At 42.4% G+C, this 72,089-nt stretch overlaps 1 protein-coding gene across 4 annotated transcripts; it reads right to left on the reverse strand.

Annotated features, from left to right (window-relative positions):
- Positions 1 to 26,242: 26,242 nt before the first annotated feature.
- Positions 26,243 to 42,174, reverse strand: LOC125522878 (thioredoxin H2-2-like). Of its 4 annotated transcripts, XM_087536837.1 has the most exons (7): positions 41,786 to 42,174; positions 41,558 to 41,680; positions 40,128 to 40,400; positions 39,795 to 39,891; positions 32,897 to 33,017; positions 32,657 to 32,789; positions 26,244 to 26,559 (listed from the first exon to the last, which is right to left on the reverse strand). In XM_087536837.1, the coding sequence occupies exons 1-3, from the start codon at positions 41,918 to 41,920 to the stop codon at positions 40,266 to 40,268; spliced, it is 393 nt and encodes a 130-aa protein (XP_087392963.1). In that variant the 5' UTR covers positions 41,921 to 42,174; the 3' UTR covers positions 26,244 to 26,559; positions 32,657 to 32,789; positions 32,897 to 33,017; positions 39,795 to 39,891; positions 40,128 to 40,265. The 4 variants fall into 4 exon arrangements, with proteins under 4 accessions (XP_087392964.1, XP_087392963.1, XP_087392965.1 ...); XM_087536838.1 differs by lacking the exons at positions 32,657 to 32,789; positions 32,897 to 33,017 and having other exon boundaries at positions 26,243 to 26,559; positions 40,128 to 40,193; positions 40,266 to 40,400; XM_087536839.1 differs by lacking the exons at positions 32,657 to 32,789; positions 32,897 to 33,017 and having other exon boundaries at positions 26,249 to 26,559; positions 40,128 to 40,397.
- Between the last annotated feature and the right edge of the window lie 29,915 nt (positions 42,175 to 72,089).

Here is a 72,089-nt window from a genome sequence, read left to right on the forward strand (position 1 = left end):
GAGGGGCTAGGGTTACACAAAGTCGGTTACAAGGGAGGAGATCTACATATCCGTATTCCCTAGCTTCCCTTCCACCCCAAGGAGAGTCCCATCCGGACACGGGACGAAGTCTTCAATCTTGTATCTTCATAGTCCAACAGTCCGGCCAAAGGATATAGTCCGACTGTCCGGAGATCCCCTAATCCAGGACTCCCTCATCTTACATAGAGTTTTACCATCAATATATAATGAATGTAATCTAAATAAATGATGCCATTCAAACATCTTTAGTAGTGGTATGTTATATTTTTATTGGTGGGGTGAAGGGAAAAAAGCCTTGTGTTCAATTCTATATTATATAGTCTAACATACATGATTTTCTCTAGAAAAGGATTGTTTTCATATAAGTTGTATGAACGTTGCATGAAAAACAAAAAAATTCTACGCACACGCAAGATCTATCCATGGAGATGCATATCTACGATAAGGGGAGAGCATCTTCATACCCTTGAAGATCGCTAAGCGGAAGCGTTTATCAACGCGGTTGATGTAGTCGTATACCTTCACGACCCGTCCCGATCAAATACTAAACATACGGCACCTCCACATTCAGCACACATTCAGCTCGATGACGTCCTCGCCTTCTCGATCCTGCAAGAGGGTGAAGTAATAGATGAGTTCCGGCAGCATGGTGGCATGGTGATGGTTGGCGATGAAGAACAATCTTCGCAGGGCTTCGCCAAGCACTACAGAAACTAAACGGAGGATAAACTAGAGGGGACGGGGTTGCCGGCACATGGCTTGGTGAGTCTTGATGTGTCTTGGGTGCTGGCCCTGCCCCTCTATTTATATGTTGTGCCCTAGGATCGAAACGTGGAGTAAAAGCCTCCTCAAAGTCAGTGTTTCCCGAAAGGCAAGAGTCGTTCTCGGACTCTAGTACCAGACGCCAGGGTGCCCGGCGTCTGGACCCAAACGCCAGGGAGGCCGCTAGCCTCCGCAAAACTGCCTTTTGCACTTAACAAAAGCCCCGTGGGGTTTACCCCTTGGCCCAAATAAAGTTTTCTCGCACCGGAACATTTCGGGAAACATCTGAAACCCCTTCCGATGAATTCCGGAACCCTTCTGAAGACCAAACACTATTATTCCATATATCAATCTTTACCTTCAAACTATTCCGGAGCTCCTAGTCATGTCCGTGATCTCATCCAGGACTCCGATCAACATTCGGTCACCAACATACATAACTTATATAATACTATATCGTCAACGAACGTTAAGCGTGCGGACCCTATGTGTTCGATAATGATGTAGACATGAGTGAGACGCTTCTCTGGTCAATAACCATTAGTGGGACCTGGATGCCCATATTGGTTCCTACATAGTCTACAAAGATGTTTATCGGTCGAACCTTTATGACAACATACGTAGTTCCCTTTGTCTGTCGGTATGTTACTTGCCCGAGATTTGATCGTCGGTATCTTCATACCTAGTTCAATCTCGTTACCGGCAATTCTGTTTACTCGTTCCGTAATACATCATCTCGTAACTAACTCCTTTAGTCAATTTGCTTGCAAGCTTCTTGTGATGTTGTATTATCGAGAGGGCCCAAAGATACCACTCCGATACTCAGAGTGACAAATCCTAATATCGATTCATGCCAGCTCAACAGACACCTTCGGAGATACCTATAGAGCATCTTTATTATCACCCAGTTATGTTGTGACATTTAATAGCACGCAAGGTTTTCCTTCGGTATTCGGGAGTTGCATGATCTCATAGTCGAAGGAATATGTATTTGACATTAAGAAAGCAATAGCAATAAACTGAACAATCATATGCAAAGCTAACAGGTGGGTCTTGTCTATCACATCATTCTCCTAATGATGTGATCCCGTTATCAAGTGACAATACGTGTCTATGGTTAGGAAACCTTAAGCATCTTTGATCAACGATCTAGTCTAGTAGAGGCTCACTAGGGACACATTATTTTGTTTATGTATGCACACATGTATTTAAGTTTCCGATCAATACAATTCTAGCATGAATAATAAACCTTTATCTCAAATGAAGAAATATAATAATAACAACATTATTATTGCCTCTAGGGCATATTTCCATCAGGAGACTTGTCGACGGTTGTGGTGTCCTCGTCACAAACTCACTACCAAATATTATGGTCCTTACAGAATATTGGAAAGGATTGGCAGAATGGCCTACAAGATCCTAATACCTTCCACTATAGCCATCCATCTTGTGTTCATTGTGAGCCAGCTAAAAAACACATCGATAATCATGCGATTCCTTTCTCTGATCTTCCCCTAGTAACATCATAGGGCAAGATCAAAACTAAATCTACTACAGTTCTGGAAACTAGATCCTTACCAAGAAATGGTGTCTTAGTCACCCAATGGCTTGTGGAATGGGAAAATCTCTTTGCTGAAGAAGCAACATGGGATGATGCAGATCTCATGAAGATCTTCCTGGATTTATTTGCAATAACCATCAAAGCTTGGTTTCCCGAGAAATACACTTCAGGACAAGTGTTTTCTTCCCCATGGAGCAATGTCACAACTCTGAAGTTGACTGTTGTTGTAGCTATATATCTGTTGTCGACAACATACCGTTTCGCCAACAGTTATGATTATTGGATGGTGGACACCACATGATCAGAATGGATGGTGGTTTGAGCCTTCTCCTACCTTTAACCCCTCTAACTGTAATTCCTCGCGTTGTCACTGTCCACTACAAAAAAATACACTTCCGTGATGATTCACGTTTGTCACAGTAGGTCGCATTTTTTGTCATGCATGTACATCCATGACAAATTTATGACAGAATCAAGATAGTCATACCTGTGATGTCGTAGAAGTGTTCCATGACGTTACCAAAATTATCATCACGGAAGTGTCCACTTCCATGACGATAAATCATGCGTCACAGAAGTGCTTTCGTCAAGGGTGACCGACACGTGGCATCCACCGTAACGGAACGCCGTTAAACTATCGGGTCGGATTTTGGATTTGATAACCCGTTAACAGCCCCAACAAATGGGGATTTTCCATGTGTAAAATCATGGTTGGCTGGAGGAGATACGTGTCAGGTCTGCGTTGGCACAGGTGTCACTCATCCAATGGGCGAGACGCGCCTATGATATCTTGACACATGGACCGGCCCAACAAGTTTAAATGGGCCGGCCCAATAGAAGGCCCACAAGATTTTTGGGGACCCTAATGGGCTGGCCCAGCTAAAGGCCCACGAGATTTTGTGGACCATAATGGGCTGGCCTAGCTAAAGGCCCACAAGATTTTGCGGGCCATAATGGGCCGGCCTAGGTAAAGGCCCATAATATTTTTGTGTGCCATAATGGGCCGGCCCAAGTAAAGGACAACAAGATTCTTGCGGATCATAATGGGCCGGCCCAGCTAAAGGCCCACGAGATTTTGCCGACATTAATGGGCTGGCCCAGCTGTAGGCCCACAAGATTTTGAGGACCCTAGTAGGCCGGCCCATTAACTAGCTGCCATGTTTTGGGCCAAATGCCGGCCCATATTTAATCCGGTCCATTAATGGCCTGCCATGCTCCAGGCCTAATAGTGGCCCATATGAGATCCGGCCCGTTAAAAGACTACCACGTTCTGGGCCAAATTACAGCCCAGATCAGGTCTGGCCCTTTAAGAGGCTTTGGGCTCAATTATGGCCCATATCAGACTCGGCCCATCAACTGGACACTATGCTTTTGGGCCCACTTGCTAAAGGCCCACTTAGTAATTCGGCCTGATATTAGTTTTGGCCTGTTAAGGGCCCGTTTAACATTTCGGCCCTATATTAATTTCGGCCTGTTAAAAGCCCATCATATAGTTGGGCCTAACTGCGGCCCGGTTTGCATCCGGCCTGCTCGCAATCAATATCTGATTGGGCCAAACAAGGACCGAGACAATTTTGGCCTGTTAAAAGCCCGTGATTTGATTCGCACAATCATGGGCCGGGGTTCATTTCGGGCTGCTGCCGGCCCATGAGCTGTTCGACACGTTTCAGGCCCAACCTACATCGTGATTGCATGACGACCCGATTATGTACCATAATTTTACGATTTGGCCGGTTTACTGCGAAGACATGATATATATACAGTAAAATAACTGCAGCATCGTGAATAAGAAAAACCCTAGACTATACAATAAATAAATTACGGCATATTACATCCACTGGGCATCAAAGTACGCCACTATGATAATAAAGCACAAGCAGACAACAGATTACATACACTGGGCATCAAAGATCGCCACCAGTGCAAATAAACACGCCAAAAAAATAATATACAAAACCGACAGCACTTCAATAGAGTTCAAGAAAGGTTAGCCCTGCTGGGGAGCTGTAGCGCAAGCAGCTGAGCAAGATGATGAGACTGCGCGTGTTCAACACTTATATCTTCCTCACTTTGAAAGATAAACAAGCAGGCAGATGACAGGTTTTGCACATAAAAGTATCAGTGTTGACAATTCATCACATTTCTTACTAATGAATAAAGTGACACAGTTTAAAATTGCATTAACACAATATGGTATTGTTCAGGTGAAGACATGGCAGGAAATGACATTGTGAAGGAGTTGGCAGCTTCACATCACCACTGGATTACATATCAAGAACTCATAAGTATCAATGGTTAGTGTGCTGTCAATTTATACCATTTCAGATTGGCAAATAAAGAGACGGTTTAAATAATAGTAGAATGATATGACATTGTTCATAGTTAAGACATTGCAGAATATGACATTGTGCTGTAGTGGGTAGGTTCACCACACCACCGGATTAAGGATGAAGAACAGAAGCATACATGCAGTGCAAAAGAAGATCACTTGCTCTGTATAGTTTAATTTACATGGTATGAAGAAGGAACTTGGTTGTACAACTTTTGTTTATGAACTACATAATAAACTTTAAACAAGCAATTTGATGCAAACACCAAAAATAAACAGCTATTGCAGTCATGCCTAACCAAATATATACAACAAAGTTTGAAGGCTTGAGATGGACAAACTTACATTATTGGTGAAGACAGGCTCTATAAAGGCCTTGTCCATGCCGACGGGGGGGGGGGGGGCAATTCAAGAAGTTTACCACCAAATCTTCTTCAAAAGCATTGCCTTTATTCTACATTTTGTTAAGAGTAAATATAGATGTGATAATATACGAAAAAATGGAGAATATTTAAGATAAGATGAAGAGTGATGCTACATAACCAAGTAGCTATAAATGTAAGTGTAGCGATACAGGAAAAAGGTACAGCCAAGAGCAATGCACAACTAAACTTCTTCAGTACCAACCTTATGGTAGGAGTAAATATAGATCTGATGTGTAGAAAATGAAGGGCAAAGGAAAATAAGCTACAGAGTGATGGTACATGAACAACTACCTATCATTATAAGTACACTGATAAAGGACATCATGTACTTACAATAACAATGAAGAGCTAAAAAACATTGGCATTGGATATATTCTACACTAATGTAACCATTCACACAGATCAGATAATTTGGAGCGAACAATTGATAAGCAAGCTATCATGCATACTGTTGTCACATAATGAACCAGGTATGTATGCAAGTACAGTGATACAGGACAACAGGTACTAACAAGAGCAAAGCAGCGGGCATCATATTTGCGATGTACCGCCGTTCTTGTCAAACCGGAATTCTTCTTCGAGCAGATTTCCTGCAAAAAAGATCCGTAAGGCACATGCGGAAAAGTAGAAGTTCAAATTGTCATGTGATTTCATAGACCAGTGCATAACAAGGTTTTTCCATTCAATGTCTTCTAAATTTAGCACAGGAGACTTCACCGGAAATCCGTTTATAGACTTTCCATCAAAGTGTGATTTCCTCAGGTAACACCGATACTGCTGCAATGCTTCCTTGAAAAGCACAAGCAAGCTTTGCTCGTCATGACTATCCAGATTGACCCTCGCCTAGTTACAACAATGTAATGTAAATCATTGATGTGTTCAATCAGCAGAAAACAGGAAAATAATAACCATGAATAATAGCACTTACACGTAAGTTGGAGAGGAAGATCTAAAAATGGTGTTTGTCTTCACAATAATCTTCCCATGATGGGAATACATGCACGTAGTCCCTGACAACATTGAAAGCATTTTCTTTTAAACTAGGAATAAATGGAATGGGGTTCCAATCTGCAGGAATTGACCATCTCTGTAATTGGGATAGGTCTTCGGCCGATGGACTTGCTGTACTTTTTGCCAGAGTGGGATTTTTCTGCGGTATAGCTGGTGCTATGGCAAATGAAATTGGTATACCTTTTGCTGGAGTGCAGGTCCTGTTTGGTGGGGCTAGTGGTGTGGCCAGTAAAATATGGGTACAGTCTGCTGGAGTCGGTCCTACGTTTTGTGTCACTGGTTGTACAACCAATATAAGTGGTGTGCTGTCTCATTTCTCCGGCACCACCACGTTTTTCAAGGACTTTGCTGGTGCTCCTTCAGGTTCGGCAATCACCCTCTTCCTTTTTAATGTCTGATGCACAAGAACAACATTTGAGTGGAAAAACATGGTATGATGACAGATGGAATATGTATTGATAATGGATGGGCATGGCATCTCGACATATATGATGAGTAAACTAAGCAGATGGCGGTGCAACAAAGTAGATGAAATGCAAGCCAACATATGCAAGATACCCGCAATCAATAAAACATTGCCAAATTAGAACAGGCACCTTGATGGGTGAACAGGACAGGCCATCTGCCTTTGACTCCTCGAGGTTAGAATAGTCATTAGGATCATATTCTGAACAAGAATCAACAGGTGGGGAGCGTATGAGTTTCATTGCATCCAGAATGGCACTCAATGCCTTGGTGCCAATTTTGTAAGTCATTGCAGTGTTTAGCTTCAAGAGTGGACTACTGCTAGTGCGACACAAAGAAGCTACACAGATCATAGTGAAGATATAACGGGAAAACCTTAAGCCTCAGAGTAAAATCAGCAAAGTGGAACTTGCTGGAATATATGTGCTAGTATTGCCGGTACGGCTAGAAAGGCTTCGGATACCAGCTCTCTTCAAGTGAAGGTGCGGTACTGTTATTATCAGTGTAACTGTCAAAGGCGACACAGCTCCCCGCATTTCCTTGCTATTCTTGTAGGATTCAAGTGGGCAGGCCACTACAAATCCTATTCCTATGTTTACAAGATCCTACGAATCAAAGAGGCTCAAAGTGTCCATCACAACCGACCGTATAGACCTCTACACTACAAATGTCACTGCTCATCTTCAGTACAAGGAACATATTGTACTACTATCATACTCCCTCCGTTCCAAAATATAAGTCTTGGTAGAGATTTCCACTATGGATCACATACAGATGTATCTAGATACATTTTAGAGTGTAGATTCACTCATTTTGCTCCATATGTAGTCCATGGTGGAATCTATACAAAGACCTGTATTTAGGAACAGAGATAGTACATATTAAAGAAGAATGGAAGAGGAACATGGTAAAGAAGAGCAAGCCGATTTTGGATAATAAAATGTTGGTTGCGCAGTGCCCACACATGATGAACCAGAGCGCCTTAAGAATGCAACTCCCAGCTGTCTCTCGACCATTTCAAGCGGTTGGATGAAGATCCTATGTCTCCTAACCCTTCTTCTTCCTCGTCTCTGATTCTTCCCATACAGAACACCGCACGGGCCGCCGTTCGAACCACCGGCCCCCACCGCCTGTGTTCCTCCTCCACCCCCACCCCCAACCCCCGCCCCAACCCCCACCCGCGTCGAGTTTTCTTCGTTCGGCCAGGCCCCACAACCACCCGAGCCCCTTCGATAGCACCGGCGAACTCCGACGAGCTCTAAAAAATCGACTGACCCAATTTTGAAATTTAGTCTACTGTGATTTAACTAGTGGGGAATATAAAAGGGGAAAATCATAAGCATTGGGAGTATAGTGTTGAGCATGACATGCCGGACCTGAAGGTGCAAACCGGAAAAAGGCAACTTCGCAACCAAGACAAGAAATCAGAGTAAAGCAGTGGTGATCTATTTTCTTGCTGCGATAAATAAGTTGAGCAGATACGAAAGAGTACCGCCTCTGGTGCGACGCCGTGTACGCATCTGCTGAGAATTTGACGGTGCTGCGGTAGAGATGGCTGTCGGCGGCGCGGAAGAAGATCTAGGAGGGTAGACGGTGGCGGCGGGGCGCGGTGGATGAGACGGTTGTAGGAGCGGCGCCGGCAAGGTGGACGACGGCGGGGATGAAGCGAGAGGAGGGGATGCAAGGATCCCGGTCCGAAGTCGTGGATGAGAGAGGTCGATCTCTTGTAATGGACGGCGGCGTCGGGGTATCGGCTCCGGCATGGTGGAGGAGGACGGCGGTGGATGGGGTGGCGGACGGCGGCGGACGGAGGAGGGTGGGGTGGAGAGGGTGTTTTGGCGCCCACGGAGTACGAATGAGGAAAAGGGAGGTAGAGAGGAAGGGGGGAACCATGTATTCAGGGCGCGCTTGTCTCAAATGCGAGGAAATTTACAAACTTAGGCCCCGTTTCAAATTTCTACTACTACATCATAGCAACATTAGTCGGTTAGGGATAGGACGGCAATCTCGCATACACCGAATATTTGCCGACGAGAGTTTGTTTTTGGCGCCCACCGTGTATGAATATGAATCGGGGAGGGAGTCGATTTCGGCCAAGGACACACTGTGTTTTGGCACCCACCATGTATGAATCCGGGTGAGAGGCGGTTACGTCATGTTTGGGTGAAATTACAAACCTACCCCTATCGAAACCTATTGAAATCCGGCAGATAGGCTTTGCGTGGCAGAGATAGGCAGTAGTGATTTCCATCTCGCAGGTTTTGGTTTCGGGCGGTTACTACGACTTTCCCCGTTTCGTTCAAATTTTGCAGAGTGCACGTTTACCGTGCCAACTCAATTCGAATCCCGTTTGTATTCTATTTTTTCGGGCGGGATCCATTTTCAATTGGAATTACATTCTATATACATCATTTTTATATATACTTTCAAAAGCACAACAAAGAATTCTGCTGCTTTATATGTATAATATGATTTACAAATACAACGATCTCGAAATCTTAAGGTTGAATTCTAAAAAATTTAACCAAATTATGTTCTACTAAAATGTATGGATCAGTAATATCTACACATTAAATAACATAGATGTGCGTGAATTCATATGATTATGCATGTTTGATAGATCAATTTTGGTTCGAGTATGGATTACATGTATCATCATCTCAAATTCAAATATTTGAATCCCTTTTTTGTTCAATCCTTTCACGCCCATCTCTCTCTCTCGCATGCATGCTCCTTCACGTAGCTATCACTCTCTTTTCTCCAGCTCACCCGTACGCTCACTTCATGTTTCTCCTATCCTCGCAAACATGGTCTCTCGACGTCTCCCTTGAGAAGTGTCACACTCTCCCTATCATTATACATTACACGGTTTGCATTATCTCTCACGTCTCTACTGTTCTCTGGTATCACTCGGTACCTAAGCTTTCTTTTTCACCGCCACACACACAGTCTCCATTCGTCTTTCACTTTGTCTTTCTCTCTATGGGATTCTCTCACACACCCTATATGTCTCTACATGACTCATACCACTAAAATTACTCTCTCTCTCTCTCCTGTAGACACAACATTTGTTGCGGTGTCCTTTTCATCTCCATCCCAGACTGACATTATTCATTTGTTTACCGATCAGAAAACCCCGACTACCATCTCCTCTCTCTCTCTCTCATCGACACACACACACAACTCCTGCTTCCACTCCCCTTCCTGACTACCGTCTCTCTCACACACACACAAAAAAATCTCGCTTTCGCACCCCGACTCATATTTCTCTCACAAACATTTATCGACTAGCTAGCCTCTAGATAGGTTTATACACCCGCACACTCGTGCTTCCACCATCGCATACATGTCTCTCTCCCGCTCCTTGTATCCATGTAGATTTTTCTTCCCTTCTTGAGACACGCCCTCTCGATCGTGCACACGCACACTATCGCCTCATTTTAAGCTGATACCTATCGCACACACACTCCTTGTATATTTGTCACACATGCACTCCGTCCTCCTCCACTCTCCCTCTCTCTCACCCACACATGGGCTTTTTGCAACAACTAGCAAGATGCCCATGCGTTGCACGGAACATCAAGATGCATTTGTATGAGTAGTTTATATTGTGGGGGGAAAGGATGAACGAGGGAAGGCCTTATTTGCAAATGTGGAGAGGGGTGTGGGTATCTTTTTTGCAAAATTGCCATAGTTTCCTTCCTATCCGTCAGATATAGATCGGACAGCCCATATTGCAGGATGGCAGGCACACGATCATCACCGACAATGCTTTTTATAAGAGTAGGGATAAAAAATAGAGTTGATGATGATGGTTGGCCTGCCATCCTGTAATGTAGGTCGTCCGATTTATATCTGACGGATAGGAAGGAAAATATGGCAATTTACCCGCACTCTTCACCACATTTGCAGATAAGGCCTTCCCTTGTTCATCCTTTTCTCCCACAAGACATTGATGTTCCGTGCAACGCACGGGCATCTTTCTAGTAAGAGTAGAAATTAGACATATACCACTTCTCGAATCTTGAAACCAACAACATTCCTCCCTTATCTCATCAAAACCGCCAAAGGAATATATTTTGAGTGAAACATAACATATTTTTAGTGATATACATATTTCAAAACTAGACTTTTTTTCTATCAAATTGGTGAATATGTATTAATCTACTTGATCGTGTGGCAACGCATTGGCACATTGCTAGTAGTTATTATAATTTTTTGGACACCAGACAAACGGTGGAGTACATATACGAAGAGAAGAGGCGCACACATGCTGTCGGCCTCTCGCTGTCTCGCACACATGAGTGTTACGTAAAGGCGATGTTAACAAATAAACCCTAAAACCATAGGTGCACGATTGCTGCATTCGTGGGTACCGGGTAAGTGGTGGAGCACCTTTGTAGGAATAGTCACCTGAGCATGCCTCCTCACCGCGTAATTGCTCTGACACGGACGCGACCTCTCATAGCGCAGGCATTGAACCGGTGTGCCGGCCAAGACGGCCGCACTCGCTGCAGGCCCGGCTGAGCACGCCTCCTCGCCGCGTGCAACCAGCTTAAGACTGCCCCGCCTGCAGGCATTTTAGAACACAAAAAATGACTAAAATATAAGTAATTTACGCATGCTCTTGACTTGTTGTGCTCGCACAGGTAGCAGGAACTAGTAGAGGATTTTCTTTATTTATAACTCTCCTCACATTTTTTTGGCTTTGAAGTGAATCATGGTTGTGGACATTATGTATGAATGTGCAGATATCTGTGAACATGAGTTTGATGTGGAAGTTGAACTTGGAATGTAGGGCTTGCGCGTGAACTATACCATGTCCAATGCTTCGTCTGTTATTGTTTGGAAAGTAATTGCTATTATTACATGACCTGAAAAAATACATTTTGTGCCACATCAGTAGATGCACGGACATCACAACAGGCATGCTGACTGGATAAACATTTGAACCTAGCTATTATGAAGGAAATTTTGTATTGACAACAGTTTTAGATAACAGGAGACGCCTAGCCTGCTCTACCTCTACTAGTTTATTTCTGGCTTCTTCCATCTCTTCTTTGGCTTGGGTGAAGAGAGCATCTGATTGCTCTTTTCGCTTCTTCAGGAACTCATCTACATTCTCAAGGGCTGCTGCACGCTTTCTTTCAGCCTTTACTAATGCCATGAAGACACGAACAGCTGACGACTCCACCTGGCTTGTGTGTAATCCAGCATCATCTGGGAATTTGCACCTTGTGTCTAATCTAGCATCATTAGGGAACTAGCACCTTGTGTGTAATCCAGCCTCATTTGGGAAACATGATATCGAGGTTGACCATACTTCCCTCCTCCCAGGAACTGCATCCTGACATGAAGTTACTTATTTTTTAGATCAATACTCAGAGCAACCTAGATCCATTTAGTAGAAGCCAGATAAACAGAACTCGTAGAAGTGAATTCAAAAGGAAATAAAAAATAAAAACAGACTACAAGGTGAGAACACCCACTTCCTACATCAAGCTAAACACGAAAGCATTAGGACGATTAAGACTCTTCTTATTACACATCGAAGAACACCACGCTTAAGAGAAACAGAAACTACACCATATACACATCAAAGAACACGAGGCTACACGAAAGTAATTGAAAGGGTGTTACTTACCAAAGCTCGTTTTACAGGTTCGGTGCAACTCCTCTTTAACTTGCCACGCTCCTTGAAGATGTCAGGAATATCCCGTGTTTGGTCTTCATTGCTCCTTTGCATGTTCGCACTCGTGGTTTTAAAATCTCACCATGGCAAGAAAAATATACTACTAGGAATACTCGCGCATCTTGTGGGCAACATTAAAGCACTCGTCTGCCATGTTAGAGCATCTCCAACAGAATCGCAACGCGCGGCACTTTAAAAATCTCAACATGCTATCTCTACTCTCTTCTCTACTGTTATATTTATTTTATATTTAATATTTATCTCTACTTCCTTTACTGTCTACTTTTTTTCTCTAGACTTTTTTTCTTGCAATATAGGCCGTCCGATTTATATCTGACAGGTAGGAAGGAAACAAATGGGAATTTTGCAAAAAGATACCCATACCCCTCTCCGGATTTGCAAATAAGGCCTTCCCTCGTTCATCCTTTTCTCCCACAAGATAAACTACTCATACAAATGCATCTTGATGCGTGCAACGCATGGGCATCTTGCTAGTTCTAAAAAACTTTCCATCATTTTCCACACTACTGGTTGCAGATGAAAAACCTACCCAAGCACAGCGCGATACAGGGTCGACGCACAATTACAAGCTGATATTCTGTTGGACAATGGAGGCTATAACCAATTACTTTTACGGGAACAATAGCACCCAAGAAATTTGAAGGGTAGGCATGAACAAAATTGGAACTGCACATGTACTGCTAAGTGATTCAATACACACATTACCAATCGAGGAGGAGAACGATGGTCGCGGCGGCCTCTGTGACTCATGGTCGGCAACGGGAGTCAGTTCATTATCCACGATGGTGGTACGTCTGCGCTTGGCGTTGGCTTCCGGGAAGCAGATCCGAGACCGTGGAATACGATGCCGGGGAAGAGGCTCCACGTACGACGATGACGGTGGACCGGCTCTAGTGCAGCGTACGAGGTCATCGATGAGGCAGATGCGCTGCGGTGGACGAGTGCGCCGATGTAAAGGGAAGGAGCACGAAGGCTGCGGTGCCGTGGAGAAGTCTATTTTGCGGTGGGGATAGAAAATGGGGAGTATTTTGGTGTACTACTCTGGGTGCCGGGGTGGGGTTGGCTGGGTAGGGTGAACCCGAAGTTACGAAAACAGCCCCCTACCAAGCGTCATCCGTAGGCCTGTTTCCAAGGCTATGATGGTAACTTCCCACTGCTCGAATCAGGGTCGCGGGAGATTTTCCTGCCGACCCCAAAATTTTGTGACACTGGACTCCCCGTGTGGCGTGTTGAGTGATTCGGCTAAGCAACTAGCGAGTAGTAGTAGTAAACTCTGCATATTAGGTTTGATCGAAGTTAAACTTCCTAAAGTTTGACCAAGTTTATAGAAAAATATAAACATTTACCATAACAAATATGTATGATGTGAAAGTACATTCAATAATGAATCTAATGGTATTTATTTGTTATTGTATATGTTAATATTTTTTGTTATAAGCTTTCTGAGAGTTTACAAAAACTTGACTTTGACCAATGCTAATACGCGGACTTAAATAAAATCGGAGGGAGTACACATTTGTTTTCTTAGTTTGTAGTGAACTAGTCATTTTTTGAAATTGTGAAATAAATATATTAGGCTATTGACTTCGAGTGTAATGGTCTATACAATTCAATAGTTACAATCATTGTTGAATTCCAAGATGTATACAAGGTCTATAGTACTTCACAACATGCTCAAACTCACATAATCTCAGTCAAATGAGAATCTAAATGCATTTCATAGTTATTACTTTGTAGGATGCAACAAAAACAACCATAACTCTACATCATCCATTATAGAAGCAACATTTTGACATATCCCAATGTGTGAATGAAACGTGCAGAGAGAGCTTTTGAAGATGGAGCAGATAGGGCGGGAAAGATTGTATGTATGTGGACGAGAGAGTAGGAGACAAACCTAACGAGACAGAGAGAGAGATAGAGAGAGAAAGAGAGAGGAAGAAGTTAGGTCTGTGAGAAAGATGGATACATGTAATATACATGAGATGCGTGTGCATCTGGATTCTGTATGCGTGGAAGGAGAAGAGACAACATGTTTGATGAGAGAGCTGGAAAAACATGGACGAGAGGGGAAGGATCTCATGGGTTGAGGGATTGACAACTTTGTGCGGGGGAGAGAGGGATTGGTAATTTTGTGCAAGAGAGAGAGAGGGTGGGGGGAGGAGTCAGTCAGCCGTCGTCACATCACCCTACTTCCAAATGACCTCGCATTCTCTAGCGCGGTGTGGTCGCCGTCTTCGATCTGCTCGATGCCCTCTTTGAAGATTGAGGTGTTGTGCATGTTGGGGTGCAAAGAAGCACAAGCGAGAGTGGTTGCCGTATAACCTTGGATGGGGATGAATTGTGTGCTCGGGGGAGTGTGTGTGTGTGTGTGTGTGTTGTGTTGCGTGTGTCTGTGTGTGTGTGTGTGTCCGATATTGAGAGAAAACAACCTGAGAGAAATGGGTATTCACGAAGAGGTTGTGCGGGCCTTGAGGTGGGCAGGGGCCGGGTGAGGGTGTCAAAATGTGCGCATTGATGCATGTGTTGCATGTGACCGTGCGAGGGACAGACGAATCGAGAGAGATGGTTGTTGTGTTACGGATGCTCCTCTCTCTGTCTCTCTCTCCCTCTCTCTCTCTCTCTCTCTCACACACACACACACAGGTAAACTAGAAGACCGTTCTCTCATGTATACACAACGTATCGGCATCTGTCTATGTCTCACTCATGCATGATCATTTGCACATTCACACCTCTCTATGTCTGTATCACACGCACACCATCTCCACATTGCCCTTCCGCCACAACACACATATGGACACATACACACGTTCTCTCTCAATCACACACACAAAATCAGTATTAAAAAAACTAGGGCGCACCTAAAACGTCCAAATCCAAATAAACACGAACTGGAGCTAAATTCAAATATATGGAAATATTGCAGCGTCAAGAACTTTCACAGGAAAAAAAGTTGAGTAATATTCGAGGATTGTTTTCACTCACACAAAAAGGTTCGGTGGATGTCCTTCGAGCGCGACACGGTGACGCACCATTCGATCGACCGCGCGGCCACGGTTCACGCGCTTGCACAGGATTCCGTATCGTGGCTGTGGTACTAACTAATAAAAGCGCTGCCTAAGTGTAATGTTTACGTGTACTAGTATAGTTTTCTTTTAAGTTTGACCAACCTTGTATATAAAATTAAAGTAAGCTCCCACACGCGCACTCATCAATATGCCGCCGCCGCCGTTGTGCATGCCGGCGCCCGCCTGCTCCGGCCAACAATTTCTCGCCCATCACCGCCGTGTTGCCGCCATCCCTGTGCCATGAAGCCGAAGGCTCGCACGCTCACGTCGTCTGCAGTCCCTCCTCGCGATGCCGCCGCGCTGCCAAGCACGTGAGCAGCTGGTGGAGCCGCGTCTATGCATGCAGCGTACCAAGATGAGGACGAGCACGTGCTCCAGCACGCCAGCGAGGAGGAACTAGTGTGTCATTGTCGTCTCCACCCGCGTGGAGGAGGCGCGCATGGTGGCTGTCGCGGCGGAAGCCGGTCGTGCGTGCGTCGAGCCCACAAACCGGGTGCAAACGCGGAATCTACCTTCGAGACCTTGAATGCCACGTGGATCCTGCAATCTGAAGGAGCAATTTGGGTCAGTCGAATCATGTGAGCCGTTTGATGCAACATGGATGGCTAGAAGGGCTTCTTCCACCTCTTCTATCGTCTTCTTCCTTAGCTCTGTCGAACTTCTTTCACAAATCGACTGACCCAAATTATACTAGTACGAACGTATTAAGTACAGTAGGAACACGAAGATACGAGCAGTAGTACCAACTGCAAGAAGAACAGTATTAAGACATAGTACAAGTACTACTGTACATACTAAAGAGTTCAAATAACGAGAAAGAACATAAACATAGTTCTGCTGGGGCCTCAGCACAACACACCCTTGAAAATAAACTAGGCAACTAGTCCACTTGACACTTCAGTAGAACCAGCATGAGCGACGACACTGCCACCTACTCGGAGTCTGAGTCCACGTCCTCGACTTTGTCCTCATCCCTCTTCCTCTTCCTCTTCGCCGACGCTTCTTTGCTTGAACCGGACACTGGGCTCTGCTTCTTCTTCCAACCCTTGTAGATATTTAAACAAAGGTAGGCTTCCATTGCTGCGTACAGGATGTGATCTTCATCTAATATCTTCGACTCCCATGCATGATGAAACTCGTGATGAGGTTTCTTTAGTTTAGCGTACGAAGGATCAATCATGGATTCTGCCAGGGTCAGCATTGAAGGTTGAGAGGAGGACACCAGGCTTGCCTTCTGGAGATCGAAGGGCTGGCCTACAACGAGACCTATCCGATGGAGGACATCCCTGTCATTCTTAAAGCCTACAGTAACGAATTTCACTCTTTTGTCCTTAAGGAAGTTCTTAAAATCCTGCACTCAACGTCGGCATGGCATATGTGGTAGACCAAGCAAACATTATGTACGCAAACCTGGATCACGGCGGGCTTCTTCCTCTCTTCGTTCTTTAGATCCTTCTCTCGTCCCAGGACTGTGGTGTACTCAACATCTAGCCCAGTGACCCACTCATCCATTGAACTGTTGAACATGCGTAGGAAGCGAGCAAGCCATGCTTTCACCGTTTCGGATCCACGTGTGTAGATGATGATGAACTAATTGTCGGTGATGGCTCTAACCTGGTACTCAGCGGCGACCATGGAGATTTGGGAGGCCATGGATTTTGGAGGAGGGTTAGGAAAATTTGAACTGTTGTACCCCGCAAAAAAAACTGGTAGCGAACTAATGTGAAAGGACGGGACGACTGGGAGCGAACTGTTCTAAGGTAGAAGACGGGGACGAGTAGGGCGTGCGAACGGTGTGGGGTTGCTGGCATGCCCGGTGGATAAACGGCTGCAAGCCCCCAAAGAGTTCTCGAGAACTATGCGGGACCCACTAGATGTCATGTCTACTAGAACCATATCGTAGGCCTGACGGTATAGCTTCTGCCTGTTCACACGCCATGCCGGCGCGTGGATGTAACTTCACTTAATTCCGTCAAACATCGCGCCTCCCACGACCTTCGCCTCCCTCGCGCGGTCGCGCCCTTTGAGACTTCGACCGGCTATAAATGAGCAATTTTTTGCCTTTTTTTAGACAAGCAATTCTTTTGCCACATCAGCATGTTTGCTATTCCCGTGTGCATGTTTGGTATTCCCGTGTGGATGATACCAGCTAAGATACCACCATTATGGCCAGCCTTAATCCTTGCATGCAATAATTTAGTGCAGCTTGAAATATGAACATGTGTGGGGCGTGTATGTTTTTAATGACTTGAGACTATACCTAGCCCGACATGCAAGACGACTTATTATGCACCATTCCCCATGTGTGGAAACAATATGCCTGCCAAACTCTCCTTCTCCCTCCGGCGGTCCCACCACTCCACCCCGTGTGAAAAAATCTGCATGCATGACTCTCCTCCCCCCACGCTCGTCCAATCCGTTGTGACCAGCAATATTTCCACCCCTTCGCTCCCCGTTAATTTACTCCAACAAATATGCCCACGTAGTTGTTACTTAACTGCAGGTGCATTGGGTCACTGACATATGGGCCCAACAGGGGTCTGGCCCACATGTCAGTGACGCAACTGGACCTGCAGTTAAGTCAGTGCAGCTCAGTCCATATCTAACGTAGGTGTGCCATTGCTCGCTATAAATACTGCGCCTCCCACGACATCGCTATCTCCTCCCCCTCACGTTCACGTTCATCGCTATCTCCTCCCCCTCCCTCTCACGTCGACCACCATGGCATCGCCCCTCCCAAGCCCTAGTATCCCCTCGCTGCACCGCGCGGAGGGTCACGCGTCGTCGTTCCATTCCTCGCCGCCACTAGTCGAGGAGGACGCGTCGGGGTTCCGCTCCTCGCCGTGACGCGACGCGTCGCCATTCCGTTCCTCGCCGCCACTAGTCGAGGAGGACGCGTCGGCGTTCCGCTCCTCGCCGCGACGCGTCGAGGTGGACGCGTCGGCGTTCCCAATCTCGCCAGCACGCGTGCCGGAGGACGCGTCGGCTCCCCACTACGAGGAGAACGCCGTGCCTCCCACCGAGCCCCCCTCCCCCAGCCTTGAGGAGCTTTGGAAAGAAATGGATGTTGCCTTGTGGGAGGCTTTGCCTCCAGCAGAGCGCACCAAAATAGAGGCGGAGAAGAAGGCCGAGGAAGAGAAGCGCACCGCGGAACAAGCTGCCTGGGAGGCCTATGTCGCATCCGAGAGAGTCAGGCGATTGGCTCTTTGACAGAAGGATCGTGCGAGGGCCGTGAGGGTGGCGGAGGACGCCCGTGCCGACGCCCTGAGTGCAGTTGGGCCCAAGCGCCTCATCTACGCTTGGTGGTACGTGGACCGGGTGCACGCTTCCAGCAAGGAGGAGTACCTGTTGGCGCCGGATCACAACACCGGTGAGATCGCGCTCGCCCGTCGGCAAGCCGCCAATCAGCACCTCACGAGTTGCGAGGCTGAGGAAGAGGCATTGTGTCGGCGCGCTGGGAAACGGCTGCGCACCAGGGCACTCGTGGTGCGCCGCAAGCGCTCCTGCGAGCGCCATGGCTTTTACGAGGAGTATAATTTTTGTTTCATAAGGCGATCTCATTAGTTTTGGGACGCAAATGATAAATCCCGAACGTTCAGGAATTTTTAGCGTCCTTAATTAAGTATGTAAAAGGGAAAGTTTGGAAACCTTGTGTATTCGTACGCATTTTGCAAGTACGTACATATAGCACAAACTTTACTATATACTATCGCACTACACGTCTCTCTCGATATATGCTTGCAGACTGTGCTACTCCCTCCGTCCAGGTAAATAAGTCATCTTTGGTTGTGCACCGTGACCAAGAAGGAGGGAAGACTTCTGTACCTAGACGGAGGGAGTACTACTATTACTTATGTACGTGCAAATGCACGTTTTAACATTACGATGCGGTTTTTGTAAAAGTAGAAAAACAACACTAGTCAAGCTTGTGAAACTATTCAATGCAAAACAAATGCAAAAATGCTCGTTTGATTGTTTACTTTTAGCTTCCTTATCTGTGGTTATTTCTCTGTCGTACTTTGTACGGAGGATCTCACTGGTTGGAAAGGCATGCAAATTCCCAAACCGCTTGCTACACACTGTATCGAATTTTTGCCTGACAAGTTGTGTCGTGCAATTGGAATTCCAACTTGAGTACTACTACTAGTAGGAGTACCAGGGGCCAGTTCTTTTAGGCTTCTAGATTAGTAATCCCATAACTACTACCTCCGTCCTGGTTTATTGGTCCACATTGTAATCTGTGCCAAATTTTGATCATAAATTTAACTAATGAAATGTTAGTGCATGTCACATGCACTACTCCATCCGTCTAGGTGAGTAAGTCATCTTATGATGTGCACCGTGACCAAGGTGGAGGAGAAAACGAGAAACGTTAATGTTTATTTGCTAATTAATAGTATTGCATGCAATGAACTAACCACTGCATGTCGTGTTTGATATGTCAAGTCATTAAAAGCATGCACACTCTTTATCTCTTATTGGTTGATATGTCAAGAAACAAGAAACGAGGTAGAAGTATATGCACCGCGCCTAAGTGTTTTGGGATTATTTGATTTTCGTAAGACGGAGGGATTATAATGGTGAGGAATAAACCAGCTAAATCTTTGGTCAAAATTTAGCACAAATTACAATGGTGAGGAATAAACCAGGACGGAGTAGTAGTTTAGAAGCCCAAATAAATGAGTGAGGCGCCTTATTGTTACTCTCCACTTTGACTAGTCTTGTGGGAAAAGCTGGGGAAGCCACCAAAAGAACTGGCCCTAGGAGTAGTAGCTAGGGATCGAGTGTACGAGATGAACCGGAGAAAGTAAATGCAGAGAAATGAAATGCAAAAAAGACGGAGGAATGTGATGGTTGCTTGTCCGTTTATTTTACCAGGCCACTTATTACTGGGAGTGGTTGGGTTTTGTGATATGACGGCTTTACTGCCGCGCCACGAGCGGGGTGAGAGGTGAGACTCCCGTGTAGCGCCGCCCTCTACATGTGTACTACATCGGTCGTGGTTTATTAGTCCCCCATTGAATTTGACTGAAGATTTAACTGACAAAATGTTAGTGCATGTCAACAAAAACTATATCGTTGGATTCGTATTTGAACATAGTTTTGAATGCTATAATTTTAGGTGACATGCATCAGCATTTATCGTACTATATATAATGTTAGTTCAATATTTGGTCGTACTAATCTATAGTAGTAAGGTGCCCGTGCGTTGCACCGAAGAGTGAAATGCATTGATCGGGGAGTTGTTTATTTTGACAAAGGATGTGGGGGTCATCTCATGTGTAACGGGTATCGATAGGTTTCTTCGGATATTATTTCATCTCTAGAGCTCACAAACATCCGGGTGAAATAGATAAAAAAGTATCTTTTGCAAACAAAAGCGTTCAACTGGTCAACCTGCATCCAAAACTTGTGATGAAATAACACTTATTGAGCTTTGCAAGAAATGATCTTTAAGAATAAGTTTTTGAGTATCGATTGTTATACATGTTGGCTACAGATGACATGGCACTTTCTTAGAGTCAACAGTTGGCTATACTATTAAGTAATATTAACCATGCCCTTATACACCTAGACGGAGGGATTAAATCAAGATGACTTGCAAGCGGGCAGAGGAGATGTAAGAAATGGTTCATCGTAAGTCTTTCACCAGTACTGTAGTAAAAATTCATACATGGAAGATTCTAGACTAAACCATAAACGGATACACTTTTATTCATGCGCGATACTCCAATAGAGCAAGATCCTGCATCGAAGTCTCCACATGCTTAGACAGCGGATTACATTGAGCGAAGACTAATGATCAACATTTAACTTGAAAATGCAGATGTCCAGGTGAACCTCCTTGGAGTCCGCGTGCACATTGTTGGAGTTCAAATAACACCATGGGTTTTCCATGTCCACATCGGCGGGAAGGTCCCAGCTCGGCAGAGTTCAAGTATGCTTGGCGTAGCCAGTGTCGCCGCCCACGTACCTCCGAGGGGTAGTAATAGTGAGCACGCACGCGAACATAGGCCTTGTGTCAGTGTCAGCGGTGTCGCCCCTGACGCACACTACAGAGATGTGGCGGCGGCCTGCGCGGGCCTCGCCGGTGGCCACGATCAAGAGGAAGACGCTGTCGTCCTCCTCCGAGACTAGCAGGCGGCGCTGATCCTCCAGCGACTCCGGCACGATGAACGGGTAGCACGTCTCGTACTTGATGTTCTTCGCCAAGGGCCATAGTGATTGCCGCACGCCTGCGTCAGGTGATGCACGATGTCCGCCGGCGAGCCCCAAAATGGCACCGGGCACTCATAGCAGTAGACGAAGGGCTCCTTGGAGGCATCGACCAGGCCGTCCATGAAATGGGAGTGGTTGTAGGGGACGTTCCACCAGTTGAATATACGAGCAAGTTACTACGAGATTTACTACAAAATAAATCATGACGGCTATAACAGAGATTAAACTAATCATGCGGACTAGCATAGTAGATGAACAGATCGAATATAGGACACAGACTAGAAACATGAATTCTACCACGATTTCGAATAGGAAGGACAGAAACACATACGGTGCAACGGGAGCAGCACCATTGGCGTTGAGGTTGTTGCCCATGTCATTGAGGAAGAGGTTGCCGAGGTCGGGGACGAAGTCGTCGTCGGTGAAGTCGTCGCTGCTAGCAGACGCGAGAGTGCGCTCCCCAAATTTCAAAAGCGCCGGCCGAATGGAGCGCAGGAGGGAGTGGCTGTACGGGACGTTGCGGCCGCCGAATGGAACGCAGGAGTAGCCCACGAAGCAGTAGATGGTGCTCCTCCCTAGTCTCTATTCTTATCTCTATCTCTACTACTCTTCTTTGTTTTTTTATAATATACTAGTTGTAGTTGTCAAATCGAATAGTACTGCGTCGTCCACTGCACGCCCGGCTGAACATGCCTCCTCGCCTCCATCAAACCCCTCCGTTAAACCCGCTTACAAACTGAGAAACCTACTCCGGCCCGCAGGAGGAAATTTGCCGGTTGCCGTTGGAGAATAATAGAGTCACGTCCAATCCATTTGAGTTAATTGTGTGTAAGATTCTCCCTCTATAAAAAGTTAATTGCATCCTTAATCTTGTATTCTAAGTACTCTGTGGGTTCCACTATCAGTACAATGTACATGACTTGCAGGCTGGCTACAGATTCATACAGAAAGTTAAAAATAAACAAATCCATGACTTGCAGGATTGGAGTTAGCACCGATGGCGGTTTGTAGTCGTTCCACGCTCGGGCAATGAAGTTTGTAACTATTTTAGATTAGAACATACTACTCCGGTGCTAGTAGTAGAGTAGAGTCCTACTCCACTACTACTACTCTACTCAAGCAAGTTAGGGCATAGTTGTAACGCCCTCGATGCGGCTATATCTCCTACGTGTCGAAGCACGACTTAGAGGCATAACCGCATTGAAAGCAATGTCGCAAGTTAGGCAATCATCACAACATCCCATGTAATATAAATAATAAAAGGGGAAGGAACATAATTGGCTTACACTCGCCATGTCAAAACAAAGTACATAAATAGCATTACATCATCCAAACACTCATGGCCCGACTACGGTGCCAAAATAAAAGACCAACCCAACATGCAACACGGTCCCGATCGCCCCAACTGGGCACCACTACTGATCATCAGGGAAAGACACATAGTAACGGCGTGAGTCCTCGTCGAACTCCCACTTGAGCTCAAGCGCGTCATCTGGAATGGAGTCATCAGGCCCTGCATCTGGTTTGAAAGTAATCTGTGAGCCATAGGGACTCAGCAATCTCGCACCCTCGCGATCAAGACTATTTAAGCTTATAGGTAAGGCAAGGTAATAAGTGGAGCTGCAGCAAGCGACTAGCATATATGGTGGCTAACCTGTTCGCAAAAGAGAGCGAGAAGAGAAGGCAAAGCGCGAACGCATAACTAGAGAACAACCTGCGGCAAGCATTACTCCAACACCGTGTTCACTTCCCGGACTCCGCCGAGAAGAGACCATCACGGTAACTCACACAGTTGATTCATTTTAATTAAGTTAAGGTTCAAGTTATCTACAACCGGACATTAACAAATTCCCATCTGCCCATAACCACGGGCACGGCTTTCGAAAGTTCAAATCCCTGCAGGGGAGTCCCAACTTAGCCCATGACAAGCTCTCATGGTCAAAGAAGGATATACCTTCTCCCGAGACATTCCGATTAGACTCGGTATCCCGGTTCTACAAGACACTTCGACAAGTTAAAACAAATCCAGCAACACCGCCCGAATGTGCCGACAAATCCCGATAGGAGCTGCACATATCTCGTTCTCAGGGCACCCAAGCTAGGCCTATTTGTTTTCTCCGAATTACTGGGCTGCAAATCTTTCAAGACGAGGAGGGATGCATTCCAGACTGGCTTAAGAGTATGGTCAATGTCTGTTAAAAGTAATATCAGAAGGGGTTGAAGATTCCAAAAAATTTATAGCAAATGGGATATAAGTTTCTTTTTTTGTTTTTATTCTTCACTAATATCTTATACGTATTGTTTTAGTATGACTATTAATTTTTGGATTAAGAATATTTCGTTTCCCATCAAAAATTTGCGAATTTTCAAAATTTCCCACATATTTAGTTAAATTTTTGACCCTGGTACTGACCAGAAAATGGCCAGCAATTCTAAAAATGAAAAACGGGCTGCAATAAATTCCATATGAATTAGAAAATGAGTAAAAATTATAAAAATAATAGCAAATGGTCTGTACACGCCACAAATTTCGAGGCTGACTTGTTTACGCAAGGCTTTGTCAGTGAACACATGATTCTAGCAGTAGTGACTGTTGGATGTCCATCCAACGGCCGACATGCTTCTTCAATCTCTGATCTTCCTGCTCCAGCCGCCTAAACTAGCGCCAACGGGACTGCCTGCTCCCTCCTCTTGTGGCCCACTGTGATGCCGCGTAGGCTTCCCCGGCCCACCCTACTCCCTCCGCTGGCCTGGCCGCACGCAATCAACGGCCTCCTTATTACGTGAAAAAATATATTCCTCCCACTGACATCTGGGGCGCACCGGTTGGGAGGCTGACCTGTGAGCCTACTAAGTTGACGCGTACGCAGGGCTTGTCAACTTAGTTAACAAACGATTCTAGCAGCAGTAACCGTTGGATTTGAATCGAACGGTCCTGCTGCTTCTTCAATCGCTGCTCTTCTTGCACCAGCCGCCCAAACCAGCACCGGGGAGACCGCCTGCTCCTGCCTCCAGTGGCCGGTTGTGCTGCCGTTGAGGCTTCATTGCCCCTACTACTCCCACCGCTAGCCAGGCCCTGCGGCGACGGCAACCTCACATAGCAGCCGAACCAGTGAACCCTCATACTCCTCTCCGCGTGGGCATCCACTGCCGCGTCTTCCCCGGCTCCGCGTCGTCCCCTTCCTAGGCCTCTACGTCATCCACCGCCTTGGTGCTCTCGGCGCGGCGTGGTCAACTTTGTCAACGACATTCCATCGGAAGAGTACTGTACGTGGAGTGGCTGACAGGTGGGTCCACGGCCACAGCCCAGTTTTTTTGTGATTTTCCAAGTAAGTCACTTTGTCAGGCCTGTTGGGCTGCAAATCTTTCAAGACGAGTAGAGCTTCCATTCGGCTGGCCGAGAAAATGGCCCATCAGTAATGAGAAATGGGCTGTACATTTTTAAAACAGATCAAACCGCAATTAGTTTCAAATATCTTTTTTTTCATTTCAAGATTTTAAATTACATTAATTTTTATGCATGGAGAATTTGTTGGATTTTATATTGATATACATTTATTTTTAAAATCAGTTTGAATGTGAGTCGAAATTTCGGGATTAAAAACAGTTCGGACCGCATCGAAATATGCAAAATTTCGTATAATTTTTGAACCGTCGCCACAATATGGGCTGTAATGCTAACAAAAAGAATATTGGCTCCAAAAAACCTTAATAATTAGCAAATGGGATGTAAATTATTAGAAATAATGGCAGATGGGTTGTATGCTGTTTTCCACAGATTTGAGGCTTTCCTTAAAAAAGGTTGACGTACAAGCAGTGACTGTTGGATGACCATCCAACGGCCGTCGTGCTTCTTCAATCTCTGCTCTTCCTGCTCCAGCCGCTCAAACAAGCGCCGGCGGGACTGCGTGCTCCCTCCTCCCCGCGGCCAGCTCTGCTGCCGCGCAGGCCTCACCGCCCACCGTACTCCCATCGCTGGGCTAGCCATCCCTCTACTCACCCACACCTGCTGTTATTCTCCAGCGACGGCAGACGAACCAATTAACCCTCTTAGAGTCCTACTCCCCTCCGCGTGGGAAACAACTGCCGAGTCTTCCCTGCCTCCGTGTCGTTCCCTTCCTACACTACAAGAAATATGTCAACTTGTGACCCTCACTATTGGCCGCTGAGAGGTCATAGTTTTTCATTTGCGACCTTTTTTTGACCAAAAACAGAAGGTCAAAAGTTGGCAGTCGTAAACTGAAATTAGCGACCTTCTGTAAAAGGTCGTTGGTTCCACGACCAAATTTTTGGTCACTAGCAGCCTCCCCAGACCACCTAGGCATTCAGCGTGGTAAGCTGATGTGGCACAAGAATCAGCCCAGTCCAATTCGGTGTTTATATGGGCCGAGCCCATTAATTTAGCCCATTTATATTTTTCCCTATGAATTTTTTTCAGCTTCATGGACCAAGCCCAACATTGCAACCTTTTTATATTCACAATTCAGCCCTTTTATATTCTAGGTCGTGGTCTTTTAATATTCAATTTCTTATTATTTTGGCCCTTCTCTAGTGTGTTTTTTCCATTAAATAAATAGCTCCAGTCCAACTTTGTTTGGGCCATGGCCAATTGAGGCCCAGTACTATTTTCCATATGAAGTAGCATGTACACAATTTCCATAATCTTCATGTCATTTAAAGCAGCATGTACATAGAGAATACATCATTTAATTACATAGGAATACATCATCTACATAATTTGCCTTAACTTACTACTACATCATATTGTTCCAACTCGTATTAGCACATCTCATGTGCTCCAGATGCAACAACTTGCATTCCTATGAGAACACTCCAGTTCTATCTACTCACCCCCATTCACATGCAACATAAGAAGCATAGTGTAGAACGCCATCTTAACCACATCTGCAGCACCATAAACTGGTGTAGAGCGAGAAGCTTCAGCAAGGAGGCATAGGCTCCACCCTTACGTCCGGTGGCACCTGCAGGGAGGGAGAGACTGAGAAGCAAGCAAATAAAACATTGAAGTTCAGGCCAACCAAGCTCATGCTAGTGATCAACCAAGCAAGCAAATAAAGCAGCTAGTAAAAAGCAAATTAGTTGCTCATAGCAAAAGGTGGATAAATCAGTGGGATCTTTCCTTATCACTAAAACTAGCGGAGTGACCCGCGCATTTGCGCGGCTAGATTTACCTACATATTATTATATATGTTTTAATTTCAACTCGGTTTGGACAATCCTATACACCTTTTTTTGTCCATATAACCGCGTCAACAATGCATGTTGACATATATGAGCATGTATGTTGACAATTTTCCTCCATCACTCCGTACTAATTGTTCTGGAATGAGAACATCAATCTTATACTACTGAAATTGATATTACAAATCAAAATGTGGACTTTGTATATATGGAGTTGACTCTGCCCGGCGATATGAATGTTTCCTCTCACCTTCACGCTATGATGTCAACTTTCTCTAATCTTCACAGTGCGGAAATGGTTGATATCGACATCTATGACATACATTTCTTAGTTTTGTGTTGGCAGGCATATTGATACATTTGAGATAAGTTACATCGGCAATTTTTCTCAGTCATTACTTGCATGTTACAACAATGAAATAAATTGCCTATTAATTCCAAGTTTCCCCTTTGTAGGTTAAATTCAATATATAAATAACATTATTTCTTGTAAAAATGTTGCATATTTTAGTTATTAATAGACAATGCATAATGTCCATAAGAAAATAAATTATTGTTCCTTATCTAACAAATACATAAATAGTTGTGTCTATACACCCAATAAGAATTTTTCTATAAATCATATTCCAAACTTAGTTGTTGAAGTATTTCATATAAAGTTTGTACAAAGCCGAATTGATAATTCTTATTCGTACTTTCCTATATAAAATATGATTTCATTATATAAAATCAATTTTATTTTTATATAGATTATGCCGCAAATATGAGCTAATTAAGGACTATCTAGAAATATTTTCAGAAAAGAAATATGTTGCATCCGTTTTGTTCTGTATACTAAATTTCATATACAAACAATAATTTTCTCCTACATGGACATAATAAGATGCTTATATTTACATATATTTTTTTGCGGGTCACTTATATTTACATATTTAGCTATAAAGATTTTCATAAAATACTTATATGTCAATAGAATCTGACTTTTTACTGCTAATTTTAGTTCTATATTTAAAATAAATTTGCGTCCTCCAAATTCGACATCCATTGAGAAATAACATTTTTCATTTTAGTACACACCAAGTTAGTCTGATTTACCCCGGAAAAACATAGTCCTATTCAAAATTAACTTGCTTATGTCAGCATGATGTCTCATGTTTTCTTGCCGCTGTATAACCGAATGGCTTTAGAATAGTTCAGTCTCAACTTGTTCTTTGAGATATTGAATCTTTTAAAGCACATTTTCAAATGACTCGCTGAGTATTCTAGCTTAAGGCCCTGATTACCTTGTAGCTGCACGTTGTCATATGTGTGCTCCCTGAATGTCCCCAACGTTTTTTCATCACTTCGGGCCATTGCATATTCTCCGCTAGCGTTTTCTATAGGCTTCTTGTTGGTTGGGCGGTAGAATCGGACTAAAAGTATTTCATCGTGTGAATACAATAGTTTGGTTTGAATTTTGGAAAATATTGACTGTAACCTTCCGTCGGGCGCTGGGATGCATATCTAGTACGGGTACAAAAAATTTCTGAGTATGTATCCTGTCAGAATTTTAATCGGCAATTGTGGCTTCTTGTGTTCACATCTTGCACGTGATCGTGATTACACATGACGAACGCGTGACAGATCAATACGGCAATATACTTTTTGTAGATCAATATATGGCAATATAATAATACTACCTTGTATGCAAAAATCTATTACATCTCGACCCATATTTCCTGATCTGATTTTGGACGTGCCATGTTGCACTCAATTTGTACATGCCAATGATAGATTTATTTTATTGTAAAAAAAGATATATCAACTATTTTTTCATAAAAAAGTTGTCCCAGATTTAGCGATTTTTGGATGTAACAGTCCATAGGATTTTTCTTATTTATTCGATGTATTGCATGTGTATCAAAAATTGTGATGCATAACAAATATTCCAATTTGTGTTGACTACCGCTTGGATCAATTTTGTTTTGAGGGGTACTCGCCAACTTTATTACTTAAACAATGTTGGGAATACAATATGTAAAATGCAGCCGGGTGGCACATTAGACCAAACCATCTCTAAATCATTGCTAACCCCCACTTTAGCTAAAACATGAGCAGCTAGATTAGCTGTATGTTGACGCTCAAAAGTGGCATAGTCATAAAATTAGCTTAGGCTATATAAAGACTAATTCAAACTCAGGATGGGAGGTCACTCTAGATGGCTCTCTTTAAGAAGATCGAGATGGATATGAAGATGGTATATAGAGGAGCTCGGATGTAATAGTTCTGACAAGTTCGACGATGCTCATGTTAACACCAGATTAAATAATGGCATTAAACTCAATAAAGAAGACCTCTGATGGAAAACGTTTCAACATGAAAGTTGTGCGTCTCGTCGAAACGGTGGATTTTGATATAAAAATCGTCTTAATCCGAGGTCGTATGCAACCTGTGGAGGCAAAACAAGGTCAGAAACAGAAGCTGCAGAGTCATTTCAGACCGACCGAGTTTATTTGATCGGTGAGACCAAGTTGGTCCGAAAATTTACCAAAGAGTTGGCAATGTTGACTCGGTAGGACCGAAGCAACCTAATCGGTAAGACCGAGATTGATCCAGAAATTAGACAAATTAACAGAGAGTTGGCCACGTTCACTCGATGGGACCGAAGCAAACCAATCGGTGAGACCGAGATTGATCCGGAAATTGCCAAATATTCATGTCCGAGTTAGGTTAGGGTTTTTGATGTTTTGGACGGAATTTTTAGTCTTTTTCTTGTACGGAAAGTACAACCGCCTTATAAATAGATGAGAGGTGACGACCGATTGAACAACACACAATCGATCAATTCATCTACCACTTTTTATCTTTTATCTTTTCTCCTTAACCCTAGTTCTTCTTCTTCCTCGTTCTTCGTCTGTTCTTCTTCTTTGCAGGGCGGCGAACCTCGAGGCCCTAGGGGCGATTAGGTCGACCTAGGGCAGCCCATAGCCACCGCACGTCCAGACGGGGTCCCTCCCGGACGTGCGGGGTTTCGGGTCTTCAAAAGCGCCCGCCGGATTGCCTGCGTACCGCGCTTCCGCCCGGGTCTCCGTCAACGTGAGCTGCGGTGCATTACCCTCGGCGTTGGAGGTACACGGTGACGTGTTCGTGTGCGAACACACTTTTTGGCGACTCCGCTGGGGACAAAGCTTTGAACGGTCTCCGGCCCATTCTTGGTACGAAGAGATCGTCATCTAGGGTTTGCAATCTACAAAGGTAATATGAATACCCAATTCACATATGTAGATGCAAATAATGCGTATGTTGTTGCTAGATCATCTAATGAGCATAATGTATCGGCTAGCCCTAGCTTTATCAATTATGCATCTAATTATGTGCAAAGGCCGATGCAACAAAATTTCCATGATTCTACTTTATAATTTTAGCAACATGCAACATATGTATCCCAACTCCCATGCATCGGCAACCCCACAAATTTATATGCCGATGAATAACATGATGAGTTTGGTTAATCAAGTTGAGACACCCTATGTAGGAACTTCCAATGGTATGCAACAAAGTGTTTCAAGTTTTTATTCATCGACAAATAACTTACAGTATGTTAATCCAAACATGCCGGTGGATAAGGGTATTGGCCATGTTACTACTAGTTATTTGGCCAATTACCCTCAACCATCATATGCTACACCTCATGTTAGTAATTTTTCAGCACCATATGCAACTATAGATGTTCATAATTCAGCCCCGCATCTTCATGGTCATAGTCGAATAAATGAAAAAATTTACAGGAACACATGTGCCGTCATCAAAAACTGTAGTATATAATGCATACTCTACGCAATTTGAGAATTTCGGCAACACTCGCCAATCATTGCCGAAAGAATCTGAAAGTATTGCGGAGCAATCTCTTCCAGAAGCGGTTGTGGCTGCATTAACAAAGAGCTTGGCACAAAACAAGAGGATTAGTGCTCTTTGCCTTGAACAATATGAAAAGGGGTTGTTTCCTGATTATGCTGCAATAAAGGCTAGAGTTTTGCAAGAAGATGAAACTTCATCAATCGATAGAATTGGCGAGAGAGCATATTGTTATACAGAAGTGCATACACCTCCACCTAGTACCGCAGCATATTATACACCCCCTACACAGTTGCAAAATTTCGGCAACATTAACAGTTCATTGACGAAAGATCCTAAAAGCATTGGGCGGCAAACTACACTAGAGGGGGCTGAAATTGAGAGGGGAGTTAAAGCTTTGCGCGATAGGGTGCAAGTACTTCGCCAAGAGAGAATTGATAGGGAATTAGCTCAAAGAAAAGAATCCTTGCCAATTGATATAACCGGTGAAAAGAATGATGATTCGGAAACTAAAAGTGCTTCGGTTGAAAAAGCCGAATCAAGTTATATATATTCCGAATCCATCAATTCCAAAAAGGCAAACATTATTGAGAAAGGGCATGGAAAGTATAGCAAGACAGCCATACTTGATTTTTCTGAGGTTAATGGAACCTACTTCCTGCCCTATGAGTTTCGTGCCATAGAAATTGGTGAGCTTCAAGAACAAGAACAAGTAGCCGAAGAAAGTTTGATGGACAAAGATCTTGCAACTAATGATGCACCAAATCAAGAAAAAGATGATGACAAGGCGTTGGGGAGCTATCCGAAGGTGGAGCAGGATATTCTTCAAGTCACACCACCATCATGCTCTCCCAACATATTTGAAGAGGTATGTCTAGCAATTAATTTACCTGTTTTTAGATTTGGTCATGACTTAGTTGTTGATGCATACATTAGAAAAATCTTCAGAAGAAATATTAAGAGACCAATGAAGAAGGGTAATTTATTTGTTAGCAATCAGATTGTCACAAAGCATATCGATCAACATATTGCACCATTCAGAAAGACCGCTAGTGAAAAATTATTGCAGCCAAGGCTTTCCCCATTGCTTTATCTAAAGCTCATATCTAATTGGGTAGCTTTGCTTATTTCGTACTTGGCTTGCACTTGGTCTCAACTGAGACATGTATATTCTAAATATCTTCGTTCAGAAATTTAAGGCCAAGGTTAAATTCTATTGCGAAAACCGATGCTAATATAATATCTTATCCAAAGGCATCGGAGATAGAGTGGAAAACATAATGCATACCCGAATGGGAAGATTCCAAATCTGAACCATTCGTTTGCTTACCTCCAAAACCGTTCACACAGCAAGATCGGCTAGAAAACAAGAAGTATACCTTCAATTCAAGCATGTGTGATCAAATATTTGATTTGTTGCTGTAAAATAATTACATTACAATCCTTGATCACCATGTTAAGCCATCAATCCAAGGACGAATGTATTATAAGTTGCATGATTCATTCAAGCATAATTTTGAGGATTGCAACATGTTTCGTCAAATAGTTAAATCGGCCATTGAAAAAGGACGATTGAAGTTTGTTGAAACACCAAGAGATAACCGATCTATTCCGATTGGTCCCGATGGCAAAAAGTTTTTGCATCGGCTGCTTCAAGCTGATCCATTTAAAGAAAAGGTAAAAACTTCATGTGATGGGATCAAGCTTTCATGTAAAGAAGTTGTTGAAGAGCATAATGAACATAATCTTGAGGGCGAGAATTCCATCGAAGCTACAATGGAGACGCCAAGGACTGGGGGGCAGCAAGCAAATCCAATGATCGATGAAAGAAAATCAAAAGAAAACAAAGGCCGAAATAAGCGCAAGTGTAAGAGATCAAAAATCACCTTCGCTGAACTATTGGATAAATATCAAAAGAAGAGTAAAGAGAAGAATGCTTATCGGCCAAATCATTCAAAGAAACCAAGGTCACCTCTAAAGCGCAAATATGAGGGTCGGCATTGGCAAAGTGAGAATCTCAATGTAGCATATTCATATCCTTACTTTGGGCCGCCGATGCCGATGTCGTGGATACCTCCCTATGCTCATGTAAATCCATATCCATCATGGGACAGGTATGATACAAGGACATATTACCCATCTTATTTTGGACCATTTCACCAACATTATGCAGCTCCTAGAAAATCAACATTTGATGAACAATCACATGTCAAAGACCGTTTCAATCACAAGGAATCGGTCCGGAGCTCAAGGAACAAGAAAGAGGTGGTCAAACAAGTTTACCGTGTTAAAAAAGATGCCCGTAAGAGTGCTACTTCAGATTTGATCTCAAATGAAAAAGAGCCAATTAAAATGTTGACATTGGCTACTAAAGGCGATGAGGCAAGTCAATCAGGTGCCAAATCTGAAGAGAAGAAGTTGAGAGTGCACAAGGTAAAACAAGAGTTGCCATTGCTTCAAACAAAATCACAGCAGGGGTGCTCACTCGGCTTATCATATTGACAAAAGAAGAAATTGCAAAAACTTAATGCACAAGAACTTGAGGAAAGGAATATGGCATGGATTCCGAAAGGAAGTGCCCAAAATGAGAATTATGTGCAAGCTTCCATTACAAGAAGTACAATAAAAGTGAAGAGAGAGAAGGATGGAAGCAACAAACAATTAAGTCGAAGGAACGCATCACAACATCGAAATCTTCGGTTAGCACATCATCCATTTTCTTCAACCATGTCATTGATGTCTTTGCCATGGAACTCATCCCTAGATATGATCAATTACCCTCCATGGATTTATTTTCATCCATGGATGCAACATAATCTTCTATATCATGAGAGGGTATTACCAAATCACTATACATTTGATTAGCTACAAGTTTGTTGCTGGTCCAAAGAGCCGAAATACTTGATTTGCTATTTCATTTGTTTACTTCGGCTATACATGTTTTGGTGGATGAATTCTAAATGAACCTTATGGAGGTGGCCGATATTTATTTATCGCCCTAAGAATATGACAAAGCATGGCCGGTGTACCATTCTAGCATCGTCCTTAGTTTGGTTGAAGAGCAAGACAAGGTACATGTTCATGGAAATCTATACATATACTTATATTATGCTTGCACAAAATTGAGACATTATTTAGTACCAAGTGCTTGCATAGTAGCTTGTCAGACCGATGTCATTAAATACATGTTGCATAGACCAATTCTTAGTGGTAGAATTGGCAAGTGGGCTTATGCTTTGATTGAATATGATTTGGCCTATGAATCTCTAAAATCCATGAAAGGCCAAATCGTTGCTAATTTTATTGTTGAACATCGGATTGATGACAAGCATGATGTTGATATAAACCTTGTCTCAATAGTACCATGGAGATTATATTTTGATGGTTCAGTTTGTACCAATGGCCAAGGTGTTGGTATTGTTTACATATCTCCTCATGGTGCTGTTTTTGAAGCCTCATGCCGCTTAGAATATTTTTGTACAAACAATCAAGCCGAATATAAAGCATTATTCCTCGGCCTAGAGATGTTACTTGCTATAGGTATTACACATATTGAGGCTTATGGTGATTCGTTACTAGTGATGCAGCAAATATCCAAAGTCTTTCAGTGTTTGGACGAATCACTTAATGTTTATCTTGATAAATATCTAGGTATAATTTCTACTTTGGATTGTTTTAGCATTGCTCATATATCTAAACATGACAATTGGGAAGCAAATAAATTGGCACAACAAGCATCCGGATATCATGTTGATCATGGCATGTTTCATATCTCTTAAAGACCGATGTCTTGTCTTGCCAATATGGGAGAGGCCGAACCTGAACCCACTGATTCGGCCATTAACAAAAAGTCTAGTGCAGGTGACAATCCCGACTGAAGGAAGCCCATTGTTAATTACTTGTGCAATCCGAGTGAAAGGGTGGACAGGGCTGTTCGGCATATGACTTTCAAGTATACAATGAGAGATGATGGTCTTTATTGCCGAACAGTCGATGATGTTCTTCTAAAGTGTTTGGATGAGGACCAGGCAAGAGTTGCTATGGGAGAGGTACATGAAGGCATTTGTGGCACTCACCAGTCGGCTCCCATTAACAACAGATTAAGGTTCATCTTTCATGTCACACCAAGTCAGAGAGTTTGTCGGATCTTATAACACAAAGTTACTCAATTCCTCTCCATATTATGCCCAAGCTAATGGACAAGCTGAGTCTAGTAATAATTTTTTTATCAAACTCATCAAGAAAAAGATTAAAGATAATCCAAGGAGATGGCATGAGTTGTTGTCTGAAGTTTTGTGGGCACATAGAATTTCAAGGCATGGTGCTACGAAGATGACCCCATATGAGCTAGTATATGGTCAAGAGGCCGTTTTACCAGTGAAAGTAAATTTGAATGCTTTGAGAATAGCCAAACAAAATGATTTATCGGCGTTAGACTTTTATAACTTGATGATGGACAATATTGATGAGGTTGCCGATAAACGTTTGTTTGCTTTGAAGTCCATAGAGAGAGACAAGTTGAGGGTTGCAGGAGCTTACAATAAGAAAGTTAAGTGGAAGAATTTTCAAGTTGATGATCTCGTCTGGAAAGTGATTCTGCCGATTGGTTCAAGAGATAGAAAATTTGGGAAGTGGTCTCCAAGTTGGGAAGGTCCTTTTAGAATTACAAGAGTTGTTTCCAGAAATTCATATTTGGTGGAATCAATACAAGAGGCATTGTTACCTCAAGCTCTCAATGGCAAATATTTGAAGAAGTATCACTCGAGTGAGTGGCAGGAAGCCTAAGTAGGCAATGGCCGATATACGATTATCGTCCTTAGTACAAACATGGCCGATACATAATTATCGCCCTGAGAAATATAAAGGGCCGATGGAGTGTTGACTGTATCCTTCCGTCGGGCGCTGGGATGCATATCTAGTACGGGTACAAAAAATTTCTGAGTACGTATCCAGTCAGAATTTTAATCGGCAATTGTGGCTTCTTGTGTTCACATCTTGCACGTGATCGTGATTACACATGACGAACGCGTGACAGATCAATACGGCAATATACTTTTTGTAGATCAATATATGGCAATATAATAATACTACCTTGTATGCAAAAATCTATTACGTCTCGACCCATATTTCCTGATCTGATTTTGGATGTGCCATGTTGCACTCAATTTGTACATGTCAATGATAGGTTTATTTCATTGTAAAAAAAGATAGACTTATATCAACTATTTTTTCATAAAAAAGTCGTCCCAGATTTAGCGATTTTTGGATGTAACAGTCCATAGGATTTTTCTTATTTATTCGATGTATTGCATGTGTATCAAAAATTGTGATGCATAACAAATATTCCAATTTGTGTTGACTGCCGCTTGAATCAATTTTGTTTTGAGGGGTACTTGCAACTTTATTACTTAAACAATGTTGGGAATGTCGTTCATTACAATATGTAAAATGCAGTCAGGTGGCACATCAGACCAAACCATCTCTAAATCATTGCTAACCCCCACTTTAGCTAAAACATGAGCAGCTAGATTAGCTGTATGTTGACGCTCAAAAATGGCATAGTCATAAAATTAGCTTAAGGCTATATAAAGACTAATTCAAACTCAGGATGGGAGGTCACTCTGGATGGCTCTCTTTAAGAAGATCAAGATGGATATGAAGATGGTATATAGAGGAGCTCGAATGTAATAGTTATGACAAGTTCGGCGATGCTCATGTTGACACCAGATTAAATAATGGCATTAAACTCAATAAAGACGACCTTTGAAGGAAAACGTTTCAACATGAAAGTTGTGTGTCTCGTTGAAACGGTGGATTTTGATATAAAAATCGTCTTAATCCGAGGTCGTATGCAACCTGTGGAGGCAAAACAAGGTCAGAAACAGAAGCTGCAGAGTCATTTCGGACCGACCGAGTTTATTTGATCGGTGAGACCGAGTTGGTCCGAAAATTTACCAGAGAGTTGGCAATGTTGACTCGGTAGGACCGAAGCAACCCAATCGGTAAGACCGAGATTGATCCGGAAATTAGACAAAGTAACAAAGAGTTGGCCACGTTCACTCGGTGGGACCGAAGCAAACAAATCAGTGAGACCGAGATTGATCCAGAAATTGCCAAAATTCCTGTTCGAGTTAGGTTAGGGTTTTTGATGTTTTAGACCGAATTTTTAGGCTTTTTCTTGTACGGAAAGTCCAGCCGCCTTATAAATAGATGAGAGGTGACGGCCGATTGAACAACACACAATCGATCAATTCATCTACCACTTTTTATCTTTTATCTTTTCTCCTTAACCCTAGTTCTTCTTCTTCCTCATTCTTCGTCTGTTCTTCTTCTTTGCAGGGCGGCGAACCTTGAGGCCCTAGTGGCGATCAGGTCGACCTAGGGCAGCCCATAGCCGCCGCGCGTCCAGACGGGGTCCCTCCCGGACGTGCGGGGTTTCGGGTCTTCAAAAGCGTCCGCTGGATTGCCTGCGTACCGCGCTTCCGGCCGGGTTTCCTTCGACGTGAGCTGCGGTGCATCACCCTCGGCGTTGGAGGTACACGGTGACCTGTTCATGTGCGAACACTGTACGCCGAGCCCCGGTGACCTTGTACTCTTGTGTAGATCTAAGCATGTCTTTGATTTCTTCTATAAAAGGTCCCAATGCTGAGACAACGCTTTTGCTGGCTAGTTCCAGATGAATTTTCTGTACTCCTCTCTGTCGCTAGTTTAACCCCCCTCCTCGCAGCCAACACTTCAGCAACTTGAGGGTCAGTAGCACTGGGGAAGAACGTTGCAGCTCCTCCTCTATAAGCACCTTCATGGTCTCGTAGGATCACTCCACCTCCCCCTTTGTCTTGCACTTTCGACACAGCACCATCTGCATTAACTTTAATCCATCCTTGGTTAGGCTGCTTCCAATGCTTGACCGATTTCGGCGTCTTGATCGTTTTTTGTTTTGTATGCCCCGAGAGCCACTCCCGTACATGATCACAAACGCTTTCTGCCACTGCCTAGGGATCTGCAATTTTCTTGCCGTCTCTCGCCTCATTCTTTGCTAACCACAACCCATATTAGTCCCTGGATCATGAATTCTCTCTGTGTGGCTTGCGGCAGCGAACCAACTCTGCATCCATGTTGATATTTCATGTTGGGTGACCTCCATTGGCAGCGGAAGCACCACCGAAGCTCCCTTCTCCTCGCAGAGCAGCTTCCAGAACATGGCAGAATGTGGGCAGGCCCAGGACCTGTGTTGATTGGTTTCTTCTCAAACACATGCGATACAAAAAACAGCCGGCTTGATCCGTCGTGTATGCAGTTCAGTACCAGCCGCAAGTCCGTTCTTCATGAGTCTCCAGTTAGTGGCCAAAGCGCCAGCCAACCTTTGTGCTGCACCGCTGTAGTTGAAGATCCCGGCTATCTGGATTTCAACCCTTTCATGCTCATACGAAGATGATAGGCAGACTTCACAGTGAACTGACGGCTTTGATCAATTTGTCTTGTAGAAACCGTGTCAAACAATAATTGGTAAATTAGTCACGGTACAGTTATTCAGAAAAAAAATCAAGTATAGTTGTGACTCCGTTTTGTTAAAGGATCCAACCATATAGTCCGTAGTTTCCTTCCGGCAAGCACGCGATTGATTTTCTTAGTGCGTACGTGATGGGATAAGCAGCCGTGACTTGTAGCTGTTTGTCGTTTCCTATTTTTTGGAAACTCTGCCAGTTTCGTTAATATATTCCCACATGATCTATTTCTACATGTCATGTCGTGTCACACGTACGTGATTGATTGGGTTTCTTTTGAAAAGAGAGGTCTTTACAGGCTATAGGTTTCCCAAGGAGAGAAGTACATATTTCAACCCCGAACTCTTGTCCTAGTCTAATTTACAACCCCGAACTTCAATACCGTCTAAATTACAACCCCAACTCTCAAAACCGGTCAGGATTCAACCCTTCACTACCTCTTGACCGGTTTTGACCAAGTTGACCGGTTTTGACCCATTGACTAGGTGAACAGTAAATTAAAAAAATATTTCTTATTTCTTTTCACATGGTGAATAGTATTTTTTTAAGTTACAATTTTTTAGCTTGTTTGGACATTTGAGTAGTTCTCAGAAAAAAAGACAAATGTGGAGTCTGTGAAACAGTTAACTGTCGTGCACTGTTCGGGCTGATTTTGTTTTTTTGGCTGAGAGCTACTCAGATATCCGAACACGATGAAAACTGGCACGGACCTCACACATTGATACATCTTTCATGAAAAAAATATTCTTTTTTTTTAATTTTTTTGTTTTTTGAATTTACTGTTCAGACGGTGAAAAAATCAAAATTATTTTTTGAAATTTTTTACTTTTTAAAATTTACTGTTCACCTTGTGAAAAAAATAAATTATTTGTGATTTGTATATTTTTATTTTTTAAAATTTACTGTTGGCTAGTCAAGGGGTCAAAACCCGGTCAACTAGGTCAAAACCGGTCAACGGGGAGAGAAGGTTTGAATTCTTACCGGTTTTGAGAGTTGGGGGTTGTAATTTAGATGGTATTGAAGTTCGGGGTTGTAAATTAGATTAGGGCAAGAGTTCGGGGTTGAAATATGCACTTCTCTCTTTCCCAAGCATACATGAGACGTGCCTATTCTTTTTTTTCTTTTGAGGTGTAGAGACGTGCCTATTCTTTTATAACTATTCCTATTATGTCCCTAAGAAAATAAGCCTACGTGACAGGTTAAAACGTTTGTACGTGCCAATATTTTTTTAGGTAACGCTTAGATCATTAAATCTCCGCCGTTAATATCAAAATTTGATGGTCAAGATAATTTACTATATGTGGATGAACGTAAAGGCTTGTTTGACTCTTATTTTAATTATATAATAGATTAAAAATTTGAGCACACCAAAAATTGATTCTGTGTCATAAGATGATCCTGAGAGTGCAGCACTATGTTACCATCTCTAAAGCTGATTAGCCAGCAGCAAAAATTGTGTAACATATGTATAACCATTGCAAACAACCTTAGCAGAATAAGCAGAACAAAATTTCATGTAAAATCTTGGTATAACCAGTAGATTATCCCCTAACAGAAGCTAATTAGGCTCCAATACACAAGGCACAACAAGCAGAGACTAAATAAGCCATGGCATGAAACAGAGCATGGTATTACAGCGGCTCAGAGATGGAGCTAGAGGTAGGAGATGGACTCACCGGAAAGGAGGTTGTAGTCGAAGCCGCACACAGGCGCCGGCGCCGCCGCCACCATCACCCTCTAGAGGAGACGCTGCCGCTTCATCGACGGACTCATCTGGTACAAGGAGATCATCAAAATGCATCACACACAGGAGCAAATACAAATTTAGCCCACCATGAACAGGGGCGCTAGGCAATCAAGTAGCAATGTCATATATAGGTACTAATAACAGGACCTTAGATAATTAGTTTTCGTTCTTACTGACACACTAGTTGACAGAATGTACTCAATATATTCTAATAAAAAGGATTGGGAGCAGAGGGAGAGGGAGGTGGAGATGGACGTGCTACCTGCTGCTGCGATGGTGCCTCTTGGTGGTCGTGCTTGAGCTCCTCCTCCTGATGCTACTCACTAACCTGCAGGACAAACAGGACCACGGGTGAGCTGCAGCACAGGCACATACAAGAAGTGAAGGTATGGAGAAGAACCTAGAAGAAGAGAGGTGCTCTGTCCTCCTCCGTCCGTGCCCCTCCTCCTCCTCCTCCGTGCCTATGTCGAACAACCTCCATTCGTCGCTTGCGAGCACCATGCGCCTTGGTTGGCCATGAAGCCCTTGTCCTCTGCTGCATGGATGAAACCCAAAGTATCAGTACAGCTACACTGGCACATAGTACAGACATGGTATCACAAACATTCTCTAATTGACTAGCACCCAAATATATATACATGCACCAGTTGAGAAAAATTATGACTTGGACAGTGTATTAAAGAAAAATCAGTGTTCCATGCACACCAAATCATTCAAAAAATTAACTACACTACTGCAGTTCTGAACAGCTATCGGTGCATCAACAAAATATGGAACAAGCACTGCATGACAACTAGAGTATATATATAGCACTCAACAATGAACAGTTATCACAGAGAACAAGATACCAAGAGATGAATGATGGCACTCAAATTCTAATCTCACATAGATAAAATCCATTGCCATAGTAACAGGCACTGTGCATGATTCAGAAGGGAGGTTCCTAGAATAAAATAGTTGAAACGGGGGATGATTCTATTTTAGAGCTAAGTAGGTAACAGCATATACTTAGAAGGGGTGATAAACGAACTGAATTTAGGATACAGTGCCATCTTTTACTCTCAAGTAACGATAGCAAATGTTGTTTGAAGATTTGTATCTACAGAATGTTGTGTGGAAATTGTTATTGCTGCAGATGAATCCTATATATTATTGTATATATACTCACTAAGTTACAGTAGTTGTGGTGCAGTGTGCAGGTTATTTTAGAAGATGCCACGTGCAAATTCTTATCTCTGTAGGTGATTCTCAATAATTGGCATCAAGTGAGATCCCGTATGCACAATCTAGTCCTACCTCTGTCGATTTCGATTCAATGCATCTGATTTCTATGCCCAAGCAGCTCACAGATTCAATACAATCAGTCATCCGGCTAAGCACACAATGCATCCAAATCTACCGGAGTTAAGCACTAGTGACGATTCCTCCCAAATAAACGGTGGAACAGGGATATATTTTCTTTGTTGGATGATTGGGCGAAACTGGGATCTAATTCACCGAGCCAAAAGGCGTGAGCTACCTGTTTTCTCCAAGACGGGACGAGACTAAACCAGAGGCTTTCCCCTTCCCGATTCCACGAGGACCCAGGCCAGATTAACAATTCGGTGGCGTTACTAGTAGACGAGCGCGGAATCCGAGCAAGCAGGAGCAAGAGGAAGCAGGAAGGAGGCGGTAGGTAGGGTGGGTGGGTACCGCGAGATCATCGACGTCGATCTTGACGAAGAGGGCGTCGGCGAAGCGGGAGGCCATCTCCTTGAAGGCGGGCTCGATGAAGCGGCAGGGCCCGTACCAGGAGGCGGAGAAGTCGATGACCATCTGCCGGGGCAAGCGCAGCAGATTAGCAAGGTCCGTCAGATCCGGAGGAGCACGCTGCAGGCAGGGGATTGATTACTCGTAAGGAAGAGGAGGAACGGGACGGACCAGCTTGGACGCGTTCCGGTGTTCCTCCCAGTGCTTGTCCCAGGCGAGCTTGGAGTGGACGGCAACGACGGCGGAGTCGGGGTCGTCGCCGGGGAGCGGGGGAGGGGTCCACAAGGATGACAGGAAGGAGCCCATGGTTCCTTGGCTCTGTCCGCGCTTGTCTGTCTCGTCTGTGGGGAGAGAGGCGGATGGGGAGACAACCGACCGCGGCCTCCGGGGACGACGAGGCCGCCGTCGTCGCCGCGGACGCAGCCACCCCCGAGGGCGGCCAGCAGGTGACGCGATGGGCGCCGCTGCAGGACGGGGAGGAGGTGGCGGCGGCGAGGAGCCGAGGGAGGAGGAGTGCGGGCGAGGGAGGAGGAGTGCGGCTGCGGGTTAGCCGGTTAGGGTTTGGGAGGTTGGGTGAGGGGGTGAGGGCTGCCGTTGGATTCTAAAGTATCCGACGATGGTTGATGCATGATCCGCGTGATATTCCTATGGACCAATTAGAGTGCACTAAACAATTTGGAAATTTTTTGACCATATAAATTGGTCATGATTGATTACATACAAATTTTTCATTTCATTTTTCAATGCTAAAAATGAGTTTTTTTTGAAAGATCTATCAAATATTTGTTCAAATAATGTCATATTTTGCACAAGTTTACATCTTAGATTGGCAAACAACATTGACAAAGGGAGTTTTTATTTCTTTTGCATGAAAAAACAATTTTCAATTTTTGGAGTGCCCAAAATAAGTTTTTTTTGTAAAGGACTTACCATATATTTGTTGTAAAATTGTACCAAATCAATTTTCTAAAATACTTGGCCATATATAATGCACAATTGACCAAATAGTTAGGTGTCAAAAGTTTCGATGCACCTCTCATGAAAAAAACAAAGTCGATTCAACAGAAAGCGGGTAAATTTGTACTGTAGCTGCTCATAGTTTGCTCTTTATTTTTTCCAAATCCAAGACCCTAAACGCAAAAAAATAAGTATCTATTTAATTATAGAAACGCAAAAAAAATCTAAGATTCAACCACTATGTAGGAACGGTCATGCCCGCCGTTTTGACCCCATTTTGAGACGGGCATAAAAATTTCAAAAAAAATCAAAAAATTCGAAAACCTTCGCATTGTGTCATTATATATGACCAAGCTTCCAATAAAAATAACAAACCTTCGCAATTATTTTAAAAAAGTGTTCCCAGAAACGAGCTATCATTTGTGGAGATCAATGTCTTTCAAGCCAAATGATCAATCTTATGGCCACATTCATGGCATAGTTTGTTAAAATGATCTCATATTATGCATAAGGGTGCATCTTAGAATGGCAAACAATGTTGCCTAAGAGAATTTTCATTTTCTTTTCACGGAAAATTCATTTCCATTTTTGGAGTGCCCGAAATGAGGTTTTTTTGTAAAGGAACTACCAAATAAATTTTATAAAAATGGACCAAATCAATTTTATAAAATAGTAGGCCATGTTTAATGCACAATTGACACAATGGTTCGGTGTCAAAATCCTTGATCCACCTTTGGTGAAAAAGACAAATTTCTGTCGATTCAGCAGGAAGTGGGTCAAATTTGAACTGTAGCTGCCTCATAGTTTCCTCTTTATTTTTTCCAAAAACCATTTCTAGGTACATAACTATCTATTTAACCAGAGAAACATCAAAAGTTTTCCAAGATTCAACCACTAGCTAGGAACATGTCATTCCCGCTGTTTTGACCGCATTTTGAAACGCGAATAAAAATTCAAAAAAATTCTAAAAATTGGAAAACCTTCGCATTGTGTCATGATATGTGACCAAGTTTCCAGGAAAAACAATAAACTTGTAATACGAAAAATCGTTTAAAAAAGTGTTTTCAGAAATGAGCTATCAGGCGTGAAGATTCATGGCTTTCAAGCCAAATGATCAATCTTCTCGCCACATTCATGGCATTGGTTGTTCAAATGATCTCATATTGTGCACAAGGGTGCATATTGGAATGGCAAACAATGTTGCCTAAGGAAGTTTTCATTTTCTTTGGACGAAAAAAATCATTTTCCATTTTTCGAGTGCCCAAAAGGAGGTTTTTTTTAAGGACCTGCCAAATATTGTTGCAAAATTGGACCAAATCAATTTTCTAAAATACTAGGACATATTTAATGCACAATTGACAAAATGTTTGGGTGTAAAAAGTTTTGATCCACCTCTCGTGAAAAAGACAAATTTCAGCCGATTCAGCTGGAAGCGGGTCAAATTTGAACTATAGCTGCCTTGTAGTTTGCTATTTATTTTTTCCAAAAATCATTTCTAGGTACATAAGTATCTATTTAATCAGAGAAACGCCAAAAAATTTCAAGATTCAACCACTAGCTAGGAACGGTCATTCCCGCCGTTTTGACCGCATTTTGAAACGGGCATAAAAAATTCAAATAAAAATCAAAAAATTGGGAAACCTTCGCATTGTGTCATTATGTGTGGCCAAGTTCCCAGGAAAAATAACAAACTTGTAATACGTCAATTATTTTAAAAAAGTGTTCTCAGAAACGAGCTATCACGTGTGGAGACCAATGACTTTCAAGCCAAGTGATCAATCTTATGGCCACATTCATGGCATAGTTTTTTCAAATGATCTCATATTGTGCAGAAGGGTAATGTTGCCTATGGAAGTTTTCATTTTCTTTGGACGAAAAAATCATTTTCCATTTTTTGAGTGCACCAAATGAGGTTTTTTGTGAAGGACCTACCAAATAATTATTGCAAAATTGGACCGAATAATTTTTATAAAATACAGGGCCATATTTAATGCACAATTGACCAAATGGTTTGGTGTCAAAAGTTTTGATCCACCTGTGGTGAAAAAGACAAATTTCCGCCGATTCAGCTAGAAGCGGGTCAAATTTGAACTGCGGCTACCTCATAGTTTGCTATTTATTTTTTTCAAAAAATAATTTCTAGGTACAAAAGTATCTATTTAATCAGAGAAACACCAAAAAAATTCCAAGATTCAACAACTTGCTAGGAACGGTCAAGCCCGCCGTTTTGACCGCATTTTGAAACGGGCATAAAAAATTCAAAAAAAATCAAAAAATTGGGAAACCTTCGCATTGTGTCATTATATGTGAGCAATTTTCGAGAAAAAATAATAAACTTGTAATACGACAATTATTTTCAAAAGGTGTTCTTAGAAATGAGCTATCATGTGTGGAGATCAATGTCTTTCAAGCCAAATGATCAATCTTATGGCCACATTCATGGCATAGTTTGTTCAAATGATCTCATATTGTGCACAAAGGTGCATCTTGGAATTCCAAACAATGTTTCCTAAGGGAGTTTTCATTTTCTTTGCAAGGAAAATTCATTTTCCATTTTCCGAGTGCCTAAAATGAGTTTTTTTGTGAAGGACCTACTATATATTTGTTGGAAAATTGGACCAAATCAATTTTCTAAAATACTAGAACATATTTAATGCACAATTGACAAAATGGTTGGGTGTAAAAAGTTTTGATCCACCTCTCGTGAAAAAGACAAATTTCCGCCGATTTAGTAGGAAGCGCGTCAAATTTGAACTGCAGCTAACTTATAGTTTGCTCTTTATTTTTTTCCAAAAATTATTTCTAGGTACATAAGTATCTATTTAAGCATAAATACATGGTTTGGTGGTGATACGTCGAGGTTTGGGCGGTGGCCGAGGGCTCCAACTCTAGAGCGCGTAGACTCGCTTGCCCGCCGCATGGTCACCGCGTGACCGTGGCATTGCCATGTGTTCTGGGCGACCTAGGCATGTCTACTGGGCTGGGAATTCCCCAGGTAGGTGCTAGGAAGAAAATTACAACATAAGATTCTCATGAGGAGACCGATCGATGCTCAAACATGAATTAGCAGCCAAGTGTTTGATTAGCGGTACGGGAAATGTACATGGCTAATGGGCGTGAGTTTTGGCTGAGGATGATCGGTTACTAAGGACACTATCTTGGAAAATTTGCAGCTCAAATGGAGGAGGCTAGGTGTCACTTGCTTTGCAATGTACCACACTGGACAGAAATATGAATGCTGAAGCCACACTCACATGTATTGTTAGATGGGGCTCAAATTTTGTGGAGAGCAATGATTTGTCAATACAGAAGATGTGGCAAAAATTTAGCTCATTAATATATGCCTAGCTAGTACTTCCTTCAAAACAGTTCGAGTTGAACAAAAGTTTGGAAATTTGCCGAGGAAGATTTACCAGGCAAATGGAGTTGAATATTGTCATGAGGCAATCATTTGGATAGTAAAGAATGCCCATTTTTTTTGGGAATTTTGGGAATGACAGAAATATAGGTTGCTTCACAACCTAGGGCAAAAATTGACACATGGACATGACACATAGGCAAAACTGATGAGGTGGCGCCTAGTCATAGCAATAAGTACCAATGCATCCACATTCACAACCTCATGACCATTTATATTGGTCGTAATCAGGTAGAAATAAGGTCATTGGCGCCTCTTGTCTGCTTTGTGACCACTTGGTGTAAGCAATTTCAGGGTATGAGCCCTTCCAAGCGAAATGGTCGTGAATTTACGACCAATTCAGCTGGGGTCGCTAAGAGAAGGTCATAAGTTGACATATTTCTTGTAGTGCTAGGCCTCGCCGTCGTCCACCACCCTGGTGCTCTCGGCGCGGCCTGGTCAACGTGGTCAACGACCGACATGCATCTGAAGTGGACTGTACGTGGAGAGGCCGACAGCTGGGTCCACGGCCGCACGTAAGGAAATGCCTCCTTATTACACGCAAAATAATGATTCCTCCACCTGACATCAGGGACCCACCGAAAGGGTCTCTGTATTTCGCGAAAAAATGTTACCGCCGCTGATAGCTCGGACCCACCAGCTATATCTTCGCACGCAAGGAAGTGCATCCTTATTACGCATAAAAAAAATGAATACCCCCCTGTTAGCTGGGACCCAGTATAGTGGCAGGCTGATGATACGTCCATTTTGCATCATGCTTTTATATCAATATTTATTGCATTATGGGCTGTTATTACACATTATGTCATAATACTTATGCCTATTCTCTCTTATTTTACAAGATTTACATAAAAAGGGAGAATGCTGGCAGCTGGGATTCTGGCTGGAAAATGAGCAAATATTACAGACCTATTCTGCACAGCTCCAAAAGTCCTAAAACTTCATGGATGATGTTTTCCAAATATATAAAAAATATTGAGCGCAAGAACTTCACCAGGGGGGCCACACCGTGCCCACGAGGGTGGGGGCGCGCCCCCTACCTCGTGGGCCCCTTGGTGACCCTCCAGTGACCATCTTTTTCTATATGGACTATTTCGATTGGAAAAAATCATAAGCCATCTTCTCGAAGGAAACTCCGCCGCCACGAGGTGGAACCTTGGCGGAGCCAATCTAGGGTTCTAGCGAGGGCTGTTCTGCTAGGGAAACTTCCCTCCCAGAGGAGGAAATCATCGCCATCGTCATCACCAACGCTCCTCTCATCGGGAGAGGGCAATCTCCAATAGCATCTTCATCAGCACCATCTCATCTCAAAACCCTAGTTCATCTCTTGTATCCAATTCTTGTCTCCAAGTCCGGGAATGGTGCTAGTAGGTTGCTAGTAGTGTTAATTACTCCTTGTAGTTGATGCTAGTTGGTTTAATTGGTGGAAGATCATATGTTCAGATCCTATATGCACATTAATACCCCTCTGATTATGAACATGTTTATGCTTTATGAGTAGTTACTTTTGTTTCTAAGGACATGGGAGAAGTCTTGCTATTTGTAGTCATGTGAATTTGGTATTCGTTCGATATTTTGATGAGATGTATGTTGTCTTTCCTCTAGCGGTGTTATGTGAACGTCGACTACATGACACTTCACCATTGTTTGGGCCTAGAGGCAGGCATTGGGAAGTAATAAGTAGATGATGGGTTACTAGAGTGACAGAAGCTTAAACCCTAGTTTATGCGTTGCTTCGTAAGGGGCTGATTTGGATCCAGATGTTTCTTGCCATGGTTAGGTTTACCTTAATATTTTTTTCTATATTTGCGGATGCTTGCAATAGAGGTTAATCATAAGTGGGATGTTTGTCCAAGTAAGGGAAGCATCCAAGCACCGGTCCACCCACATACCAAATTATCAAAGTACCGAACGCGAATCATATGAGCGTGATGAAAACTAGCTTGACGATATTCCCATGTGTCCTCGGGAGCACTTTACATCATATAAGAGTTTGTCTAGGCTTGTCCTTTGTTACAAAAAGGATCGGGCCACCTTGCTGCACTTTATTTACTTTTGTTACTTGTTGCTCGTTCCAAATTATCTTATCACAAAACTATTTGTTACCACTTATTTCAGTACTTGCAGAGAATACCTTGCTGGAAACCGCTGATCATTTCGTTCTGCTCCTCGTTGGGTTCGACACTCTTACTTATCGAAAGGACTACGATAGATCCCCTATACTTGTGGGTCATCAAGACTCTTTTCTGGCGCCATTGTCGGGAAGTGAAACACCTTTGGTAGGTGGAATTTGGTAAGGAAAAATTTATATAGTGTGCTCAAATTTACTATCACTTGTTACTATGGAAAGTAATCCTCTGAGGGGCTTGTTCGGGGTATCTTCACCCCGACCAGTAGAGGAAAGAGTTGCTCCTCAGCCTACTGAACCTACTAAAAATGAAAATGCTTGCTTTGAAAGTCCTTTGGGTATGGTAGAAAAACTGCTAGCTAATCCTTTTTTGGGAGATGGAACAAAACATACTGATGAGCATCTAATATATGTGGATAAAGTTTGTGGATTATTTAAGCTTGCAGGAGTACCCGGAGATGTTTTTAAGAAGAAGGTCTTCCCTTTATCTTTGAGTGGAGATCCATCGACATGGTACAGGCTATGTGATGATATGGAGTATTGGAATTACAAATGTTTGAAATTGGAATTTCATCAAAAGTTTTATCCTATGCATCTTGTTCATCGTGATCGCAATTATATATATAATTTTTGGCCTCGCGAAGGAGAAAGAATCGCTCAAGCTTGGGGGAGGCTTGAATCAATGTTATATTCATGCCCCAATCATGAGCTCTCAAGAGAAATGATTATTCAAAATTTTTATGCTCGGCTTTCTGGTAACAATCGCATCATGCTTGATACTTCTTGTGCTGGCTCTTTTATGATGAAGACTATTGAATTTAAATGGGATTTATTGGAAAGAATTAAACGCAACTCCGAAGATTGGGACCTCGACAATGGTGAGGAGTCAGGTATGACACCTAGTTTTGATTGTGGTAAATCTTTTATGGATACCGATATTTTCCGTAAATTTAGCACTAAATATGGACTTGACTCTGAGATAGTAGCTTCTTTCTGTGAATCTTTTGCTGCTTATGTAGATCTCCCCAAGGAGAAGTGGTTTAAATATCATCCTCCCATAGAAGTAAAAGTAGTTGCACCTATTAAAGTTGAAGAAAAGACTATTACTTATAATAATCCTATTATTCCTACTACTTATGTTGAGAAACCGCCTTTCCCTGTTAGGATCAAGGATCATGCTAAAGCTTCAACTGTGGTTCGTAAAAGCAATATTAAAACATATACACCTCTTGAGCAAGTTAAAGTTTAACCTAATATTGCTATTGTTAAAGATCTCTTGCCTGATAATATAGACGGGCATGTTGTTTATTTCTATGATGAAACTGCTAGAATTGCTAAACCCCATGATACAGATAAACCTAGACCTGTGGTAGGTATGCCTGTTATTTCTGTTAAAATAGGAGATCATTGTTATCATGGCTTATGTGATATGGGTGCTAGTGCTAGTGCAATACCTATTGACTTATACAAAGAAATTATGCATGACATTGCACCTGTTGAGTTAGAAGATATTGATGTCACAATTAAACTTGCTAATAGAGATACTATTTCACCAATGGGAATTGTTAGATATGTTGAAGTCTTGTGTGGGAAAACTAAATATCCTACTGATTTTCTTGTTCTTGGTTCCCCACAAGATAGCTTCTGTCCCATTATATTTGGTAGACCCTTCTTAAATACTGTTAATGCTACCATAGATTGCAAAAGAGATGTTCTTACTATCGGTTTAGATGATATGAATCATGAATTTAATTTTTCTAAATTTAGTAGACAATACCGTGAAGAAGAATTACCTAGTAAATATGAAATTATTGGTCTTGCTTCAATTGCCGTACCTCCTAGTGATCCTTTAGAACAATATTTGCTAGACCATGAAAATGATATGTTTATGAATGAAAGAAGAGAATTAGATGAAGTATTCTTTAAACAGGAACCTATTCTGAAACACAATTTACCTGTTGAAATCCTAGGAGATCCTCCTCCACCCAAGGGTGATCCCGTGTTTGAGCTTAAACCTTTACCGGATACTCTTAAATATGCTTATCTTGATGAGAAAAAGACATATCCTATTATTATTAGTGCTAACCTTTCAGAACATGAAGAAGAGAGATTATTAAAAACTCTGAAGAAGCACCGTGCTGCTATTGGGTATACTCTTGACGATCTTAAGGGCATTAGTCCCACTCTATGTCAACATAAAATTAATTTGGAAGAGGATGCTAAACCAGTTCGTGATCATCAATGCCGACTGAATCCTAAAATGAAAGAGGTGGTAAGAAAGGAGATACTAAAGCTCCTTGAGGCAGGTATAATTTACCCCGTTGCTGATTGTCAGTGGGTAAGCCCTGTACATTGTGTCCCTAAGAAGGGAGGTATTACTGTTGTTCCTAATGACAAAGATGGATTGATTCCTCAAAGAATTATTACTGGTTATAGGATGGTAATTGATTTCCGCAAATTAAATAAGGCTACTAAAAAGATAATTACCCCTTACCTTTTATCGATCAAATGCTAGAAAAGTTGTCCAAACATACACATTTTTGCTTTCTAGATGGTTATTCTGGTGTCTCTCAAATACCTGTGTCAGCCAAAGATCAATCAAAGACTACTTTTACATGCCCTTTTGGTACTTTTTCTTATAGACATATGCCTTTTGGTTTATGAAATGCGCCCGCTACCTTTCAAACATGCATGACGGATATATTCTCTGACTTTTGTTAAAAGATTTGTGAGGTTTTCATGGACGACTTTTCCGTCTATGGATCTTCTTTTGATGATTACTTGAGCAACCTTGATCGAGTTTTGCAGAGATGTGAAGAAACTAATCTTGTCTTGAATCGGGAAAAGTGTCACTTTATGGTTAATGAAGGTATTGTCTTGGGGCATAAAGTTTCTGAAAGAGGTATTGATCGTGTAGAAGCATTTGAAATACTTAAGAAAGCATTGATCTCTGCACCTATTGTTCAGCCACCTGATTGGAATTTACCCTTTGAAATTATGTGTGATGCTAGTGATTATGCTTTGGGTGCTGTTCTAGGACAAAGAGTTGATAAGAAACTAAACGTTATTCAATATGCTAGTAAAACTCTAGACAATGCTCAAAGAATGATGCTACTACTGAAAAAGAATTCTTAGCAGTCGTATTTGCCTGTGATAAGTTTAGACCTTATATTGTTGATTCTAACGTAACTATTCACACTGATCATGCTGCTATTAAATATCTTATGGAAAAGAAAGATGCTAAACCTAGACTTATTAGATGGGTTCTCTTTCTTCAAGAATTTGATTTACATATTGTTGATAGAAAAGGAGCCGAGAACCACGTTGTAGACAACTTGTCTAGGTTAGAAAATGTGCTTGATGACCCACTACCTATTGATGACAGCTTTCCTGATGAGCAATTAAATGTCATAAATGCTTCTCATACTGCTCCATGGTATGCTGATTATGCTAATTACATTGTTGCTAAGTTTATACCACCTAGTTTCACATACCAGCAAAAGAAAAAGTTCTTTTATGATTTGAGGCATTACTTTTGGGATGACCCACATCTTTATAAGGAAGGAGTAGATGGTGTTATTAGACGTTGTGTACCTGAGCATGAACAGGAACAGATCCTACGCAAGTGTCACTCCGAAGCTTATGGAGGACACCATGCTGGAGAATAGAACTGCACATAAGGTGTTGCAATCTGGTTTTTATTGGCCTACACTCTTCAAGGATGCCTGTAAGTTTGTCTTATCTTGTGATGAATGTCAAAGAATTGGTAATATTAGTAGACGTCAAGAAATGCCTATCAATTATTCACTTGTTATTGAACTATTTGATGTTTGGGGCTTTGACTATATGGGACCTTTTCCTGCCTCTAATGGTTATACACATATTTTAGTTGCTATTGGTTACGTTACTAAGTGGGTAGAAGCTATTCCAACTAGTAGTGCTGATCATAACACTTCTATTAAAATGCTTAAAGAAGTTATTTTTCCAAGGTTTGGAGTCCCTAGATATTTAATGACTGATGGTGGCTCACATTTTATTCATGGTGCTTTCCGTAAAATGCTTGCTAAATATGATGTTAATCATAGAATTGCATCTCCTTATCACCCTCAGTCTAGTGGTCAAGTAGAATTGAGTAATAGAGAACTCAAATTAATTTTGCAAAAGACTGTTAATAGGTCCAGAAAGAATTGGTCCAAGAAACTTGATGATGCATTATGGGCCTATAGAACTGCATATAAAAATCCTATGGGTATGTCTCCGTATAAAATGGTCTATGGAAAAGCATGTCACTTACCTCTCGAACTAGAACATAAGGCTTATTGGGCTATTAAAGAACTAAATTATGATTTTAAACTTGCCGGTGAGAAGAGGTTATTTGATATTAACTCACTTGATGAATGGAGAACCCAAGCCTACGAAAATGCCAAGTTGTTTAAAGAAAAAGTTAAAAGGTGGCATGATAAAAGAATACAAAAGCGTGAGTTTAATGTAGGTGATTATGTATTGCTATACAACTCTCGTTTAAGATTTTTTGCAGGAAAACTTCTCTCTAAATGGGAAGGTCCTTACGTTATCGAAGAGGTCTACCGTTCCAGTGCCATAAAAATCAACAACTTCGAAGGCACAAATCCAAAGGTGGTAAGTGGTCAAAGAATCAAACATTATATCTCAAGTAATCCCATAAATGTTGAAACCAATGTTATTGAAACCGTAACCCTGGAGGAATACATAAGGGACACTTTCCAGAATTTTTCAGACTCCGAAAAGGAATAGGTATGTGGTATGGTAAGTAAACCGACTCCAAAACAATTTTTAAGGCAATAATTCTCCATCTTGGAATATTTAGAAAAATAGAAAAATAAGCAGCAGTCTGGAAAGGGCACGAGGGCGCCACAAGGGTGGAGGGCGCTCCCCCTACCTCATGGGCACCTCGTGTGCTCTCCGGACTCCGTTTTCTTACAGGACACGTATTTTGGTCGGTAAAAATTCATTATATAATCTCCCGGGGGTTTTGACTCCCATATCACGCAAAAATATCATGTCTTTGTTTCGAGCTGTTTTTCTGACAGATCTAGCTTATCATGACGTCTCCAAGTGCCCCCAAGGAAAAGTTCTTCGAGAAGTTCATCAACCCTTACCTTGCGGAGGTTCAGCGACACCCTCAAACCATTGAGATGCGTGATGGGTTGCTGCACATCCGTGATGCTGAGGGACCGAAGGGGAACGGAAGCGTGGAGACGAGGCTCGAAGCAATGGAGCAACAAGTTTTCAAGTGTCAGGGCATGGTGGAGCGTGGACTCAACTCCAACTACATGATGATCGCAGAGTTCACCAACAAACACAAGCTAGATGCCGACAACATCGGGGAGACCATCTTCGAGCTTCACGAGAAAATCGAGCACCTTCAAGCTTAGATCTATGACCTGTAAAACCAAAACTATGAGTATGAATATAGATTTAAAAGGATGAGTTTGGCTGCAGATTTGAGGATCCCGGAGACTCGGTCATCCTTCTATGATGGTGAGCCTATGCCTTGGAAGAAGGACGACAAGCCTACGCCATCAAAAAAATCACCACCGTCTCCTCCAACAAAGAAGACTTGAGTATCAGGTATGGGCACTCCACTTGGAAACTACCAAGCTTGGGGGAGTGCCCCGGTATCGTATCACCATCACTTTTATCTTTACCATTTTTCTTAGTTCGATCCTTTTGGTAATATCTTGATCTAGTAGAATAAAAGTACTTAGTATGATCTAGTTGTGAGTTTTGCTTTATTATCCTTCTATGTAATCGAGTCCGTGAGCTATATAATAAAGATTAGTGTTGAGTCAAGGGCTTGATTATTTTGCCATGATCTTAGTGAATAAAAGAAAAGAGAAAGAAATAAAAAGAAACAAAGAGATCATGTGACAAAAGAAACAAAGAAATAAAAAGAAAGAGTAATGAGCTCACATAGAAAGAGTACGATGAATAAAAGTTGTTGAGAGTTGACAAACATAGTTTTGGTCATCGTTGCAATTAATATGAAGTAATAAAGAAAGAGAGGTCTTCACATATAAATATATTATCTTGGACACCTTTTATGATTGTGAGCACTCATTAAAATATGACATGCTGAAGAGTTGACATTGGACAAGGAAGACAACGTAATGGGTTATGTTTTCTTACATCTGAGATAAATTATATTGTCTTGGATCCTCCAACATGTTGAGCTTGCCTTTCTCCCTCATGCTAGCCAAATTCACTGCACCAAGTAGAGATACTACTTGTGCCTCCAAACACCCTTAAACCAGTTTTGCCATGAGAGTCCACCATACCTACCTACTGATTGAGTAAGATCCATCAAGTAAGTTGTCATCGTTGTAAGCAATAAAAATTGCTCTCCAAATATGTATGATTGATTGGTGTGGAAGGAATAAGCTTTATATGATCGTGTGATATGGATGTAATAAAAGTGACGGACTGCGTAAGAAAGATCCATATCACAAGTGGCAATATAAAGTGATGTTCTTTCACATCAGGATTTTGTGCATCCAACCATAAAAGCGCATGAAAACCTCTGCTTCCCTCTACGAAGGGCCTATCTTTTACTTTTATCTCCTACACTGCAAAAGAGTCATGGTGATCCTCACCCTTCCTTTTTACATTTTATCCTTTGGCAAGGACAATATGTTGGAAAGATCCCGGTATATATGGCTAATTGGATGTGAATTTTCATGAACTATTACTGTTGACATTACCCTTGAGGTAAAACGTTGGGAGGCAAAACTATAAGCCCCTATCTTTCTCTGTGTCCGATTAAAACTCCATACCCATAAGTATTGCGTGAGTGTCAGCAATTGTGAAAGATTATATGATAGTTGAGTATGTGGACTTGCTGAAAAGGTCTTATACATTGACTCTTTCCTATGTTATGATAAATTGCAATTGCCTCAGTGATTGAGATTATAGTTTTTTAGTTTTCAATGAAGTTTACGATTCATACTTGATATTGTGATTGAATTATTACTCTAGCATAAGATGTCATATGACAAGAATTATATAAGTTGCTGCTCTAAGAATGATCATGATGCCCTCATGTTCGTATTTTATTTTTATCGACACCTTCATCTCTAAACATGTGGACATATTTTTCGATTTCGGCTTTTCGCTTGAGGACAAGCGAGGTCTAAGCTTGGGGGAGTTTATACGTCCATTTTGCATCATGCTTTTATATCAATATTTATTGCATTATGGGCTGTTATTACACATTATGTCACAATACTTATGCCTATTCTCTCTTATTTTACAAGGTTTACATAAAGAGGGAGAATGCCGGCAGCTGGGATTCTGGCTGGAAAAGGAGCAAATATTAGAGACCTATTCTGCACAACTCCAAAAGTCCTGAAACTTTACGGATGATGTTTTCCAAATATATAAAAAACATTGAGCGCAAGAACTTCACCAGGGGGGCCACACCCTGCCCACGAGGGTGGGGGGCGCGCCCCCTACCTCGTGGGCCCCCTGGTGGCCCTCCGGTGACCATCTTCTGCTATATGGACTCTTTCGATGGGAAAAATCATAAGCCATCTTCTTGGACGAAACTCCGCCGCCACGAGGCGGAACCTTGGTGGAGCCAATCTAGGGTTCTGGCGGGGCTGTTCTGCTGGGGAAACTTCCCTCCCTAAGGGGGAAATCACCGCCATCGTCATCACCAACGCTCCTATCATCAGGAGAGGGCAATCTCCATCAACGTCTTCATCAGCACCATCTCATCTCAAAACCCTAGTTCATCTCTTGTGTCCAATTCTTGTCTCCAAGTCCGAGATTGGTGCTAGTAGGTTGCTAGTAGTGTTAATTGCTCCTTGTAGTTGATGCTAGTTGGTTTAATTGGTGGAAGATCATATGTTCAGATCATATATGCACATTAACACTCCTCTGATTATGAACATGTTTATGCTTTGTGAGTAGTTACTTTTGTTCTTGAGGACATGGGAGAAGTCTTGGTATTAGTAGTCATGTGAATTTGGTATTCGTTCGATATTTTGATGAGATGTATGTTGTCTTTCCTCTAGTGGTGTTAAGTGAACGTCGACTACATGACACTTCACCATTGTTTGGGCCTAGAGGAAGGCATTGGGAAGTAATAAGTAGATGATGGGTTGCTAGAGTGACAGAAGCTTAAACCCTAGTTTATGTGTTGCTTCATAAGGGGCCGATTTGGATCCATATGTTTCATGCTATGGTTAGGTTTACCTTAATACTTTTGTTGTATTTGCGGATGCTTGCAATAGAGGTTAATCATAAGTGGGATGCTTGTCCAAGTAAGGGAAGCACCCAAGCACCGGTCCACCCACATACCAAATTATCAAAGTACCGAACGCGAATCATATGAGCGTGATGAAAACTAGCTTGACGATATTCCCATGTGTCCTCGGGAGTGCTTTACATCATATAAGAGTTTGTCCAGGCTTGTCCTTTGTTACAAAAAGGATTGGGCCACCTTGCTGCACTTATTTACTTTTGTTACTTGTTGCTTGTTACAAATTATCTTATCACAAAACTATGTGTTAGCACTTATTTCAGTACTTGCAGAGAATACCTTGCTGGAATAAATGGTTTTGTGATAGGATAATTTGTAACGAGCAATAAGTAACAAAAGTAAATAAAGTCCAGCAGGATGGCCCAATCCTTTTTGTAGCAAAGGACAAGCCTGGACAAACTCTTATATGATGTAAAGCGCTCCCGAGGACACATGGGAATATCGTCAAGCTAGTTTTCATCACGTTCATATGATTCGCGTTCGGTACTTTGATGATTTGGTATGTGTGTGGACCGGTGCTTGGGTGCTGTCCTTACTTGGACAAACATCCCACTTATGATTAACCTCTATTGCAAGCATCCGCAAATACAACAAAAGTATTTAGGTAAACCTAACCATAGCATGAAACATATGGATCCAAATCAGCCCCTTATGAAGCAACGCATAAACTAGGGTTTAAGCTTCTGTCACTCTAGCAACCCATCATCTACTTATTACTTCCCAATGCCTTCCTCTAGGACCAAACAATGGTGAAGTGTCATGTAGTCGACGTTCACATAACACCACTAGAGGGGAGACAACATACATCTCATCAAAATATCGAACGAATACCAAATTCACGTGACTACTAATAGCAAGACTTCTCCCATGTCCTCAGGAACAAAAGTAACTACTCACAAAGCTTAAACATGTTCATAAGCAGAGGGGTATTAATGTGCATATAAGATCTGAACCTATGATCTTCCACCAATTAAGTCAACTAGCATCAACTACAAGGAGTAATTAACACTACTAGCAACCTACTAGCACCAATCCCGGACTTGGAGACAAGAATTGGAGACAAGAGATGAACTAGGGTTTTGAGATGAGATGGTGCTGATGAAGATGTTGATGGAGATTGCCCTCTCCCGATGAGAGGAGCGTTGGTGATGACGATGGGGATGATTTCCCCCTCCGGGAGGGAAGTTTCCCCGGCAGAACAGCCCCGCCAGAACCCTAGATTGGCTCCGCCAAGGTTCCGCCTCGTGGCGGCGGAGTTTCATCTGAGAAGATGGCTTATGATTTTTTCCCATCAAAAGAGTCCATATAGCAGAAGATGGTCACCGGAGGGTCACCAGGGGGCCTACGAGGTAGGGGGGCGCGCCTAGGACGGTAGGGCGCGCACCCACCCTCGTGGGCAGGTTGTGGCCCCCCTGGTGAAGTTCTTGTGCTCAATGTTTTTTATATATTCGAAAAACATCATCCGTGAAGTTTCAGGACTTTTGGAGCTGTGCATAATAGGTCTCTAATATTTGCTCCTTTTCCAGCCAGAATTCTAGCTGCCGGCATTCTCCCTCTTTATGTAAACCTTGTAAAATAAGAGAGAATAGGCATAAGTATTGTGACATAATGTGTAATAACAGCCCATAATGCAATAAATATTGATATAAAAGCATGATGCAACATGGACGTATCAGTCGTGTTCATCGGGAGGCAACGGAACGCGTGGGAGCCAACCGGCTGGGTCAGAACAGAATGCGTGGTCGTGTTCATCTGGAGGGTTTGGACGGAACATGCGATGGAAACGAGGCCTGGCGTACCGCAAAACGAAGGAAACGGCCTTGGGTTCGATCGGCCACGTTCGAAACGGATCCTGTCCATCGGGAAGGGTCTGGTGTACCACAAAATGGAGGAAACGGACCTCCTACGTTTGAAATGGGGGTCCTGTTGATCGGGAGGGGTGTGGCGTACCGCAAAACGGACGAAACGGACTTGTGTTGGAGCGCTACGGTCGAAACGGGGGTCCTGTTCATCGGGAGGGGTGTGGCGTACCGTAAAACGGGATTCCATGGGATACTGTTCATCTCCACCGTCGACCTCCTCCAGCCTCCACGGGCTACCGTCGACCTCCTCCAGCCTCCACAGGCTACCGTCGACCTCCTCCAGCCTCCACGGGCTCCTGTTCATCCAACCTCCACCGCGCGCTACTCCACCGGCTATCGATCGGCTTCAGTTAGCAGCAGTCGCGAAGGAATCGCTCGATCGGGTTCAGTTAACATCCATCGATCGATCTCTCGGGTTCAGTAACGTGTAGCCTGCAGTGCAATTAATCGCTCTGGTTCAGTTAGAGCCCAACGCCTCGCTCGGGTTCAGTTAGAGCCAACGCCTCGCACACACGCGCGTACGTGTATGAGAGAAACGCGCATCGCTCGGCCCCGACCTCCCACCGTAACCGGGAACTCCCCGAAATTTTCCTCCCCCTTGCTTCTACCATGGTTTTTTCCGTCATGGACGGCCCAAAGAATGTCATGCAGCTGCTTCTCCGGCCCGCCCAGGACGAAAAGCCCATTTTCTGTCATGATTTTTTGTCATAGAAGTAGGAGCCCACCACATCTATGATGATACCGGGTTTTGTCACAATTATCGTCATAGAAGTGTCATATGTATGACAGAAAAAAATTCGTTCGGCCCAAAATGTCACGGATGTGTCTTTTTTTGTAGTGGTCGTCTTTTAGTTCCTGCAACTCGCGTGGTTATGTAAACCAGTGCGCGTCCCGTTTGAGGCATTCACTTTGTATACTAAACCAAGAAACCCTAGCTTCAGTTTATAGAAGGGTCTCCACATTGGAGCTTATCATGATTTGTGTTTCAGTTCAATCCAGTGAGTAAACTTGTCGATCCCCTTTAGGATCTAACATCGCCCCACTCTACCGATTCACCGCCCTAGCTGCTGGTCTACGCCCCCACTTGTGCCCGCACAGATAACCCTAGAGAGTAGGTCATGGGGGAGGAAGGAGAATAGGTCATGGGGGATGAAGAAGAGGAGGACATGGAGGCCACGGGGAGGAAGAAGATGGCCCCCTCTTTCCCAAAGTTGGTCTTCGCATCAACTGTGCTCGCTCTGCCGTCTCTTGTTCTAGCGACCACACCGGCCACGTTCTAGCTTGCTGAGCTTCTTCTCCTGTTATGTTCCTATACCATTTGGTGTCCTCGCTCCCTTACCGTTTGAGGAGAGGAGTCAAGTACTGACTAGGTTTTTGTAAAGAGATTGTTGGTTTCTTCTTGTCTGGTAGATTCTCAGGTCCAGCTAGGTTCCAAATAAATTTTGGGTCAGTCTTGTTATGTTGGTACCTTGTGTCCTGGAGATTTGGATCTAGCTAGGTTTTTACATAGTATGTATTTGTGATAATTGACGACAACAAGACACTTGAAAGTAAATCTAATTCTAAGAGATTGTGTTTTACAACCTTCTATGCGTCCGCAATTAACAAGAATGAAACTCCGAACATGCTATATAGATCTGGCCATTTTTTTTTGCATAACTGATTTCCTATGACGTTGTCTGTACTGTTGTTTAAGTATTAAGAGCAGCACGTACTTGTTTGCTATCAAACTCCATCTACCAAGCACTATACATTTCCCAATTCTCTGTTATCTGCCAAAAATAGAATAAATTTAGGCTTATCTAACAATAATTCTTTTGTTCCATTCGAAGTGTGGTCATTTCCAAACTGACTATTTTAACATATTATTTCCACCAAGCATCATGTGATATTGTAGAGTTTTAGGATGATGTGAATGAAGGAAATATTCCCTAGAGGCAATAATAAAGTTGTTATTTAATATTTCCTTATATAATGATAAATGTTTATTATTCATGCTAGAATTGTATTAACCGGAAACTTAGTACATGTGTGAATACATAGACAAACAAAGTGTCACTAGTATGCCTCTACTTGACTAGCTCGTTAATCAAAGATGGTTATGTTTCCTAACCATAGACATGAGTTGTCATTTAATTAATGGGATCACATCGTTAGAGAATGATGTGATTGACTTGACCCATTCGTTAGCTTACTACTTTGATCGTTTAGTTTACTGCTATTGCTTTCTCCATAACTTATACATGTTCCTATGACTATGAGATTATGCAACTCCCGAATACCGGAGGAACACTTAGTGTGCTATCAAATGTCAAAACGTAACTGGGTAACTATAAAGATGCTCTACAGGTGTCTCCGATGGTGTTTGTTGAGTTGGCATAGAACGAGATTTGGATTTGTCACTCCGTGTATCGGAGAGGTATCTCTGGGCCCTCTCGGTAATGCACATCACTATAAGCCTTGCAAGCAATGTAACTAATGAGTTAGTTACAGGATGTAGTATTACGGAACGAGTAAAGAGACTTGCTGGTAACGAGATTGAACTAGGTATTGAGATACCGACGATCGAATCTCGGGCAAGTAACATACTAATGACAAAGGGAAGAACGTATGTTGTTATGCCGTTTGACCAATAAAGATCTTTGTAGAATATGTAGGAACCAATATGAGCATCCAGGTTCCGCTATTGGTTATTGACCGAAGATGAGTCTCGTTCATGTCTAGATAGTTCTCGAACCCGTAGGGTCCGCACACTTAACGTTCGATGACGATCGGTAATATGAGTTTATGTGTTTTGATGTACCGAAGGTTGTTAATTTGGAGTCCCGGATGAGATCACAGACATGGCGAGGAGTCTCGGAATGGTCGAGACATAGAGATCGATGTATTGGAAGCCTATGTCTGGACATCGGAATGGTTCCGGGTGAGTTCGGGCATATACCGGAGTACCGGGAGGTTACCGGAACCGCCGTGAAGTATATCGGCCTTATTGGGCCATAGTGGGAGAGAGGAGAAGGGAGCCTAGGAGCCCCTCCAAGCCCAATCCGAATTGGGTGGGGGGCCGCCCCCCTTTCCTCCCCCTCTCCCCCCTTCCTTCCTCTCCTAATCCAACAAGGGAAGGGGGGAATCCTACTCCCGGTGGGAGTAGGACTCCCCTTGGGCATGCCATAGAGGGGCTGGCCCTCCCCCTCCTCCACTCCTTTAAATACGAGGGAGGGGGCACCTCATAGAGACACAAGTTGATTGTTTAGCCGTGTGCGGTGCCCCCCTCCACAGATTTCCACCTTGGTCATATTGTTGCAGTGCTTAAGCGAAGCCCTGCGCCGGTAGCTTCATCATCACCGTCATCACACCGTCGTGCTGACGAAACTCTCCCTCGACACTCAGCTGGATCTAGAGTTCGCGGGACGTCACCGAGCTGAACGTGTGCAGATTGCGGAGGTGCCGTACCTTTGTTGCTAGGATCGGTCAGATCGTGAAGACGTACGACAACATCAACCGCGTTGTCATAATGCTTCCGCTTACGGTCTACGAGGATACGTGGACAACACTCTTCCCTCTCGTTGCTATGCATCACCTAGATAGATCTTGCGTGTGCGTAGGAAAATTTTGAACTTACTGCGTTCCCCAACAGTGGCATCCGAGCCAGGTCTATGCGTAGATGTTATATGCACGAGTAGAACACAAAGGAGTTGTGGGCGTGGGTATATACATATTGCTTGCCGTCACTAGTTGATTCTTGATTTAGCGGTATTATTGGATGAAGCGGCTCAGACCGACATTACGCGTACGCTTACGCGAGACTGGTTCTACCGACATGCTTCGCACACATGTGGCTAGTGGGTGTCAGTTTCTCCAACTTTAGTTGAATCGGATTCAATGAACTGGGTTCTTTTCTGAAGATCAAAAAGCAATCACTATACTGCGTTGTGGTTTTTTATGCGTAGGTAAGAACGGTTCTTGCTCAGCCCGTAGCAACCATGTAAAACTTGCAACAACAAAGTTGAGGATGTCTAACTTGTTTTTGTAGGGCATTTTGTGATGTGATATGGTCAAGACCTGATGCTAAATTTTATTGTATGAGATGATCATGTTTTGTAACAGAGTTATCGGCAACTGGCAGGAGCCATATGGTTGTCGCTTTATTGTTTGAAATGCAATCACCATGTAATTGCTTTACTTTATCACTAAGCGGTAGAGATAGTCATAGAAGCAATAGTTGGTGAGACGACAACGATGCTTCGATGGAGATCAAGGTGTTAAGACGGTGACGATGGTGATCATGACGGTGCTTTAGAGATGGAGATCAAAGGCACAAGATGATGATGGGCATATCATATCACTTATATTGATTGCATGTGATGTTTATCCTTTATGCATATTATTTTGCTTAGTTCGGTGTTAGCATTATAAGATGATCTCTCACTAAATTCCAAGGTATAAGTGTTCTCCCTGAGTATGCACCATTGCTACAGTTCGTCATGCCGAGACACGACGTGATGATCGGGTGTGAAGCTCTACGTTCACATACAACGGGTGCAAGCCAGTTTTGCACACGCAGAATACTCGGGTTAAACTTGACAAGCCTAGCATATGAAGATATGGCCTCGGAACACTGAGACCGAAAGGTCGAGCATGAATCATATAGTAGATATGATCAACATAGTGATGTTCACCATTGAATACTACTCCATCTCACGTGATGATCGGACATGGTTTATTTGATATGGATCAGGTGATCACTTAGATGATTAGAGGGATGTCTATCTAAGTGGGAATTCTTAAGTAATTTTATTGATTGAACTTTAATTTATCATGAACTTAGTACCTGATAGTATTTTGCATGTCTATGTTGTTGTAGATAGATGGCCCGTGCTGTTGTTCCGTTGAATTTTAATGCATTCCTAGAGAAAGCTAAGTTGAATAATGATGGTAGAAACTACACGGATTTGGTCCGTAACTTGAGGATTATCCTCATTGCTGCACAGAAGAATTACGTCCTAGAAGCACCGCTAGGTGAAAACCCGCTACAGGAGCAACGCCAGATGTTATGAACACCTGGCAGAGCAAAGCTGATGACTACTTGATAGTTCGGTGTGCCATGCTTTACGGATTAGAACTAGGACTTCAACGACATTTTGAACGTCATGGTGCATATGAGATGTTCCAGGAGTTTAAGTTAACATTTCAAGCAAATGCTCGGATTGAGAGATGTGAAGTCTCCAATAAGTTCTACAACTGCAAAATGGAGGGAATAGTTCTGTCAATGAACATATACTCAGAATGTCTGGGTACCAGAACCACTTGACTCAGCTGGGTGTTAATCTTCCTGATGATAGTGTCATTGACAAAGTTCTTCAATCACTGCCACCAAGCTACAAGAGCTTCATGATGAACTATAATATGCAAAGGATGGATAAGATAATTCCCGAGCTCTTCGCAATGCTTAAGGCTGCGGAGGTAGAAATCAAGAAGCAGCATCAAGTGTTGATGGTCAAAAAGACCACTAGTTTCAAGAAAAGGGGTAAAGGGAAGAAGGGGAACTTCAAGAAGAACGGCAATCAAGTTGCTGCTCACATGAAGAAGCCCAAGTCTGGACCTAAGCCTGAGATTGACTACTTCTACTCCAAAGGGATTGGTCACTGGAAGGGGAACTGCCCCAAGGATTTGGCGGAGAAGAAGGATGGCAAAGTGAAAACTATATTTGATATACATGTTATTGATGTGTAACTTACTAATGCTTGCAGTAGCGCCTGGGTATTTGATACTGGTTCTGTTGCTAATATTTGCAACTCGAAACAAGGGATACGGATTAAGCGAAGATTGGCTAGGGACGAGGCGACGATGCGTGTGGGAAATGGTTCCAAAGTTGATGTGATCACCGTAGGCATGCTACCTCTACATCTACCTTCAGGATTAGTTTTAGACCTAAATAATTGTTATTTGGTGCCAGCGTTGAGCATGAACATTATATCTGGATCTTGTTTGATGCGAAACGGTTATTCATTTAATTCGGAGAATAATGGTTGTCTATTTATATGAATAATATCTTTTATGGTCATGCACCCTTGATGAGTTGTGTATTTTTACTAAATCTTGATCATAGTGATACACATGTTCATATTATTGAAGCCAAAAGATATAAGTTTAATAATGATAGTGCAACTTATTTGTGGCACTGCCGTTTAGGTCATATTGGTGTAAAGCGCATGAAGAAACTCCATGCTGATGGACTTTTGGAATTACTTGATTATGAATCACTTGATGCTTGTGAACCATGCCTCATGGGCAAGATGACTAAGACTCCATTCCCCGGAACAATGGAGCAAGCACCAGACTTATTGGAAATAATACATACTGATGTATGCGGTCCGATGAGTGTTGATGCTCGCGGCGGGTATCATTATTTGCTTACGTTCACAAATGATTTGAGAAAATATGCGTATATCTACTTGATGAAACATAAGTCTCAAGCATTTGAAAAGTTCAAAGAATTTTAGAGTGAAGTGGAAAATCATCGTAACAAAAAAAATTAAGTTTCTACTATCTGATCATGGAGGTGAATATTTGAGTTATGAGTTTGTTCTTCATTTGAAACAATGCGGAATAGTTTCGCAACTCACGCCACCTAGAACACCACAACGTAATGGTGTGTCCGAACATCGTAACCGCACTTTATGAGATATGGTGCGATCTATGATGTCTCTCACTGATTTACCGCTATCATTTTGGGGTTATGCTTTAGAGATGGCTGCATTCACGTTAAATAGGGCACCATCTAAATCCGTTGAGACGACACCTTATGAACTGTGGTTTGCCAAGAAACCGAAGTTGTCGTTTCTTAAAGTTTGGGGCTACGATGCTTATGTGAAGAAGCTTCAACCTGATAAGCTCGAACCCAAATCGGAGAAATGTGTCTTTATAGGATACCCAAAGGAGACTATTGGGTACACCTTCTATCACAGATCCGAAGGCAAGACTTCCGTTGCAAAGAATGGATCCTTTCTAGAGAAGGAGCTTCTCTCGAAAGAAGTGAATGGGAGGAAAGTAGAACTTGATGAGGTAACTGTACTTGCTCCTTTATTGGAAAGTAGTTCATCACAGAAATCAGTTCTAGTGATTCCTACACTAGTAAGTGAGGAAGCTAATGATGATGATCATGAAGCTTCTGATCAAGTTACTACCGAACCTCATAGGTCAACCAGAGTAAGATCCGCACCAGAGTGGTATGGTAATCCTATTCTGGAGGTCATGTTACTTGACCATGATGAACCTACGAACTATGAGGAAGCGATGATGAGCCCAGATTCCGCAAAATGGCTTGAGGCCATGAAATCTGAGATGGTATCCATGTATGAGAACAAAGTGTTTACTTTGGTTGACTTTCCCGATGATCGGCAAGCCATAGAGAATAAATGGATCTTCAAGAAGAAGACTGACGCTGACAGTAATATTATTGTCTACAAAGCTCGACTTGTTGCAAAAGGTTTTCGACAAGTTCAAGGAGTTGACTACGATGAGACCTTCTCACCCGTAGCGATGCTTTAGTCCGTCTGAATCATGTTAGCAATTGCCGCATTTTATGATTATGAAATTTGGCAAATGGATGTCAAAACTGCATTCCTTAATGGATATCTTAAAGAAGAGTTGTATATGATGCAACCAGAAGGTTTTGTCGATCCAAAAGGTGCTAACAAAGTGTGCAAGCTCCAACGATCCATTTATGGACTGGTGCAAGCCTCTCGGAGTTGGAATATACGTTTTGACAGTGTGATCAAACCATATGGTTTTATACAGACTTTTGGAGAAGCGTGTATTTACAAGAAAGTGAGTGGGAGCTCTGTAGCATTTCTGATATTATATGTAGATGACATATTGTTGATCGGAAATGACCCTGAATTTCTGAATAGCATAAAAGGATACTTGAATAAGAATTTTTAAATGAAAGTCCTCGGTGAAGCTGCTTATATATTGGGCATCAAGATATATATAGATAGATCAAGACGCTTAATTGGACTTTCACAAAGCACATACCTTGATAAAGTTTTGAAGAAGTTCAAAATTGATCAAGCAAAGAAGGGTTCTTGCCTATATATTGGGCATCAAGATATATATAGATAGATCAAGACGCTTAATTGGACTTTCACAAAGCACATACCTTGATAAAGTTTTGAAGAAGTTCAAAATTGATCAAGCAAAGAAGGGTTCTTGCCTGTGTTGCAAGGTGTGAAGTTTAGTCAAACTCAATGCCCGACCACTGCAGAAGATAGAGAGAAAATGAAATTCATTCCCTATGCTTCAGCCATAGGTTCTATCATGTATGCAACGCTGTGTAGCAGACCTGATGTGTGCCTTGCTATTAGTTTTGCAGGGAGGTGATACGTCTCCAACGTATCTATAATTTTTGATTGCTCCATGCTATATTATCTACTGTTTTGGACATTATTGGGCTTTATTATACACTTTTATATTATTTTTGGGACTAACCTATTAACCAGAGGCCCAACCTAGAATTGCTGTTTTTTTGCCTATTTTAGGGTTTCGAAGAAAAGGAATATCAAACGGAGTCCAAATGGAATGAAACCTTCGGGAACGTGATTTTCTCACCGAACATGATCCAGGAGACTTGGACCCTACGTCAAGCAACCAACAGGGAGGCCACGAGGTAGGGGGGCGCGCCTACCCCCCAGGCACGCCCTCCACCCTCGTGGGCCTCCTGTTGCTCCACCGACGTACTTCTTCCTCCTATATATACCTACGTACCCCCAAACGATCAGATACGGAGCCAAAACCCTAATTCCACCGCCGTAACTTTCTATATCCACGAGATCCCATCTTGGGGCCTGTTCCGGAGCTCCGTCGGAGGGGGCATCTATCACGGAGGGCTTCTACATCAACACCATAGCCTCTTCGATGAAGTGTGAGTAGTTTACCTCAGACCTACGGGTCCATAGTTATTAGCTAGATGGCTTCTTCTCTCTTTTTGGATTTCAATACAAAGTTCTCCCCCTCTCTTGTGGAGATCTATTCGATGTAATCTTCTTTTGCGGTGTGTTCGTTGAGACCGATGAATTGTGGGTTTATGATCAAGTTTTTCTATGAACAATATTTGAATCTTCTCTGAATTCTTTTATGTATGATTGGTTATCTTGGCAAGTCTCTTCGAATTATCAGTTTGGTTTGGCCTACTATATTGATCTTTCTTGCAATGGGAGAAGTGCTTAGCTTTGGGTTCAATCTTGCGGTGTCCTTTCCCAGTGACAGTAGGGGCGGCAAGACACGTATTGTATTGTTGCCATTGAGGGTAACAAGATGGTTTTTTTTATCATATTGCATGAATTTATCCCTCTACATCATGTCACCTTGCTTAAGGCGTTACTCTGTTCTTATGAACTTAATACTTTAGATGCATGCTGGATAGCGGTCAATGTGTGGAGTAATAGTAGTAGATGCAAGCAGGAGTCGGTCTACTTGTCTTGGACGTGATGCCTATATACATGCTCATACCTAGATATTCTCATAACTATGTTATATTCTATCAATTGCTCAATAGTAATTCGTTCACCCACCGTAAAATACTTATGCTCTTGAGAGAAGCCAGTAGTGAAACCTATGGCCCCCGGGTCTATCTTCATCATATTAATCTTCCAATACTTAGTTATTTTCATTGCCTTTTATTTTACTGTGCATCTTTATCATAAAAATACAAAAAATATTATTTAATCATATCTATCAGATCTCACTCTCATAAGTGACCGTGTAGGGATTGACAACCCCTTATCGTGTTGGTTGCGAGGATTTATTTGTTTTGTGCAGGTGCGAGGGACTCGCGCGTAGCCTCCTACTGGATTGATACCTTGGTTCTCAAAAACTGAGGGAAATACTTATGCTACTTTACTGCATAACCCTTTCCTCTTCAAGGGAAAACCAACGCTGTGCTTAAGAGGTAGCAAGAGGTACCAAAGTAATCCAGGAGTGGATCACAGGACGGCTGTCAAGAACATCCTGAAATACCTGCAAAGGACTAAGGATATGTTTCTTGTTTATCGAGGTGACAAAGAGCTTGTCGTAAACGGTTACGTTGATGCAAGCTTTGACACTGATCACGATGACTCTAAGTCACAAACTGGATACGTATTTTTATTAAATGGTGGAGTGATACGTCTCCATCGTATCAACTTTTCCAAACACTTTTGCCCTTGTTTTGGACTCTAACTTTCATGATTTGAATAGAACTAACCCGGACTAACGCTGTTTTCAGCAGAATTGCCATGGTGTTATTTTTGTGCAGAAATAAAAGTTCTCGGAATGACCTGACAATCAACGAAGATTATTTTTGGAATATATAAAAACTACTAGAAGAAGAATCCATGTCAGGGGGCCCACACCCTCTCCACGAGGGTGGGGGGCGCGCCTACCCCCCTGGGCGCGCCCCAACCTCGTGGGCCCCCTGACGCTCCATCGACCTCAACTCCAACTCCATATATTCGTGTTCGGGGAGAAAAAAATTAGAGAGAAGGATTCATCACGTTTTACGATACAGAGCCGCCGCCAAGCCCTAAACTCTCTCGGGAGGGCTGATCTTGAGTCCGTTCGGGGCTCCGGAGAGGGGAATCCGTCGCCATCGTCATCATCAACCTTCCTCCATCACCAATTTCATGATGCTCATCGTCGTGCGTGAATAATTCCATCGTAGGCTTGCTGGACGGTGATGGGTTGGATGAGATTTATCATGTAATTGAGTTAGTTTTCTTAGGGTTTGATCCCTAGTATCCACTATGTTCTGAGATTGATGTTGCTATGACTTTGCTATGCTTAATGCTTGTCACTAGGGCCCAAGTGCCATGATTTTAGATCTGAACCTATTATGTTTTCATGAATATATGTGAGGTCTTGATCCTATCTTGCAAGTTTATAGTCACCTACTATGTGTTATGATCCGGCAACCCTGAAGTGACAATAATCGGGACCACTCCCAGGAGGACCGTAGTTTGAGGAGTTCATGTATTCGCTATGTGTTAATGCTTTGGTCCGGTACTCTATTAAAAGGAGACCTTAATATCCCTTAGTTTCCAATAGGACCCCGCTGCCACGGGAGGGTAGGACAAAAGATGTCATGCAATTTCTTTTCCATAAGAACGTATGACTATATTCGGAATACATGCCTACATTACATTGATGAACTGGAGCTAGTTCTGTGTCACCCTATGTTATAATTGTTGCATGATCGATCGCATCCGACATAATTCTCCATCACCGATCCAATGCCTATGATCTTTTCATATATTGTTGTTCGCTTATTTACTTTTCCGTTGCTACTGTTACAATCACTATAAAACCAAAAATATTACTTTTGCTACCGTTACCACTACTATCATATTACTCTGCTACTAAATACTTTGCTGCAGATATTAAGTTTCCAGGTGTGGTTGAATTGACAACTCAGCTGCTAATACTTGAGAATATTCTTTTGCTCCCCTTGTGTCGAATCAATAAAATCGGGTTCAATACTCTACCCTCGAAAACTGTTGCGATCCCCTATACTTGTGGGTTATCAAGACCATTTTCTGGCGCCGTTGCCGAGGAACATAGCTTTATTCTTTAAGTCACTTGGGATTTATATCTGCTTATCACTATGAAGAACTTGAAAGATCAAAGAACCAAGATCTATCCCTCAACTACGAGGGGAGGTAAGGAACTGCCATCTAGCTCTGCACTTGACTCACCTTCTGTTATGAGTAAACTTGCGACAACTACACATGCTATTGTTTCTGATAGGTCACATGTTATTGATGATGCCGCTTCTGCTTTACATGATACTTATGATGAAACTACTTCTATGCTTGATAATACTGTGCCACTAGGTGAATTTCTTGATGTACAACTTGCTAGGGCTAGAGATAATGAAATTATTGAAACTGATAATATTGATGAAAGTGATGATGAAGATTCTCCCCTAGATTCTCCCCTAGGTATGAATCGCCTGTTGTGCCTGAAGGTTATGTTATGGATGAAGAAACTACTAGAGACTTTCTTGCCTGCAGTGATAGAACTGATCTTAAGAAACTATTAGCTAAGCTGAAAGAAAAATCTCTAAATGCTAGAATGAAATATGATCCTGCTTATGCTACTTCACCTATCTTTATTACTGATAAGGATTATGATTTCTTTGTTGATCCTGATATAATTACTTTGGTTGAATCTGAAACTGTTGTGGCACATCTTACTAAATTAAATGATATAGCTACCCTGTTCACTAATGATGAGAAAACTTGCTACTATTATATCCTTAAATTATTTCCATTCTCATTAAAGGGTGATGCTAAGATATGGTTTAATTCTCTTGATCCTGGTTGTCTGCATAGTCCATAGGATATGAGTTACTACTTCTCTGCTAAATATTTCCCTGCTCATAATAAACAAGCTGGTTTAAGGGAAATATATAATTTTGTGCAAATTGAAGAAGAGAGTCTCCCACAAGCTTGGGGGAGGCTTCTCCAATTACTTAATGCTTTGCCTCATCATCCTCTCAAGGAAAATGAAATACTTGATATCTTTTATAATGGACTAACCAATGCTTCTAGAGATTACCTGGATAGTTGTGCTGGTTGTGTTTTCAGGGAAAGAACTGTTGATCAAGATGAATTGCTATTGAATAATATGTTGACTAATGAAAATAATCGCACACTTCCTGAACCAACTCCTAAGCCAACTCAGAAGAAAAGGGGTACTCTATTTCTCAGTCCTGAAGATATGCAAGAGGCAAAGAAATCTATGAAAGAAAAAGGTATAAAAGGTGAAGAGGTTTTAAAATTTACCTCCTGTTGAAGAAATACATGGTCTTAATTCATCACCTATTGAAGAAACACACGGTCTCGATAACCCGACACAAGTAGTAAGCGTAAAATCTCTCTATAGATATGATAAAGCTGAAATCCCTCCTACTAAGTTTGCTAGCCAATGTTTGGTTGAATTTGATAACTTTATGGTTAAGCAAGAAGATTTTAATGCTTATGTTGGTAGACAATTGAAACACAATGCTGATATGCTTGAACACTTGGGTGATTATATGTCTATATTAAAAGGTGAACTTAAACTCATTAGTAAACATGCTTCTATGGTTACCACTCAAGTAGAACAAGTACTTAAAGCTCAGCATGATTTGCTCAATGAATTGAATAGTAAGAATAATGACTTTGCTGTTAGATTTGCAACTAGAGGAGGTAAAGTGACTCAGGAACCTTCGTATCCTGAGGGCCACCCTAAGAGAATTGAGCAGGATTCTCAGAGAAATAACATTGATGCACCTAGTCCTTCTAAGAGGAAGAAAAATAAAAATGATAGGACTTTGCATGCTTCTAGTGAACCTGTTGTAGACACAACTGAGAATCCTAATGATATTTCTATCTCTGATGCTGAAACACAATCTAGTAATGAATATGAACCTAGTGATAATGTTAATGATGATGTCCATACTGATGCTCAACCTAGCAATGATAATGATGTAGAGATTGAACCTGTTGTTGATCTTGATAACCCATAATCAAAGAATCAACATTATGATAAGAGAGACTTTGTTCCTAGGAAGCACGGTAAAGAAAGAGAACGATGGGTTCAGAAACCCATGCCTTTTCCTCCTAAGCCATCCACGAAAAAAGATGATGAGTATTTTGAGCGCTTTGCTGAAATGATTAGACCTATCTTTTTGCGTATGCATTTGACTGATATGCTTAAAATGAATCCTTATGCTAAATATATGAAGGATATTGTTACAAATAAGAGAAAGATAACGGAAGCTGAAAGTTCCA

This window comes from Triticum urartu, chromosome 7A, assembly GCF_056163025.1.
Source record: "Triticum urartu cultivar PI428250 chromosome 7A, HENAU_Tu73, whole genome shotgun sequence".
Classification (NCBI taxonomy): Eukaryota; Viridiplantae; Streptophyta; class Magnoliopsida; order Poales; family Poaceae; genus Triticum; species Triticum urartu.

Excerpts from the sequence above, each read along its gene's own strand:
- LOC125522878 (XM_087536838.1), bottom strand. The coding sequence starts at position 41,920 with ATGGGCTCCTTCCTGTCATCCTTGTGGACCCCTCCCCCGCTCCCCGGC. Across the intron at positions 41,681-41,785 it reads ACCGGAACGCGTCCAAGCTG|ATGGTCATCGACTTCTCCGC; the intron begins GTCCGTCCCGTT and ends TTGCCCCGGCAG. Across the intron at positions 40,401-41,557 it reads TCGACGTCGATGATCTCGCG|CAGAGGACAAGGGCTTCATG; the intron begins GTACCCACCCAC and ends TCATCCATGCAG.